This window comes from Adiantum capillus-veneris, chromosome 29 (genome assembly GCF_014529385.1).
Source record: "Adiantum capillus-veneris isolate H3 chromosome 29, ASM1452938v2, whole genome shotgun sequence".
NCBI classification, from domain to species: domain Eukaryota; kingdom Viridiplantae; phylum Streptophyta; class Polypodiopsida; order Polypodiales; family Pteridaceae; genus Adiantum; species Adiantum capillus-veneris.
The window spans coordinates 132,755,685-132,827,773 of record NC_140959.1 but is presented as its reverse complement, the minus strand read 5'-3'; the positions used below and the strand labels follow the sequence as shown (position 1 = coordinate 132,827,773).

General features: G+C 41.7%; 1 protein-coding gene and 1 pseudogene across 2 annotated transcripts; both read left to right on the top strand.

Annotated features, from left to right (window-relative positions):
• Window positions 1–51,091: 51,091 nt before the first annotated feature.
• LOC147419938 (uncharacterized) lies at window positions 51,092–51,510 on the top strand. The gene has a single exon (XM_086505862.1). The coding sequence runs from the start codon at window positions 51,109–51,111 to the stop codon at window positions 51,508–51,510; it is 402 nt and encodes a 133-aa protein (XP_086361988.1). The 5' UTR covers window positions 51,092–51,108.
• A 7,367-nt stretch (window positions 51,511–58,877) lies between these two features.
• On the top strand, window positions 58,878–61,167 carry LOC147419937 (11S globulin seed storage protein Ana o 2.0101-like; annotated as a pseudogene). The gene is made up of 5 exons (XR_015187201.1): window positions 58,878–59,271; window positions 59,362–59,557; window positions 59,703–60,094; window positions 60,233–60,451; window positions 60,588–61,167. The product of XR_015187201.1 is annotated as an 11S globulin seed storage protein Ana o 2.0101-like (transcript).
• The last annotated feature ends 10,922 nt before the right edge of the window (window positions 61,168–72,089 follow it).

Genomic DNA, 72,089 nt, shown 5'->3' with positions numbered 1-72,089 from the left:
ATAATAATCTCAAAATTCATGATTCTAATAGCCATACGTTTCCTCTGCTGGCTGGACAAGAAAGAAGGCATTTCGCCCCGTTGTCGAGAAAATGAAACATCTCCTCATACCATGTCCATGGGATGCTAGGAATGACCCTTGCCTGTTGCGGGACTATGATATCCTCTGTAGCTACTCCTGTTAGAAACAGAGACGCATCCGGAAATTCATCAGCTACACCCGTCGGCGGTTCTCCGGAATCTAACCTAGATAGGTAGTCAGCCACCGCATGCTGGGCCCCTGGCCGATGTATGACCTCAAAGTCAAATTCCTAAAGCAAAAGCATCCATCTGGCCAATCTTCCCGTCAAATTCTGTTGCCTTACCAGGTATAAAAGAGCCGAATGGTCCACATGGAAGAAAAAACGTCAGCCCAACAGATAGTGCCGGAATTTCTTTACTGAATAAATCATCCCTAAACATTCCCTTTTGGTTACGGAATAATTTATTTCTGTGGATGATAATCGTCTACTGGCATAATAGACAGGTCGGAACCATCCTTAACTTTGTTCCTGCATCAGCACACTGCCAATAGCACGATCCGAAGCATCCACAAACACATGAAAATCCTAACCCCAATTCGGTGCAAGCATAATCGGAGCTTTGGATAGCTGAAGTTTTAATCTCCAAAAAGCCAAGTCACATTCCTTTGTCCATTCAAAATCTATAGCATGAGCTGCCTGAGTGATCGGAATTGCTAAATGCGCGACAAACCGCAAATGCCTCCCATGCCAACGAGCTTGTCCCAGGAAAATCTGGCACTGTTTCTGGTTCCGCGGTACAGGTGCTTCCATAATTGCGGCAATTTTATCTGGATCCACAGAAATACCATCTTCAGAAATGATATGCCCCAGTAGCCTGCCACTGCGAACCGCAAATGCACACTTTAAAGGATTCAAACTGAATTTCACCTCTCTGCATTTCATAAAGCATAACTGTAATTGCTTCAAATGCTCCAATTTCGCTCCAAAAACACTGAGATCATCCAGAAAAAGTCTCATAAAATCCATCAAATAAGGACCAAAAATTTGAAACATATCCCTTTGAAAAGTGGAAGGTGCATTCCGCAATCTAAACCTCATCACTGTGCAGGCAAACACACCCCATGCGGTAATAAAAGCTGTTTTTGGCTGATCCCGCAATGCCATTCGGATTTGATTATATCCACTAAATCCATCCAAAAAAGTATACATCTCGTGTCCTGCTACATCATCCAAAATGGAATCCAAAAACGGAAGAGGAAAAGGATCTGGAATAGTAGCTGCATTCAATTTCCGGTAATCCACACAAATTCGGATTTGCTTATTTTCCTTTGGTACTACCACAATTGGAGAAATCCACTCCGGATTATCAATAGGGGTAATAAAACCCACTTCCAACAAGCGATCAATTTCCATCTTAACTTGCTTTGCCACATTCGGATTCATCCTGTATGAGTGCTGCTTCACTGGCACCGCATCCGGTTTCAGATTGATCGTATACTGATAAAACTTAGGATCCAATCCCTGCATATCCGCATATTCCCATGCGAAAACATCCTTAAACTCGGTCAGTAACTTGATCAAATCATCTCTAAAACTCGCCTCCAGTCGCTTATTAATGTATATAGGCTGCGACTCCGCTTGCTCCCCAAGAAAAAACTTCTCTAATTCATCTTCTCTAATTCATTTGCGCCTCAAACGCTCGTTCTTGTTGAATCACTTCCTCCAATGATTCAGGACTTGGAAGCACCTGTTGTTGCTCCCCTATTCCTGCTAGAGTACCTGAAACCCCCACTGAATTCCCTTTTGGAATCAGAGAAATATCCGCAAGATATAAAGAAACCAAATCCGGATTAGCTTTGAGAAATTGTTCCTCTTCATCCTCTTCTAATCCTTCCACCATATTGACTGTTTCGGCTATCACCGGCCATGCTGCCTGAACTGGGTGTTTGCATGCTTCCCAAATATGTTTTACCCTCGCTTGTCGTAACCACGGTCTCCCCTAGATAATGTGATAATCCTGATTATGATCTTCAATATTCAAGACTACTAAGGAAACAACAAAGGATAAGCCCGCCACATCCAAAACAATGTCCCGAAGTAAACCCACTGGCTGCACTCTTCTTTGATCTGCCATGCGGACTACAAAGAGTGTAGGCTCCCAATCACTGAGACCAAAACGCTCACAAGCTGCTTGGGTGATAATGTTTACTCCCGCTCCACCATCTAATAGTACCTTGTCAATGTATGTTCCATGGTATCGAACTGAAAGCTCCGGAATGCGGGTATCCGTGATCCTATTCGCTAGCAACGGGACTGAATCATCCTCCTCGCTTTCAACTTTCCCAATGGCGACTTCCCTCAGCTTAGTGGTCGTTTGTCGCAGCAATGCATTATGGAAATTTGAGACCAATTTCAGCAATGAACCCAGAGGTACTTGAATTGGTGACATGAGAACCTCTTGCCAAACTGAATTCCAATCCTCCTATTCTTTAATATCATTCTTATTTGCAGCTTTTCTTTCCTCTATTTCCAGGCCCACAATTGATGGTATAGTCGATGTCGATGGTCCTGCTGTCTTCACTGATGGTGCGGATTGTGGCAACCAGGACACAATTTTTTTCCGCACTTCTTCCTGAACCGTCCAATCCAGAATTTTCACATCGGGAGTTGAAACCACATTTTTACCCGAACGTGTGATTAATGAAACCACTGGATCAGACTCCTCCAGTCTTTCAATCTGAACCATATCCACACTAGGTTGTTTCCCTGCAGCGCGTTCTTGCTTTTTCCAATCGTCTTCCATAGCTTCAGTACACTCAGATCGCCAGTGTCCCTCCCCCAAACAGAAAAGGTATGTCTTGGGGCGATTAGGATCTCGGCCACCTCTTCCGCGACCTCGTCCTCCCCCTTGACCCCGTCCTCCTGCTGGACCTTGCACAGGCGTCTCGGATGTATGAGCATGAGCCATCACCACAGCAGGCTCATGTCCCTTCCCTATCTGTGGTTGTTGCCATGTAGAAGAGTCCCCTCGACTCCGATGACCCCGGCCATTGAAATAACATTCCATTGTATTATGAGTATTGGTCGTGCAAATTGCACACCACTTCTGATTCATTGCGCACTCCTGAGTAGCATGGCCCGGATTCCGACATTGGATACACCATAGTTCCTTCAAACTTTTAGTCACCGTAGCTGATTCCTACGATCCGGATGAAACACCTTTCCCGTGACGTTGGGATTTTTTCCGCAGTGTCTCTTCCGATTCTTTCCCCGAATCGCTGTTGCCTGAGTCCGAGGAATCTGATACTGCGGATTCCGACTCCGAACTATCACTGCCACTGTCTTGCGACTTGCGATGAGATTTCTTCCTGTCTTTTTTCTTTGACTTCTTTGGAGATTCCATATCCTCTAAAGCCTCTCCTGCTACTACTACCTCCCTAGCGATGACATTATCCAGTGGAGTAGTTACCTTATCCATTGTTGCCATAGCCGTTCTGAGATCCTTATTGAGCCCCCGCAAAAAATAATCATTCAGCACTTTGGCAGCCGGCCTTTGTGCCTGAGGTACCCTCTGCAAAAGCAGCCAAAATTTTGCAGTGTAATCCTCCACTGGCACTGACTTCTATCGGAGCGTTCGAAGCTTCTCCAAATATTGAGGGACTGTCTTTTCTGTTCGAAACCTTCGCAGAAACGCTATGGATCCGTCGGCATACGTCTGGAAATGATCATCAAGGTATTCGGACAACCATTTCGCAGCTTTCGCTGAGAGTGTATATTCAAACACTGATTGTTGATGGAGAAGAATCACCACCCCAGGATGATTCAAGCCATAAGATTTATTGAACTGGTGCAAATGTGCATCAGGGTCTTCACTCGAAAGACCTCGAAACTGACTATACTTAATCTGAGGATGAGCCATCACCCCTTGCCCAACTGTTCCTCCTCCTCCCGGGAAAAGCTGACGAGCACTAGGAGGTGGAGACAGTGGCAGAGATACTCCCGGACTGCTTACCGGAGACGGTGGTGGAGCAACCTGTGTGGGTGAGGGTGAACGTACGATAGAAGGACATGACTGACTGCGTGGAGTACGTCTCGCTCGCCACAACTGCCTACCATGCACCAGGCTTGGTGATGGAGATACAGATTCCTCAATATGCGGTGAAGAAAAAATAAATTCATCTGAACCGCCTCTCCTCCGTCATCTTCCTACAATTGGAACCACAGGGTCACGCGGACACTGCGACCTAGTGAGCATGCATATTCATCGCAGGCCATCCATCACGCATCGTGGTCGCCAGATGTAATGGCTATTGCCCATACAGGAGCAATAGGCATTACGGGAATGATTACCCGCAACTACATATATGCATCCACATATAAAATGACAAGAGAAGGAAGTACACAGTACACAGGCACACAACACCTCTTGCTTCATTCATGTATAGTCCACACTCAGAGTTATAATAGTAGATGCCATGAATATCATAGAGATTGGTTAAGTTACATCAAAAGACAGGTGTGCCCCTCCATATACAACCGCTCATGTCCCATGATATCCCGTGAAGAACTGCCACTACGGCCGCCGCATATCGCATGACTCCTGATCCGCAGTGTCTAGATCTCCGCAGGACCGCAGGACCGCATGTGCGGCTAATGCTGTAACAATGTCTCTTCGCAAGGCACTGCAAGCTGTTTGACAAAAGAACTTTTGCAAGGCTTTTGTGCACTGGAAGCAAGCCATACGAGCAACACACAGCAAACAGGAGGAGCCGTATTTTGCATGTACTGTCAGACACTTGCTATACACTTATTGAACTATACAATTTTATAAGGATACAATATTAAAATTGTGTGTTTTGAATGATGGAGTTATTCCTCTTGTTATTTGTAGATGGTGGTTGGACGCCCTTAAGATAGGTCTTCACTATCCATATCCCAAGCATCCTAGCGATGCGTGGATGGAGTTTGGGAGAGAGGAGAGCACTCTCTATCCCCACAATTGGAAAGATAAGCTCCATGGTAAGGAAACATGGAGAGAGTGTCCATAGTTTTTGGACTATGCGGATGGAGAATTTCTCGAAGATGAAGCTGAAGCATACAGTGGTAAGTAGTGTTTTCTTGTTCAATTAATGTGTCTGGTTTGATATAGTGTCCTCACTGTTTTTTGGACTTGCAGCATTGCATAATAAGGTTAAGGGTAAGGGAAAAATCAGAAGTGTCACCATCAATCACCCTCCCACCGATGCCATTTTCCCTAGCACGACCAAGGGACGTCGAAGCCCAAAAACTGTAGTGGACAGACTAAAAAAGGTAAGATGAGAGAACGACCAGCCATCAATGATTTTTCAAAGTTCTTGGAGGAGTTTTAGAGTGAAAGGAGTGAGCATGAAGGTGGCGTGTCAGATTATGAGCAGGGTGATTCCAAATGTCACTTGGAGTCGCAGAGATCTAGTCATACACAGTCTTCGAGATCCCGAGGTCCCGAGCGAAGCATATCCATTGCTACTGGACAAAGCAAGGCAGCCACCCAATTTTTGTTCAGCCACTTGAACCACTTGTCTCCTTTCCACTAGATAAGAAATACCACCACAAATAAATGCTTTTTTAATGAAAAATGGTACCTAATATTTGATTAAATTTTGAGTTTGACACAGTTTCGACTCACTCTTTGACACAAGAATGGCACAACTCATAAGTGTTGGGGAAGTCCCAATACATCTCATAGTACTTGCTGATGTATACCATCTACGAAAGGGTTTCATGGATCCAAAAAACTCTTGTGAGTGAGTTTATGACACTTTGGCATCCAATTTCAATTTCGAACTTGATAAGCACTCACTCAATCTTCTTTTGCATGATACTTTGTACTGCAGGAGCCTTTGAGCGATGTAACAATTGATTGGGTTTCTCCCACACTCCGGCAAAATGGAGCCTGATTAGCGGCTTGGAGGGTGAGACTTGTGTAGGCAAACCTTCTGACCCATTGCAAACTTGATGTTGCCATTGGTGACATACCCCGAGCTACCAAGCTAGAGACAAAAGAGGCTGACCGTAGGTTGGGGCTCAGGCATTTCTACGAACAAGAGCCTTGCGGAGTGGATTTTCAGAAGGCTTATGAGCTTCTATCCACCATTAAAGAAGACGAAACTGCACAGATATCCGACACCCAAGGGAACAAGGTCGACGTAGTGATCACTAAAGAGATAGTGGCAGAGGCACTCAGACTTCCTACAGAAGGAATGACCATGCGAGCAAGAGACACGAAAACCGCAGGCACATTTACCAAAGAGACAGCCGCGGCTACATTTGCCGATCTTATCCACAAATAGGTGGAATAGCCAGCCCATTTGTACCACCAGCACTTTCATTTTCTGGCAAAAAGCCCACCAAGGTACACTACACCTAATCACGTCATGGACACTTGATTCACTCAGGTTCTCAAGTCGACAACATGACAGCCCGTGGACCACATGCAGTATGTCTTGACAACCTTGAAGGGCACCAAGAAGGAAGGCAAAATCACGTACTTGGGTGCACCAGAGGTCTTTACTCAAATAGCATATCATGCCATAGGCATGGCCGACAACCTACCACCTGCCCCTGATTAGAATACATGGATATTGGAAGCACAACCCTCTCCAAGAGCTACAAGGTCAGGTAAAAGATCATATAAATCTGATGATGAGTCAGCTGATAGCTTGCCGGAATGGAACAGTAGCGAGAGCTCTGACAACGGAGAAAAGAGAGCTTGGAGAGAAGAGATGAAAAGGAAAGTTGTGGCCGCACACCAAGAAGAGCCAGCTCAAAAACAAGCGCGCTTTGAAAGAGAGAAACAGGCGTACCAGCGCAGTAGGCAAGCACAAGGGAAGGACCCAGAAAAATGGGTACATGCAAGACTGGAAGGCCCTCAAACAAAACACAAGAAAAGAGGCGGATGATCCAACAGAGCATTTAGAAAGAATGTACCAAGAGGCTGAAGCTCTAAAGCTGAAGGAGGCAGAAGAAGATGCAAAGAAAGCCAAGGAAGTGGAAGAACAAAGGCAAGCCAAGGAAACGGCTAGCCAAGAGAAAATTCATGGATCTCCCCGACCCACCTCACCGCCTATAGAACAACAAGACCATCCCATGCCTAGCCCATCACCATCACCTGCAAGCAAATACGCCAATGAAGCGGAGCCTGAGAAAGAGAAACATTCTGAGTCCACCCAACAAACAGAAGCTGCACAAGAGGCTGACCACCCCGGCGGGGACAAAAAGAAAAATAAGCCGAGCCGGAACCAGAGAAGGCAGCAGAAGATACTCAAAATCCAGAAGAGGAAAAGGTAAGTGGATCTGAACAAGAGAATGATAAAGAAGCAGATGTGGTAAAAGAGTCTACCACTGCACATGAGATAGAACCTAGGCCAGAAAAGAAACAAAGGCCGGCACATGAAGAGACAGCAAGGTCGGAGCCCACACCCTCTACTTCTACTCAGCCAGAAACTACCGAGGCATCAAAGCCTCAAGATACCGAAGAAGAAGACCGACCATATACCTCTACACAAGAACCACCAGCAGTTACGACGCAACAAGAATCCGCACACGAGGCTGCAGGCACATCCAACTGGCAAGATAGGAGGAGTGGCAGTCAAACAACGAGGTAATAGTATAGGTCAATAAATATGCACGGTAGATGCAGGAAATGACGGAGAGACTCTGCTCAGGAGCACTAAACCGTAGCACCGAGGCCAAAGAACTTGAGATGGTTATCGATGCTCTCCAAGGAGAGTTAGAAGACAGGATGACTGTCATCACTGATCTTCAAAGGCAGGTACAAGAGCTAAAGGCAGAATCGGAACAGCATTAGTTGGCAAGAGATAAACAACAAAAATAAATGAAGGAGTTAGGTGATCTACTCACTAAACTATCCGATGCTTGCAAAGCAAAAGATGAGCAGCTGACAGAAATTACAAATGAACTTCTTACGACATCTCTGTCAGCTCAAAAAATTCAAGTGTAATTAGATGTTGCCAATGATTCTCTGCAGTTTTCTTAAGGCCATTTTCTTAAGGCAAATCAGAGAACATCCAGTCATGGCCTCGATCAAAGGAACTGACAAAGTGTATAAGGCACATGAAAAGAAAAACAAAGACCTAGAATTTGAATTGAAGCTAGAACAATTTGTGGATGAGCAGAGGAAAGACGCTATGGATTGGGAGTTGAGAGTTTTACACTCTGACAATGTCACTCAACTCACTCCCAATCAGATCAACGCTCAATGGCACCAACAATCCCTGCCATACCCTCTCATCAAAGTAGAACTATTACATGTGAAAAAAAGGTTGTACAAGGATATGCAAGAAGATGGCACAGATAAAGACCATCCAAATTGGAGGTTAAGCTGGCTCAACAAGAATCCGAGATACCTTATTCTATTCACAAGAGAACCTGCATCCCTTCAAATTAGATCCAACCTTCTGTCCTGTACCCAGAGTAAGGACATGGCAAGCGCATGAAGCACTGCAAAAGAAGAGGCCAACTTGGCTCAACTTCCCTAGGCTACCAGCTCCAAAGAGAGGCCAAGTGATGGAGGAATACATGATCAAAACCCTAACGGGCGCCATGTCTTTCTTCAAGAGTCTGCCAGATATCTCCTGTGCTATGTTATGTAAGATCTGCAGAATGGTGCTCACATGTATACAAGTTTTTAATGATCTTGATCAAACAGGAACCCCATGGCCATCATTCTTGGAAGGAAACAAAGGCTTATGCTACGATCTGAGTGGGAAACCTTCAGAAGAGGTCCTTTACGGATTGTATGCCAGATGCATGTTCTTGCCATCGAATACTATGCTGGCCTTTGAAGAAGCTTTCTACACTCGATTCTTCACTTGCGAACGAAGATATTTGCACTAGTGATCAACAACCTAACATCCAGGTTTGTAGGCTACTCAATGGTGGAGCTAAAGAATCAAGTAACAATGCAGTTTCTGCAAGTGCCCGACAAAGAACGAAGAATCATACACCAGAAGGCACTGGACGTGTTGAAAGACTGCCTTGCCAGCTGTCAACTAGAAGACTATTTCAGCCCATAAAGCTGTGTCAAGGGACGACACAGGCGACAAGGGGGGAATGTTAGCAGCAAGCCAACACGGACACCGTTTTTTGGAGCTCTCTTTGTAAAACATTTATTATTTTGATGAATCGGGAATATTGTAATTCCTACTTTCTTTGATAAACTCTGTAATTAATGAGCCGGGGCTACAAGCTTCTAGATTGTATCAGTCAGTCTCACAGCTTTGGTAGAACTCCAGATTATTAGTTTTGACCACCCAAAAACCTTGGCTAAGGTATAAAAGCCAATTTTTGTAAGTTTTTTATAAGTTTTGGATAAGAAATACACAGCGTGAGCTAACGACGCTCACTTCTCTCCTTCTCGCGCTTCCTACTCCCTCTCCGGTTGTCACATTGCAATTGTGTTTGTTGCATTGTGACTACAAGTAAGAGCTCTACGCATTGACGTAAGCCATTCACAGTATTTCATAGCTTTTGGCGTCACCGACCCATGGCCTAATTTCATCATAACTAGGAATTTACACTTTTAAATAAAAAACTAAGTATAGGCAGGGTATTGGGGCATCATTGCTAAGCATTTAGATGCATTCTGGGTCGAAAACGACTACTAGGTCAAAAATCCACTACTGTTAATAATCGCGATTTTGGAACTTGACCTAAAGTGGGGTTTGAGACCATAGGCATGTGAGCTTAGGTCTTATAAACTTGTCCTATAAGTTTCGTTACGTTTGGATGTCATTTGATACTGTAACGGATGTGATTTTCTTGCCGATGAGCGATTGGCTTTTGGTGATTTCAGTCACTTGAGTGTAGCTTGAGTTAGATACAAGTTGTTAGTTGTTTTCTGAGAGATTGACAACCTCTTATAGCCTCTATGCACTACTCGAGTTTCCTTCGTCCCATGGTTTGAAAAATTAATCGTGGTTCTCGCTAATACTGCAATAAGATCGGATGGTGAGGTTAGACATACATCCCACACATTTCTCCACAAATTTCATCGTTGGTAGATATTGGTGTGTTTTTTGTTTAAAACAGTGCCCTTCTTGCAGGTCGAGACCTTACTGCTTGTCATGTTTACACGTAAAATTGAAGGCCTTCTAGTGATTCTACTATATGATCATCAAGCAAGAGATGTGACAGCTGACAACAATGGGTTCGATTTTGATAGTGACATGATTTGAGAGCCAGTGCGGGACTTCTAGTGATTCTACTATATGATCATCAAGCAAGAGATGTGACAACTGACAACAATGGGTTCGAGTTTGATAGTGACATGATTTGAGAGCCAGTGCGGGACTTTCCATGGACGCTAGATGCCTTTGGAGCACCATTTTGGCCTAGAGTGGAGAAGAGAAAGCTCTTTGCTCGGTAAGTCGAGGAGGACACTTTGATGCTCAATTTTGGCCATTGAACTAGTTTGCTAATGTGCCATCAAAATGTCCGCTAATGTTTGTGCTATTGTAAATAGATGGTTGTTGGGTAGGTTCACAAAGGTTGGGGATGCAGTTTTGGATTGTCTTGCAGGTTGTGGTGTCTTGGCAACAGAGTGCAAGCGTCTACAACAACATTGCATTAGCATTGACCGAGAGAAGAAATTGTTTTTGACACGTATTCAATCGCAGCACAACGGCTTACTAGTGGTCTAGGATCAACTCTTTATGTGGACAAGGTATCATATAGAGCACATTCATAGCCACCCCTGTCTCCTTTACGACGTCACCAAAGTCCTGGTTGTGCCAGCTCCTCCTCCTCCAAGTAGACCTCCAACTATAGTTCCAGGTTGGCCAAGCCATAGTCAACCGCACATTGTCCATGGGTTCCCCACCTGCACACGCCCACAAGATTTGCGTCCACTAGGAACCTAAATCCCACCTTGTATTGATTACTTCATGTGAACTTATTCTCTATGAAATGGCACACCAAAAGTTATTGGTTGGTCATACTATGTTTTAATTTTTGATGAGCACCATGTGCTATGTGTTTGCCACTATGTGTTTTTTTTGTAGCTATGTTTAATTTTTAAAGGCAAGTCAATCAATGGTGGTTAATCTTTTAGTGAGATTTTTTTTCTTTGTAATATTTTATGTGAAATTATTACGGAGAACATGGTGTGAATGACCTTTGAAGTAAAGATGCTTGGGATTTTTTATAAATATATAAAAGAACACTAGTTTCATTCATTCATTCACTCAAAAGTTTCTCTAATTAAGTATCTAGTTTCTAAAGTTATTCCTTTAGTTTTCTCTCATTCACATATTTACCATGCCTAGGCGGAATCACGGACAACACAATCAACGTGCTCAACCCCCCCCCCCAAGTGTTGAACCCATCAATAATGTGCATGCCAATTATTTATCAACAATGTATATGATATGAATGTTATATGGACATCACAGAGTGGACACAACTACCCGAACACTCTCCATGTAGTCAACAAGGTCACAAGCTCCATATTCAACACCATGAAAGACCTTGATTTCAATGCACATCCAATCGAAGGGGATATCGAGCAAGTTGTCGCACTAGCCAACAATGCATACATGATTTGGGGGGAACATGGTTTTTGCACCCCACAAGAGTGTGCATCCTTTAAATGACATGTGGAGGTTTGGATAGAAGTGTGGATGGCATTACTACGCAAGAATAAGCCAATGGAGTCAACAACAACAACTAGATCTCACATTTTCTTGCTAATGTTAGAGAAATAAGGCCTTGACACCGTATTAGCATATTGTACTATTTTGTTTTGGTCCATATTTGTCTTATTGTAGTTGTTGTTTTAAGTTGTATACTTTAAACCCTTTTAATATTAGTCTGTGGTTTTGTTACTGTAGTCTTTAAATGTTGTTAAAAATTGAACTTCATTATTATGGAGTGTTAACGTTTAGTACTAATTTGTTGTGAACGTTTTTTGTGCATGTTTCATTGTCGAGTTGATGGCTTATCATGTTGCACGGTGTATATCATGATGTTTGAAAAGAGTGTGTTGCTCTACTATGGGTATATTTTTCATGCTATATACAAATGTGCATGTGTATGAGTGCACACAAATGTAACAAAATAGGAGGACAAAGCTGGTGGTTAAGCTTGTTGCCCAACATATATCACAACATTCGAGAAGACTATGTGCTTGTATGAGTGCACATGAGAGGCTAGTGAGAGAGAGAGAGACAGAGAGATTTAAAAATTATAAATGTTTGATTGAGGAGTGTTTGCCAATGTGTGTGTGTGTGTGTGTGTGTGTGTGTGTGTGTGAGAGAGAGAGAGAGAGAGAGAGAGAGAGAGAGAGAAGCACATGATGATTGAGAAGAAGAAGTAGATTGATCAGACATTGTCGAAAACTATCCGAAGAGACCTTGGAAATCTATCCATCAAGGAGAGTTAAACTCAAGATAGGTTATTCAAGATGGAAATACCTTAAACCCATCTACCAATCTTGGGTGGTAAAATGGTTGAACCATTTACCTCTTTTTCTAACACACACACAACCATCGACAGAGCACACACACACATGAGAGAGAGAGAGAGATCGATGAAGGATCAAGAGAGAGAATAAAGTTGAGAAGATAGAAAAAGAATCTTTTTAAAATCTGCTCGCCAGATTCCAAAAAAGCGCTCATCAAAAAATACTCGCCAGAAATTATGTCCATTCAGACTGGTCTTTATGCAAGTTATAATGAGACTAAAATTGCATTGCTACGTTGTTGAGAAATTTGCAGTCTAGCCAGAAAATCATTGGGCTTTTGAATGTGAGAGTTTGTGAGAGAACTATAAAAAACTTTATGAAGGAGTTATACCATAGATGCTATGAAGTCTAGGGTTTAGAAGGAAGTGCAATCAAAGAAGCCCCACTCTTTCTCTCTTGCACTCACACATATAAGGAAATAACACAAGAAAGAATATCAAAACAACACAAAGATGAAAACATCAAGGCTATGATGGTATCGTATCATGGGTAATATTGAAGGGTTAATAGGTGAGTCAGTGGCAAGCAATCTTTGTCGACCAAACAGTCTACAAATTGTTCTTTGGAATTGTAATTTTGTGCGTACCATAATATATATGTTTTGTGTAGTGATTGGGATTAATTGTGTATACAAATCCTCTTGGTTCATAGCAAGACTACACTTATGTCAAAAGAAAAGTCATAGTCTATAAGGGGTAGTATGGTGGGATCCGGTGAAAGAAGTATTTCATTGAGCCTTTCTGGGCCAAAGAGAAACACTATACGTTGTTGAAAGTGTGCTTTATGGATAATCCATACGTTAATTGCAATAGAAAGTGGAAGCGATAGAAATTCATATCATGTGGATTACTCATCTAGAATATTCTAGTATGTGCAAAATGTAGATATGAGAGAAGTAAAGATAAGAGAAGTTTCCCTCCCAAGCTCTATTCTTACCCGTAGGCAATAAGGATACTTCGGAGAGAGATGTACCTGTAGCGGGAAAAGGTGTATCTTGTGCACTAGTATTTATTCACAAGAAGGCTATTGATAGAGCGTTGTTTCTTGAATGCCTTCAAGAGAAACAATTAGGACATAAGAGACCTGGAGATAGGAGTAGAGGTAGAAATAGTAGAGGACATGGAGGTATAGATTGGGCTTGGAGATGAAAAACAAAAACAAAATAACAAAGCAAGAAAAAACACCTTACTTATCAACCCCTTCAAGAAAGGTTTTCAATTTGATGAAGATGACAAGAGATAGAAGACTTCGGCCTTGATTGATTATAGTTGATATTTACAAGGATGCGTTTAAGTTAAGCTAGCCTTCTTCAAATACAAGTGTAGGGATAAAGGCTAATTTGACATGAAGCCTCACACTTTCTCTTGAATGGTTTTTAAGGAAGAAGAGGTCCCATTTTATAGGTGAATGGAACCCCCAAGGACTACACAAGAAAGAGAAGAGCCAATGTGAACAGGAACTAGCAAAGTTTGAAATGAGCTATCCTTGCATGATGTGGGCAGATTGGGGTCCGCCATTTTGATCATATCTCCTCCACCATGGCTCCAAATAAAAAAGTAAAAATAGGAGCAACAAATTTAGCTCATAAGCTATGACCCCCATCTTATATATTTTTTCCAATTTGGATTGGAACCTTGTGTTAAAAAATCATGAAAATAGGATACATTTTTGGCAGCAAAAGTCTTTTTGTGGTCCCCTTAGCCTAGACTTTCATTTGACTCCAATGGATGCCTCATACAATATGAAAGCATGACATTTCCTTGACATTTCTCGTTGACAAAGTGTTAGATATTTTTCTATGGCCGGCAGGCCATGGAGTAGACCAAGACCAAGAAAACCCTAGCAAACAAAAGAGCTCAAGCTATATGCTACGCTCACTCCCAAAACAAGGAGCCTAAAAGATTTAAGTGCGGCTAAATCATTTGCCAAAGGTTGTGTCAGATAAACTCTCTCAAACCCACACACTGCTTGGGCTAAATGTACTCATGAAGGCTTGAAAAATAATCATGAAGACACTTATGTGTTTATAATCAACATGTAGAGAGAGACACAATAAATGTGTGTATTTAAGTGTTTTTTTATCATCATGTCAAGTTTACAGCAAATAAGAGAAACTTATCCATCTCCGGAGCTTCGACTTTGTATCTCGTCGATGGCCACTTCTTCATATGCGTACTATACGGCCTCTTTTTATCCTTATGTCCCACTCACAATATCCACTCAATACTCTCTCTTCTGCTCTTAGGATATAGAGCATGACAACATAAAGAACCTCTCCATCTCTCTCTTTTCACATCACGCTATGAGCGCGATGAAAATACACACAGCGTCTCTATAACGACCCGACACACACTCTTGGGAAGATACACACACACGCACACACACACACACACACACACACACACACACACACACACACACACACACACACACACACACACACACACACACACACACACACACACACACACACACACTATGGGGCACCACTCGGCTTACACAACACACTTGGCCGAGATAGGGAACACACCTCTGGAGTGAGAGGAGAGGGACTATCCACTTGCCCACTCCACACAAACACACCCAAAAAAATAAGCTCAAAAGAGGATAATTTCTGATGTTTAGATACAAATGAGCTCGGGCCAACACCAATGGGGCAAACAGCTCACAAAATATGGGTAAAAGATACCAGATACAATCACAAACTGGAGAAGAAACTTCGCTCGTAGGAGAAACTTACACAGAAAAACAGTAGGAAAAGAGTGAGGAATTTGGCAAAATGGAAAGCGCCATCCCGTCCGGAACGGCCCAAAACCCCAATCTACAATGTCAAAGTGCTCAAATCCGACCTCGGATGAGTAGTTTACGGCCAAAACAGGCTCCAAAATGAGCAAAAACACACCTGCGGCTGTTCCTCCTCTCTTCTCCATGTTTTTTCTGGTCTTCTCTCTCTTTTTTCAGTTCCCACACTTAGATTTATTAGTTGGGCACCCTTGGCCTTTTAGATGACCTCAAACGGACCCCGAACATGCCAAAAACTGACCTCACAGTGCATAGTTGTCACCTTGTTGCATCCATGCGCACACCTGGCACTCATTTCTTTTCAATAATGCATCCCGCCACAACGTGAAGTGGACCCAAAAAGTGGTCCTAATGATGACCTTTCTGCATAACTCTCACAAGAAAACACCACGTTGTGTCTGTACTTATCCACGTGCAAGTACTGACCCCGTTCGGCCTCCTGACGCCACTCGATGCCATCTGACGCACCTGCTTACCTCATGTCGTCAGCCCGCGGATAGCTTCCTCGAGAAGTTTTACGCTCTACCAACTCCTCCTTATTGTAGAAAAAACACACTGGTACTGATAATAGTGAAAATCGCTGCACTATGTACACCCTATCCTACTTGTACACACGTGGGCCCCACATAACCACCTGGCTATGGAAATTGGGAAATCCTTTATTTGATGCACCATGCATGTGTATGTACATATGCACAATCCCTTGCTCCAAAAAACTCCTGACATAATTTGCCCACCCCCTAGCCTGCTAGAGCATTCATGCTCAGCAGCAGCACTAGTAGATGCTCATTCCACCTGGATCAAAAGGCCAAAGGCATATTGCCTGATTCACAAGAAGCATCATAACACCACACCTACATTTGTCAACAATCAACCAAAATGCACCATAGGAATATCCAACTAACACATCCGCCCTGTATGGAGTTCCAAAAGCATAAATATTGCATGCCACATTCAACCCAACCGATAGAGACAACTCAAGTGACTCATCACCTGGCATCTTGGCTTTACCAGCCATAGCAACAACCTGCAAATCATGCACTCAAGTAGCTAAAAGCATTGTGTGAAGGAAAAGTTGTTGATATCCAAAGCACAAAAGTATCCCCGCAGCACACATATCCCTGGCATAGGCATCCACATAGCTGAGATTGGACTCATATATGCCAAACCCCTTCTCATCATCATAAGCATACTCATCACCACACATCATTTTATCCACATCATAATCATGGCTAGCACCAGTATCCATAGTTTCTTGCATGGGTTCATAAGTCTCCAAGAATACAAATCCCTGCTCTAAACCACAATCATGCTCACAAATCGGTTCAATCACTGCACATACATCAAAATATGGCTTCAAAACAGGCTCCACATCCAACAAATCCACAAAATGGCTCTCAACCTTGCCCTCTTCCCTAATTTCCAAGGAACTAGTATCCAAAGATACGTGCTCATCATCAATAACCTCAACCTCACACTCACACCCAGAATCACAAGGTACACAAGTAGCCAATGCATCCTCTTCAAGACTTTTCAATCCTGTATCCAAAGCGTTACTCACCTCTTTAGGCTCTTCCATAAACACGTCAACCTGCAAGACCTCTTTACGCTTCACAATAGACCTTGGGAAGAAACGAGAAACATCATAGGATAGGCTACTTTTCACCTGCTTAGGCTTAACTTCATCTTCCATGCCAAATCCATCTTGCACATGCATACCTGTACTGATACCATGTTCCTCAAGACGCTTAAACTTCCATTCCTTGTGCTTTGCAATGCATACTGCATCTTCAAGTGACTCGGGCCTCTTCAACTCAACCTCGAACTGCAACCAAGGTGACAAACCATCAACAAAAAAACTTTTCTTCAATGAACAAGGGGGGGTCTCATCCTTAAGAGCAACACACCAACGAGTCCATAAATCTGTAAAACCTTGTACATAAGAATCAACACCTTGACAAGAACCTTGCTTAAGAGCATTGAGCTCATTCCATACTGCATTTGCATCTTCAAAAACCTGGAAACGCTCTAAAAAAGCTTCTATAAACTTGTCAAGACTCAAACCATAAGAAGAAGCCACTGCTTCTTTAGCTTCCAAATCCATGAACCAAACACGGGCCTCATCTTTCAAAAGAAATCCAAATAGCCTCAAAATCTTCTCCTCATCACACATATTGTTGCTTATGCATGCCACCTCGACTTGCTCCAGAAAGTCTTCTGCATCTTCACCAATTCTTCCATGAAATCCCGGATAAGAGAAAGCCATGGCTACCCAAGTTTAATGCTTTGAGAACCCCTTCGAACACACGTGCAAGAACCCAGAACTTTTCACTACCCAATCCCGAGAAACTTCAATGGAGCTCAGCTTTAGATAAGGACAAACACATGCACATCAAATGAGTTTTCATAGTTGATCATCGGAATTACAACAGGCAAAGGACATTCCAGTATCTCCCTTAATCTTCTTGGCCCGAACATAAAGACTATACGCTGCTGGAAAAAAATCTTCCTGTACACATGAACATTAATCTGGATTCTTTGAGTTAAATGAAAAGGAGTGAACTAAGGGGCATTTTGATCATCCATTAAAGTCAACCATGCAGCTCCCAAGAAAGCACACCTGTCTTATCCTCTGATTTTGCCAAAATTTCGGCAGCATAACAGCATAAATGGCTCAAAAGACCAAAAAACCAGCCATCACAACTCGGAAAAATTTTGGCAGAGTTTCCCCAGAAGTAGAGTAGTGAGAACCCAAAATATAGACCGTATATGTATGCATAAACTGCCAACAATAGAACCCGAGCATCAAGTAGGACTCACTAGTACATAGCCTATGGCGAGGTCACAAAAAGTGTGCTCCAGCTACCTGTATCACCGAAAGGATCTCCACATTTGCGAATCCCCCAGCTCAATAAAAACCTCACGCTATCGACCCTCACACGAAGGCTAATGCAAATCGCGTATAGTCAAGTCTCAGAAATGACTATCTTCCAGACCAAGTCTCAGAAATGGCTGGGACTGCCAAATACAACCAAGTATGGCTCCACAAATGCGTACAATGGCAGTTTCCACAAGTAACGTACAATCCAGCAGAGAATGCACTCAAACAGGCGCCAAGTGATGCATACCCACAACAACTGCAAGTGACACCAAAGCTAGTATATCATTGTACTCCAGCTACCTGTACCTGTGTGAATCACCTCTACCTGTACCTGTCCTTGTAACCTGTAACCTGTAACCTATAATTTGCAACCTGCAACCTGTAATCCCGAATCTCGAAGCTTGAAGCTCGAAGCAGAAGGTACTCGAAGAAGATCCTCCGTGGGGGCGCCAAAAGAATGTGAGCGGGATGAAAACACACACAGCGCCTCTATAACGACCCGACACACACTCTTGGAAAGATATATACACACACTATGGGGCACCACTCGGCTTACACAACACACCTGGCCGAGACAGAGAACACACCTCTGGAGTGAGAGGAGAGAGACTATCCACTTGCCCACTCCACACAAACACACACACACACACCCAAAAAAATCATCTCAAAAGAGGAGAATTTCTGATGTTTAGATACAAATGAGCTCGGGCCAACACCAATGGGGCAAACAGCTCACACAATATGGGTAAAAGATACCAGATACAATCACAAACTGGAGCAGAAACTTCGCTCATAGGAGAAACTTACACAGAAAAACAGTAGGAAAAGAGTGAGGAATTTGGCAAAATGGACAGCGCCATCACGTCCGGAATGGCCCAAAACCCCAGTCTACTATGTCAAAGTGCTCAAATCCGACCTCGGATGAGCAGTTTACGGCCAAAACAGGCTCCAAAATGAGCAAAAACACACCTGCGGCTGTTCCTCCTCTCTTCTCCACGTTTTTTCTGGTCTTCTCTCTCTTTTTTGAGTTCCCACACTTAGATTTATTAGTTGGGCACCCTTGGCCTTTTAGATGACCTCAAACGGACCCCGAACAGGCCAAAAACTGACCTCGCAGTGCATAGTTGTCACCTTGCTGCATCCATGCGCACACCTGGCACTTATTTCTTTTCAATAATGCGTCCCGCCACAACATGAAGTGGACCCAAAAAGTGGTCCTAATGATGACCTTTCTGCATAACTCTCACAAGAAAACACCACGTTGTGTCTGTACTTATCCACGTGCAAGTACTGACCCCGTTCGGCCTCCTGACGCCACTCTATGCCATCTGACGCACCTGCTTACCTCATGTCGTCAGCCTGCGGATAGCTTCCTCGAGAATTTTTACGTACTACCAACTCCTCCTTATTGTAGAAAAAACACACTGGTACTGATAATAGTGAAAATCGCTGCACACCCTGTCCTACTTGTACACACGTGGGCCCCACATAACCACCTGGCTATGGAAATTGGGCAATCCTTTATTTGATGCACCATGCATGTGTATGTACATATGCACAATCCCTTGCTCTAAAAAACTCCTGACAACGCTACAACCAGACTCTCTCTCTCTCTCTCTCTCTCTCTCTCTCTCTCTCTCTCGCTAGAAAAACGCAACCGTTTTTTGACCTTGTAGACAACAGTCCACACTTTTGATCATAACTTCTTCATCCGAACTCCGATTTGGGTGATCTATAGCCTCAATCGAAGAGCACAAAGTCCTCTACGCATTGATGTAAAGAAAGAAATTTTCAGAGTTGTGGAAGGCGTTTCTGTAGCAGCATTTCCGAAGTGAACAGGTTCAACAGAATTGATTGTCATCTCCTATTTTACATACAATGTCTTCCGGCACTCGCAAGGGTTCTTCTTCTTCAACAAGGTCCACAACCATTGTGGAAAATGATCCAAAATCTCCTAAGTGTGGAGATATCAACACAACCACCCAACCAACGACATCGGAAACCATGATCATGGCGTACTTGGTATCATTGCAAGAGACCGTAAACAAACAAGGCGAAGACTTACGAGCACTTGCAATGGAGAATGGCACACTAAGGGTACTTGTGGTTGAGAATGAGAATCTCAAGAGGACACTTGAGATGCAAACAACAGGTTTGATGCAACTTGAAGAGGAAGTCAAGGAATGTAAACGCTCTCTTGTGGACTTGAATGCTTTGAAGGAGCGGATGAGCAAAGTAGAGCATGACCATGTATTGAAAGAGGAGAAATTTGACACTATGATCCGGGATGTATGCGACATGAAAAATGTATGCACAAACAAGTCTTGGGCTGATGTATGTGGTAGCAATGTGGTTTCTAATTCCTCACTCATGCAAGCTATGGTTCAAACAAAGAATGTTGAGAATGTGGATGTGGAGGAGTTGAAGGAACGGGAGCGACGTTCCAAGAACATTGTTATTCGTGGAATTCCTGACGAGAAGTTAGAGACACCTCCTTCTCTTGCCATTGTTATTGAAGATTTCTTCAAAACCCACTTTGGCATGTCCGGAGTTATGGTCTATGGAGCACATAGAGTGGGGAAGCAAGGAGCTCCTCGCTCGGGAGAACGGCCAATTGTATGCACCATGCCGGATGAGACCAAGTGAAAGATTATCCTTGATAATAGTTGGATCTATTTGAGGGATACAAAATGTTTTGTATGTGAAGATCGCACTATTAAGCAACAAAATATGCGTCGCAAGGCATATGAGGAAAAGAATAATAAAAACAAGGAGATCTCTCATGAAGAAAATGTGCCCAAGGAGGAGGCAAGTCTCTCAAGCAAATAGGGATACGTGACCTATGAGACCGAGTTACAATTGAAAATATGCTTTTGGAATTGTAATGGATACCCATGGAATGCGGGGGTTGGCATTGATGAACTAACAAGCAAAGCCGATGTTGTACTTCTTGTTGAAACTTGGGAGCATGATACACAAAGGATTAACGGCTTGGAGGATTACAATGTACATTCATTGATGTGGTCAAAGAATCTCAAGCAACGAAGAGGACAAGGAGGGTTAGCATGTATGGTTAAGAAAGGATTGGAAGATTTTGTATCAATTGTGAAAGATGACAAGTACAAACATTATGTATGGCTGAAAATTATGACACCAAAAAGAGCACCCATTTTTGTAGCCGGTTGCTACATTCCTCATCATGATTCTCCCTTTTATGCTTGCATGGATAGAGATCAACCATTTTCTGATTTGGAAGAGGACATTGCTTATTTCAAAGGTGAAGGTGATGTTATTGTATTTGGGGATATGAATGCTCGCACAAAAACATTGCAACATGATACTCAACAATTTGATATGCCATACATTTCAAGGGAGTTGGAGGAAGTTCACTTGTATGATCGTACTTCAATGGATGAGAAAGAGCCGGATCACTATGGAAAGTTACTTTTACACATGTGTAATAGCACGGGTATGCTCATTGGCAATGGTGTATCTTTGTGGAGTGGAACCAATGGATTTACATGTAGGAGACATAATGGGGATAGTGTGATTGACTATATGCTACTCTCTGAAGCCATCATGCATCGCATAAAGAGTTTTATGTTTGGTCAATGGACCCCGGAATCCGACCATCGCACCTTATGTATTGACCTTTTATGTGGAGAAGCAACTAAGCATGATAATCTCAGGCAAAGGAAAGAGAAATTATCGCTATGTAAGACAAAGCTTCAATGTGATGCACCATTGGAAACTAAATGGGAAGCTTTCAAGAAAGCTATTTGTTCTTGTGCGGAAGAATTCTTTGCCATAAAGCATCTCCATGGTATCAACAAAGATAGATCACGCAAAAGGTGGTTTGATAAAGAATGTCAAGATGCTCGAAAGTCCTTGATAAAGCTTGATGCAACTATGGACAAAGACAACTATCAAAGTCATTTGCATACATACAAGGCATTGATTCAAAAGAAGAGAAGAAGATGGGAAGTAAAGCAACAAGAATTTCAAGTCCAAGAAAAGGAACATGCATGTGGAAGATTTTGGAGAAACTTGAGAGGCAAGCGGGTTGAGAATTTTGGTAACTTGAGTCTAGTGGATATGTACACACATTGTAGGCAATTATATGAGCAAGCAAATACTGAAAAAATGCCATTTTATGGTTCACTCCCATGTATGCCGTCTTTTTTTACTATTGAGGATGTATGCGGTGGGCTTGAAAAGTTGGCCACTCGCAAAGTGGGAGATCTTCAAGGTATCAAGCCGGAGATGATCAAATGGACGGGAGATTTTACCCATGAGTGGATGTGTGATATGTTCAACCTTGCACTTCAACATGGTATGCCTTATGATTGGAGTACTAATTGGGTTAAGCCTTTGCATAAAGGAGGGGATGTAAAGAATGTAAGCAACTACCGGACTATAATGATTGGGTCTCTTATGGAAAAGTTGTTTGGGTGCATAATGGAGATGAAATTGAGTGATTGGGCTGAAGAGAATGACAAGCGTTCAAAGGGACAAGCGGGTTTTCGTCGATGCCATAGCACCATTGATCATCTTGTCACTCTTCGTGTTCTCATGGAGGAAAGTCGGTTGAAAGGCAAGCGATTGTATTGTTGTTTTGTGGACTTTAAGAAACCCTTTGATATGATTCCACGTAACAATTTGTGGAGAAGGATGGAAGAACTCCAAGTGCCAAGTGAGTTTATGCTTGCGGTTTCTCGAATCTATGAGAAGGTGATTTGTCAATTGCGCATGGGAAGAGAAATTTCAGAAATTTTTGCAAGCACTATTGGGGTTAAACAAGGATGTCCATTGTCACCAACTCTCTTTGGTCTATGCATCGATCAATTGGAAGAATGGTACTTGACTTTATGCAAGAAGAAGGCATTGAAGAGGTCACTATTTGCAATGCGGTAATCATGCTTTTGTTGTATGCGGATGATGTAGTGCTTCTAGCACACACTTTAGAAGATGCACAAAAGCTTATGGTTGTCCTTGAGAACTTTTGCTTGCATAGTGGGCTGATTGTAAATTAATCCAAAACAAATGTTATGCTTGTGAAAACCAACCATAAGGAGAAGCCATGCATTGTGTACAACAACGAGACACTTGAAGTTGTTGAGAGCTTTAAGTACCTTGGACTTGAGGTTCCATCCAATCACAAGTGGCATGAATGTGCTATGCGTCGTTTGGAAGCGGGAAAGAGAGCATATTATGCATTTGAGAACATGTGTAATGCGGGAAAGAAACCACATGGTTCGCCAAAATAATTGATACAACACGTCAGGTTGTGAAATTTATCTTGAAACGACAAAGAGTGCTTGATTTGCATAGGATGCACATGTCAGTGATGTTAAAAACTTCCTGTTGAAAGTCAGTTCTCTTTTATACCTTGGAATCACTTCTCCGTAATAAATGCGTTGTGATTGACACATTCAATTGCACGGCCTTTGATGAATGGCAGCTTGAGTAGAAAGAAAAAGTGAAAGATAAAATTACATGTCTACGTGGCAATGTAAACAAGGTTGCTTGGTGGAGGAGTGTAATGGATGCATACATGTAATGATGCCCGTTATGTTCGCAATCCGTAATCTTGATCAAAGGGCGCCAAACTTGGGCAAAGTGTGGATGGCATGGTGGTCAGTCCAAGAGAGTCTTGAAAATCCTGAAGAGTTGAAAGAGTCTGTAGTAGAGAAGGAGTGGCGATTACCATTCTTTGGCAAACAGTGAAAAATTTTGGCTAAGTATTTTCATGCAAGGTGGAAGAGTGCTCATAGTCCACTCCATAGTGTTCCTTACATGCTCGATCCAGAGTATTGGAATTTAGATCTGATGTCCAATACAGAGGTGGTAAGCAATTTCTATCACAAGGTCAACATGTTCTACTCCAACCTAAATTGATTGCATCAAAGAAATGAGTGCATTTAGATTAAAAGAAGGTCCTTTTGTGAATGATTTTGTACAGGTAATGGCAAAAGAGCAACCTGCATGGAAGTGGTGGATGATGAATGGTGGAGAGAATTACTCTACCTTACGTCCCCTTGAAATGAAAGTACTCGCACAATGTGTAGAAAACTCAAGTTCAGAGAGAAACTGGAGTAGTCTGTAAATGATGTTCTAGCACTATTCACAACAGACTATTAGATGACAGAGCAGCAGAAACATTAGTGTATATGTTTTGCGATGAAAAAATATTGAATCACATCAAAAGTGTTGGCTATGAGGAGAAAATGCCAACCTGGTTGTATGATTGTCAAAACGAAGATGAAGAAGAGTTCAATGTTGGTGTATCTCAATGCACTGTAGACGAAATAGAAGAGAATTTGATAATAGATGTGGAGGTTGAATTACAAGGAGAACCACGACACTTAGACTTAGAACTAGATAACAACTCACCAGATTCAATATAGCTTGAGAGTAGAACAAGTAAATGTCAAAAACCATTGTAAAAGACCTTGTATTCAAATGTGTTTTGAGTAATTACAATGCTTTATATTCACGATAGTTTGTCAATCTCAATTGTGTTGCCCTGAAGCAGCATCTTGCTCATCAAACAGATTTCTAATTGTGCTAGGGGTATCTGGGCGTACTTGCTTGAATTTATATTCGTTTGCCATGCCAAACATAATATATATTCCTTGTGGAATATCTTGTGAACAAATTGCGCATCAACTACTATTTTGCATTAAACGAATAAGACAAACTAAATGATCATAATGACCACATGTCAATGTATAATATCCACTCCATCCATCAAAATGCTTGTAGCAAACTGGACATTGGGAAGATAAGGATGCATCTGAAGTAGACGAGGGAACCAACTCCGGATGCATGACAAGGTGGCTGATGTGTGTCCCTTGTACATGTGTTGGTGTACATGTGTTGGATTCACTCGCTGTGTCAGATTTTGAACGTCTTGACTTAAGCGGTGAATGCTTTTCTCCATCCGGACTTATGAGGGTTGGGGTGTCTGGGTGGCTATAGAAAGCCGTGTTATTTCTACATCTTTTTCTGCCAACTGTGTTGTGTAAATATCCTTCTCTCTTTTTAACTGTAGGTCGACGCCTTCCACTATCAATGCCAAATCATCTCGGGTGAAAGTGACACAACTCTCCCTTAAATTATGAGTGGCAACAGTTGTCCCCTTTGACGAGAAGTCTATTGGTCACTGTTGCACAAAGTGAACATATAACATTTTTGAAAATATAGTGCACAATCTGCATTGTGCAGGGGATGTCCATAAAGCACCAAATAAATCCTCTCAGTGTTTTCTTTGATCGCATCATGGTTGCACTTCGAAACCTTCCACCTTACTTTCTTGATCTCTATGTCCTCACATGGCCATATTGTCTTGATCATGTCCTTTGTCACTTCTTTATAGATCTCTTTCCATTGCATGTGGTTTGGATTTTCCCACTTTGAGAGTCGTCGAGCAGTATGTGTCGCTTGTTGTGCCGACATGCCGCGTGCCAGAGACTTCATGCGCTGAAATACATTAACAACGCTTGTTGTTGATCAACGGGTAGTGATTGGGTGCCAATATCTTGTTCTTCATCGGCCATTTTCTCTTAGAGCTGCAGCCATAGATAGAAAAATATTCAATATCATTGGCAAATATGTATTCTCACAATTCAACAGTCTCACAAATGTAGAATATAGCAACTTCTTGTTCAATCACAGGGAAAGTGCGCAGAATCCACTAGATCAAACCACAACAAATGTGACTAATTGAACCACAAGGCAAATTTGAAATAATGACAGTTAAATGATAAATTTAAAATGATTAAAGATAATTGACTCAATTAGGTGAACCAATTCAAACCAGATAATACACTTCAATAAAAATAGAATACCTGGATAAGACATATGTATATCATAGAAATGTTTAAATCGGATAAAATGATGGTGCAAGTTCAACAAGTGGACATTGGACAGGGTTAGGGTCTGTCTTTAAATATTCTTTGAAAAATTATAAAAACACGTCAAAAGCATTCCTTCTTTGTTCCCACTCTTTTAACTTCATCCAGCAATTTACTTTAATTCGAATAGCCCTCATAACATCTTCGTCCGGGTGGTGAAAAACTTCTTCTGGAAAATAAACTTTTATGGCTGCACTCTAAAAATCTGCCAGCATGCCGAATAGGTAGCCCAATGCATAAATGTCGCTCGTTTTTGTGTATGCATCTGTGCACCATGGATAGTATATCTCAGGAGCAATCCACGGTCGCTTAGCCATCTTGGCATTCCCTGCTCTCTGTGCATCCAAAACTGCTTCGTTCGACTGTGTGCTTGGATGCAGATAATTATTTACTGTGCGCTCAGCTGGTGTTCTCAGCATCATACCCTAATCAATGATGATGACGCGGAGTTTATTGGCGTGAGGAAAGTCCAACATTATGTTGAATGGGTGCAGGTCACTGTGCACTATGTCGACTGAGTGGGAAGCCGCAACGTCATCGATTAAGGCATGAAAAATGGCTGGCATCTTCTCGATCACTGCTTTGATCCGCACCGTGTCTATCTCGCTTACAGGAAGATTGCTACAGGCAATGACCTCCAGCCGTGTTGTAGCTTGTGCATGTGTCGTTTGAACAATCCGTGAGCGAACGGTAAGCAACATATCATGTCGCCCACGCTACACCCATTGTAGTATGGGAATATCGTGATCCAAGGAGCTTCGGTAGTAAACCCAAGGCACCTTACAATGTAGGGGTGAAACGTTTGCATTCCTTGCTCTGTCTGAAAACTGTCAAATTTCGCCTCACTCCCTCCCTTGTAACATTTTTCCACATATGTAATGTGGTCTAGAAAAAATGAGATGCCTTTGATGGTGTACAATGTGCACACACCGAAGGAGCCTGTTCCAATCCTCATACCTTCTACCAAGGCTTCATGATGGATGTCGAGAAGATGAGTGCACTTTGCATTCAAAGCAGTGTGCATGATTGTGTCGGTGAGGCTGGCATCGGATCAACCTCCCAAAGTTGCTTTCACATCTTGGGCCATCTTCAATATCTTGGGTAAGACTGCTTGGTCCTGCTCTTTCACACGCTTTATCTTTACCTTCTGTTTTTCACACAATTTATCCCAGAGCTCTAATTTTGACATGTCGCAAGCAGGTGGGATATCTTTCTTTAAGTCTCTGCAACATACTTTCATATTGCCCAACACTGTCCTAACCTTGTGGTGGGGGTCCAATTCTCGTATCCCTGCTGGAAGCAACAACTCCTATTGGCCTTCAAGTCGCAAGCTGCGCTGTGTGTTCTCCCATATAGTGCTACTGAGGTCTTTGATGTAGACATCGCTTTCACTAATCTGCTATATGCGACTCAGCTTCACATGATGAGATTGCCAAAATACATTCTTTACGAATGGCACGCATAATACATTTCTTTTGATCTGGTGCCATATTTGCACTGGACAATAAAAAACAACATATCAAATACAAATTAATGGTTGCGAATGACACTAACACTCTCACACTATCTCAGGTAAACTCTTAACCACTACTTGAAGACTTTAAGAAATTTGTAAGGAAATATTGATAAAAATTGAAAATAATATTCACTTAAAATTGCATTCTGTTACACGTATAAAATGCAGATCAAACAAGTGGTTTATAAGAACTTAATTCAGATCAGACAATACATGTTAACAGTCTGGCACATTTCAACATATATTGAATTTTTAACTTATATTTTTCTCTGTGCGCACATACTAATTCAAACAAACCACACACCGACTTAAAAACTTCAAAAACAATTAAAACATTGGAAGTATACAAATTGGACTAGCAAATTGTGTTCACACACTTTTTTACATAGAATTTATGTAAATGTAGCAATCAAAAAGCGATGATAATTGATGCTCTTTAAAAAGATACAAAAGAATATTTAACATACAAATTGTGTGCATTTAGATTTTTTACAGAGAATTTATGTAAATGAAGCATTAAAAATAGCGATAATGCTTGAGAGTCCTTTAAAAAGATTAAAAAAGAATATTTAATATGCAATTTGTGTGCAAATACGTTTTTACATATAATTTATATAAATGGAACATTTAAAATAGCCATGATTGATGAATAAAAGTATTCTTTTGAATATGATTAGCTAGTATATATTTTCAAATGGACAGTTAAAAACAACAAAATCAAACAATTCATACATTTTGTATATAAAATACTCTTCACAGTCGCGTTACCGACCAAGTATTTCGTATACTTAATACTTAAAAAATTAATTGGACATGCATATACAAATTATATGACATTCGTACGGCTGGGTTAACGACTTGAATGCCACATTTATGCAAAAACAAATGCTTCTAACAAAAGACACTCTATTAGGCGCGTTATCGACTGAGTGTCGCCTGAATCTAAGGAAAAACAATGGCTTGCATACGAACATCATATAGCCATGTTATCGACCGATGTCCATATGTTTTTTGGGAAAGGGGAAGGGAAGTTGACTTACCATAAGGATACTAGATTCGCCGCATTACCAACGTAGTACCCAAACAGTAAGCCAATACTTACCACAAGAATACCATCTTCTCCGCGTCACCGAGGTGATGCCCCCGTGATAAGCACTGTTCCGTAGGACAGCTTATACAGTAATGTACCTTATTACTGCCGTGCAATATGACAAAAGGCATGCTACCACACAACGCATACACACACACAAACACATACCGGATCGTGTGGTCAGGTACTCTGCTACTGTTGCGCACTACGGTGTAGAGCACGCTCCCACACGACCCTCTCTCTCTCTCCTTCTCTCCTCTCGATGTACTTGCAAAGGTGGTCGACGAGCTCTCTCTCTCTCTCTCTCTCTCTCTCTCTCTCTCTCTCTCTTCTCTCTCTCTCTCTCTCTCTCTCTCTCTCTCTCTCTCTCAAGATGAAAGCAAGAAGAAATAACCCAGTGGGCCCAATCGGATCCGCGTTTATATAATTCTGCGAGCCCGCTGGGCTTTTCAGTATTCCCGGTGGGCTTGCAGGGAAAATGAGAAATCCCGGTGGGCTCGTCGGGAATACTGAAAAGCCCGGCGGGAATTTAGTGGGTTTGCAGGTCGCCCTTAACCGGATTCTGTATGATTATGTTTAGTATAATCATGTAAATGTGTCAATAAGACCTTGTGATCACACAAAATTTGTTGTAATTACGTAAATATTAAATCCCTGTTTGTAAGGCTTTAGTAGTCTCACATGGAAGGCATTGTGTATTAGCCAATGATTGGGCAACTTGAGTTGATAGGCCATCTCATTGATTGGTCTAAGAATTTGGAAGGGACCATAGTACCTTTTTGCTAACTTAGCATAGTATTTTGGTGTCCCATAGGATTCTTGCCCGTTATGTGCCTTAATCGAGCCTTAGGAAATTTTAGCAAGACCCAATCATTTTCTTTAAAGGCGGGCTTTTTGTGCTTATCAACAACAACCTTTTGCCTTTGCTGTGAGATAGAGATAGCATCCTTAATCTTTTGGAAAGATTCTTGTAGGTCTCAGCTATACTCATATGCAGCGAAGATCTTCCCGTGTACTTTAAGTAGTAGGGGACTTTTGGATCTTCCCTCTATTACCTCAAAAGGTGCTTTTCCCGTGGAAGTATGTACAACGTTGTTGTAGGCATACTCCACTAAGGGTAAGTACTTCTCCCATTGTGACCTTTGTTCTACTTCCGTTACGTAGGCTTTTAGTAGATCAAGAATTGTTAGGTTAGCTATTTCACTTTGGCCATCCGTTTGTGGGTGATAGGCCAAAGAGAAGTTTAGCCTTGTCCCTAAATTTTCAAAGAGACCCTTCCAGAAATTACTAGTCATTCTAGGATCTCTATCTGACACTATGGACATCAAAAAGCCATGGTACTTGAAGATTTGTGAGATGAAGAGGGTTGCCAGTTGATGGGCTTTGATAGACTTTTTGACAGGTATAAAATGAGCTTGTTTGCTAAACCTGTCTACTATCATCCATATTCCCATATTCCCATGGATAGACTTGGGCAATCCAAAGATAAAATCCATGGATATGCTCTCCCGTGGTGAATTAGGGATTGGCAAAGTTTGAAGCAATCTAGGTTGCTTCCCTCTATCAAACTTTGTCTTTTGGCACACCACACATGTAGAAACATACTCTTGTATGTTTGCTTTCATGGCAGGCCACTAGAAATATGTTTCAATCCCTTTTAGGGTAGACTGAATCCCTCTATGCCCCGCATAAGGAGGAGCATGAGATTCATACATTACTTTCTCACGTAGTGAGTTAGTAATGCATAGTCTATTGCCATAGAGAAGATAACCATCTTGTAAAGTAAATGGTTCCTCTTTCTTCCCTAATGCCAAGGCTGAAATCATATCTCTAAAATCAGGATCAATAGTGTACTCATCTATCATGGAAGATAGATCATTGTGAGTTGCTATGGAAACCACATTCACTCTCGGATGTCTTGAGAGTGCATCGGTTCCTTGATTATGCTTGCAGCAACGTGAGCAATATGAAAATGAAATTGCAAAAGAAAATTTGCTCACCTCATTTGTTTGTCGGCGGAGAGCTTGGTCTGCGTCATGAAGTACTTAAGGCTTTGATGATCCGTCCCCGTAGAATGAAAGGAGTCCCCAATAAATAGTGCTTCCACGAGTCTAAGGCATGTAGAACTGCGAGGAGTTCCTTTTCATATATGCCTAGAGCTTGTTCAACAGGGTCGAGCCTTCGACTTTCATAGGCTATGGCATGCCCTTCTTGGAGCAAAAAAACTCCAAGGCAATCACCACAAGCGTGAGAGATCCGACAGTGTAAGCACAGGTTGAGAGATAAGATTTTCTTTAAGCTTTTTGAAAGTATTGTTCTCCTTGGCAGACCATGTATACCTAACGTTTTTCTTTGTTAGGTCATGTAAAGGTCTGGCTATTAGTGAGAACTTTTCTATGAAGCGTCTATAGTATGCACACATACCTATAAAGCTTCTTAGTTCATGAAGCCAGCCTTTTATTACCTCTAACTTTGATGGATCCATGTGGATGCCATCTTGAGAGATAATGCGACCTAATTACTGAATCTCTTGTAACAAAAACCCTTAGCTTTAGGACTTGCCCCCTCTTTTGTGGCGATTTTGTTTATTTTTTAAACACAAGCACCTTAGTCAGCAAAGCACCACAAATCACCTCAAGTGTTGGGAGAAGAGGGGGAGATCGACCGCTTAAAGTACTCAACATAAGCTTTCAAGCCATCACCATCAAAATGTCCACCTCTTCTTCCAATTTCCAAGCACACACACTCACCTAGACTATGACACACACACACAGTAAACAGAGAATTGATATAGACAAGCTTGTAAGGAGGTGTAAGAGATGTGTAAGAGATGGAGACTAGATTAGAGAGTACACAGCAAAATAACCATAGCTTAAGAGAGTAGAGAAGAGAATCTGCAAGAGAAAGGCCTAAATCTAGCCCCAAACTCCAAGGCACCTCTCTTGTGGAGTTGGTATTTAATATATTATTTTTGAGTTTGAGGTGCCAAAAATTGAGGCCCCTCTTTTACAACCACTTCACTTTTGTAAATGAGTGAAGCTCATTAGTTCTTGCATGACCCATAAGGGGAGTTCCCACTACAATTATTTACAGAGCCATAGTGGCTTATTGAAATGAGATTCTAAGATACTGTGCAACTATAAAATGGCCAAGAATAATTGTCGTCGCCTCTTCATTAACTCCCCGCATTCCACTCTACAAAATCATCATCAACTCAATTAGTAAAATAAATAGACAGCATAATTAACCATTACTCCCAGCTATCCCAATTGTAGTTAACCACTACAACAGGAGGGTGCCCAGTCTCGTAACATTCCTCCCACCAGGGATAGCAACTGTCCTCAGTTGCTCAATAGAGAAATCAACTGGACCGTGAGTGATGGAAAGTGTGGAGAAGGTTGGGAAAGTTGCGAAAAAACTTTTGAGGCATCCATTTGGCATCCTCTCTAGGGTGGCCCTTGAAAGTCAAAAGGTAACAGTTATAAACCATTCCAGTGCGTGTAGTGGTGGTCTCATGGTCAACTATTTTGTCAGGGATGAGTTGCTCTTCTTGGTCTACAAGTGAAGGTGGGTCTTCGTAATGTGTGGTGTGTAGGTAGGGGTCCTCTGAATGGTCGTAAAAGACTAATGTGAAATGCATTGTGAATGTGCCAATGTGCAGGTAATTCTAAACGAAAAGAAACATCATTAATGACAGCTGAAATTTTGAAAGGTCCATAAAAACGAGGAGCAAGCTTAACAAAGACATTAGTATCAACACTTTTGATCCTTCGTTTTTCGATGCGAAGTAAAACATGATCACCTTCTTTGAATTGGTGTACCTTGCGGTGCTTGTTAGCATGCTTGGTGTAAAGTTCTTGTGAGTGTTTAATGGTAGAATGCACACTTGCATAAATATCATGAAAATCAGTAGTGAAATCATCAGCGGCAGGCACAACATTAGAAAGACGTGAAGCAGAAGTAGGAAGTGAGTGACCGTATACAATTTCAAAGGGAGATTTACCCGTGGCAGTGTGAGTGGTGTTGTTTTATGCAAATTGCAAAATATGAAGGTAGTCATCCCATTTCTTAGGTTGAGAGGAAATATAAGCCTTTAGAAAATCAATGATTGTGCGATTTGTGACTTCAGTTTGACCATTGGATTCAGGATGAAATGCAGAAGTGAAGTCAAGTGTAGTGCCAAGATTTTCAAACACAGTAGTCCAAAAAGCACTACAAAATTTTGAATCTCGATCAGAAATAATCACTTTAGGCAAACCATGATGTGGGAAAACAGTCTTAAGAAACAAAAGTGCAGCTTGATGTGCTGTGAGTGTTTTCTTACATGGAACGAAGTACGCTTGTTTAGAGAAACGATCAATAATAGTCCATATCATGTCATGTTTGTGCGTTGTGAGTGGGAAACCGGTAACAAAATCCATTGAAATATGTTCCCAAGGTCTTTCAGGAATGGGGAGAGGGTGTAAAAGTCCCAATTTCTTACCTGTAGCTGCTTTGATTTTTTGACAAATCAAACAAGTTGACACATACTGTTTAACATCCATTCTCATAGTAGGCCAATAGAAATCACGACATAAATTTTGAAAAGTTGCAGCAAATCCTCTATGTCCAGCATAAGGGGTTTGTGCAATTCTTCAATAATTAATGTATGGAAAGGTTTAGTCACACACAATTTTTGTTTGAAATAAAGGAAGTTTTCTTGAATAGTGTATTCGAGAAATGTGTGTACAGAATTATCAAGCATGTGCAACCATGTTGTTTTGAAGTCATCATCATGTGCATAAGTGTCAGGCATAGTGTCAAATGAAGTTCCCGTAATGGTTGATAGATGATTAAGTGAGGGTCGTTTACTCAAAGCATCGGCTACAACGTTTTCTTTACCAGGTTGGTATTGAATGTTGGGCTGAAAACTTTGATAAAAGCGGCCCACTTAATATGTCTATCATCTATTAAAGGCTGAGAAAGTAAATATTTGATACTTTGTTGATCAGTTTTAATGATCAAGTCAGTACCCATTACATAGTGTTTCCAGATTTTCAATGCATGTACCACAACAGTCAATTCTTTATAATAAGTACTGAACTTTATTTCAGACGGTTTGAATTTACGACTTTCGAAAGCAATGGGATGGTTATCTTGCATAAGGACTGCACCGATACCTTTACCACTAGCATCAGTGACTACCACAAAGAATGGTCGTTCAAAATCAGGCAATTGCAATACAGGTGCATTAGTCAAAGCATGTTTAAGTGCATTAAATGAGCTTTCTTGCAAATCAGTCCATTCATAAGGCGTGTTTTTCTTCAACAAGAGAGTCAAATAATGTGCTTTGTAAGCAAAATTACGAACAAATTTCCTGTAATAGCTGGAAAGACCAAGAAAAGATCGTAGCTCATACAAGTTTTTGGGTCTAGGCCAGGATTGAAGGGCTTCAATTTTCTTTGGATCGACATGTGTTCCCTTACCCGATACAATATGTCCCAAATATTCAATTTCAGATTGGAAAAATGAACTCTTTTCAGGATTCAAATACAAGTGATTTTGTGCAAGCAGATCAAATACACGTGTTAAATGTTGCTTATGGTCTTCTTCAGATTTACTGAATACCAAAATGTCATCAAAAAATACAATCACAAAATCTTGATGGTCAATGAAAATTCGATTCATCATGCGTGTGAATGTAGCTGGTGCATTTTTCAAACCAAATGGCATGACAAGAAATTCATAGTGCCCAGTTTGTGTTCTGAAAGCAGTTTTGTAGACATCATGTTCAAACATTTTGACTTGGTGATATCCTGATTTATAGGTCAATTTTGCTAAAGATGTTAGCCCCTTTCAGTTTGTCTAGTAGATCATCCACTCTAGGAATAGGAAACCTATTCTTAATGGTAATCTTGTTTAAAGCCCTGTAATCGATACACATACGAAAGGTTCCATTTTTCTTCTTGACAAGAAGTACTGGAGCTCCGTATGGTGAACTACTAGGTCGGATTAGGCCTCGGTCAAGTAAATCAGTGATTTGAGTTTGTATTTCCCTGTGTGCGGTAGGATTTACACGATAAGGCGCTCTACAAGGAGGTTCACTACCCAGTATGATGTCAATTTGGTGGTCTTCTGGGCGTGATGGTGGAATTCCAGGTGGGAGATCATGCATGAAACAATCTTTAAATTGTGAGAGAAATTCATCGTGTGTGGAGTTATGTGAAGTTTCAGTTTCAACAGAAATTTGATTTACCAATACTAGATATGTTTTCCCCTGTTTTCGAATTGCTCGTTTGGCTTGAGTGTGAGAGAGGAGTGGAAATTTTTGATGTGCCAGTGTTGCTTGGATGGAGAATTTTTTATTATTATGAGTGAGAGACATTGTACGTATTTTATAATTAATCAACGGGTTAAATTCATGACGAAATGGCATTCCCAAAATCATATCGAGTCCATGCAATGGTGCTACCAAAAATGTACGTGCTTGTGTGAATTCACCAATGCAAACTTCAACAGTGACTCGAGTTTTACATTTAAAACGTTGATTATTAAAAATAGTTTTGACCTTGTGGGGTGATGAAATTTCAGAGAGTGATAGTTGTTGTGCCAATCGTGTGGAAATGAAATCATGGCTACTACCATCATCTAGCAGAATGGTGACATTTTCACCCTTAACAGTGCCTTGCACTTTAAACAAAGTGTGAGGAGATATAGGAGTACCTGAGGATGGATTGTCATCGTTATCATAATAAGATCAATCATATCCTCACCGTAGTTAACTTCCACTTCATTGTCGTCGGGTGTAGCATCTTCGATGAGGTTAAGAGTAGCTCCGTTGGGGCGGTTGTTGTTGAAGGGTTTTTGACTTGAATTCCTGTTGACTCCATTTGAATGGCCATTGGATTGACCATTGCCCTTAGCATGACCATTTGGGCACTTATCTGCATAGTGACCATACTGAAAGCATTTAAAACACTTCACCTTTTTGTTACCATTAGAATTTGGAGGAAAACGCTGGTTGAAAGGATGTTGGTCGCCTCGTTGCTGAGTGTTGTTGTGGTTGTTGCTCGTATGAGGTTGAGCAGTGGCAGGAGGATTGTCAAATCTTCGTCTTTTGAAAAAGGTACGGCTTTGGTGTTTGCTTCTGTCAGAGTTAGGAGAGAAAGGAGGTCTCTTGTTGCGGTTAGTGTTAGCAGGTTGATCAGTGTGAGAGGAATGTCCACCTTTCTTCTTTTCTGCGTTGAGAGCCAAGTTAATGGCCTTTGACAGAGAATCTGGTTCGAACATATCTACCTCAACACTAATTTGTAGTGCCAAGCTTGATATGTACTTTCGCTTCAATTTCCTGCGACTAACATGTTCAATAGCTTGCAATTGAATTAGACAATTCCAAAAACGGTCAGTGTAACCCTGTATATCTTCATTTCTACCCTGTCGAATTAAATCCCATTGACGTCGTGCTTTAGCTTTGTACTGTGTTGGCAAAAATTGGGGTAAAAACACTTTTTTGAATGCATTCCAGTGTGGTGGTTCTTCCATGTTGTTTGGTGGCGTTCCACCATAATGCAGCGCTGCTAGTGAGATGATTGGATGCACACTTTACCATTTCACGCTCGGTAAAGTCTTCATCATAAAAGTAGTCATCTAACTGACTAACCCATGCTAGAACCGTGCTAGCATCTTTAGTGCCATCAAAATCTTTGAAAGTGAAGGCTTTTCTGCTAATTTTGTTTTTCTTGGGTGCTGGTGCAGATTCGGTGCGTGTAGAATGTAATAATTTATCTTCAATTTCTTGCCTTCGCATGCGTTCATATGTGAGTGACTGCTGCAAATTTTGAAGTTGCTCTGCAATCGTGGGTGCATGAGGAAGATGTGCCATGATTGCGTGCTTTTCTTTTTCTTTTTTATTTTTTTATTTTTTTATTTTTTTTTTCTGTTTTTTTCTTTAAAAAAATAAATAATTAAATGGTAATGCTTAAAAAGGCTATTTGGCGATATTCACAGATGCAATATGCAGAATAAAATAAAATAAATAACAGAAATGTAATGTACTTAGCTGAAAAAGAGCGGTGGCGTCCAGTCCAGAATGGTGATGCGCTAGGAAATTGCCAGAGAATAGACAGTCCGACGGTGTGTCACCGAGCCAGTTGAATTTCGTGGCACCCGATCTCCCGTATCTCAAAAGCAATGGCAATCAGCAATCCCGAAAGACAGCCGAAGATTTTTTATTTTTTATTTTTGAAGGTTGGCGGCCCAAGAATTCTTAATGAAGGCGGAGTATGTGATTTTTACGGTTGTGTTTGTAGTGGTGCCGACCAAGGGGTGCAAGGCTTACTAATTGTGTCCAAAGCCAAAGTGTTGAGGATATTGAAAGGGTGTTTGTCTTCTTTAAAGGTTATTAAGCTTGAAGATGAAATGGACAGCTGACCAGGGAAATACCTCTTTGAGCTTAACTTTAAGTCTTTGAAGTTAACTTTAACTTTTAAGTTTGCATGGGATTCTGTGGAAGAACAACTCAAGCCAAAAAAAATTGAGATGGCGACCTCTAGAAGTTTTCCAGGCTACAAGACAAAAGCAAGAATTGATGCATAAACTAAGCCAATACTTTTGACAGTATTTTCTGCAGCTTTTGATGAGGTTGACATTTAGCTTTTCTTGTGTGCAGGAGGGTGTTCTCGCAGATTGTTCTCGTCCGTATCTTCATGTATACGCAAGCTTAGCGAGTGCTTAAATTTAACTGTTGAACATACCCGTTCTTGATCGTCTTGAAGCCGAAATTGAAAATTGATTGCCGATTAGCCACCAATTAACAATCGAGTTTTTCTTCTGTGAACTCGATCAATTATACTTCGAATTTCCACGAACCCTTGAATCCTTGAATTGCAAAGTCGATGAATTGCAATTGGGGTTTTGTCGATTAGAGAAAAATCCTTCTTAAAACTGAAATCTGGTGCCGATTAATCCTCGAACCTGAGGCTCTGATACCACTGTTGGGAGAAGAGGGGGAGATCGACCGCTTAAAGTACTCAACATAAGCTTTCAAGCCATCACCATCAAACTGTCAACCTCTTCTTCCAATTTGCAAGCACACACACTCACCTAAACTATGACACACACACACAGTAAACAGAGAATTGATATAGACAAGCTTGTAAGGAGGTGTAAGAGATGTGTAAGAGATGGAGACTAGATTAGAGAGTACACAACAAAATAACCATAGCTTAAGAGAGTAGAGAAGAGAATCTGCAAGAGAAAGGCCTAAATCTAGCCCCAAACTCCACGGCACCTCTCTTGTGGAGTTGGTATTTAATATATTATTTTTGAGTTTGAGGTGCCAAAAATTGAGGCCCCTCTTTTACAACCACTTCACTTTTGTAAATGAGTGAAGCTCATTAGTTCTTGCATGACCCATAAGGGGAGTTCCCACTACAATTATTTACAGAGCCATAGTGGCTTATTGAAATGAGATTCTAAGATACTGTGCAACTATAAAATGGCCAAGAATAATTGCCGTTGCCTCTTCATCAACTCCCCGCATTCCACTCTACAAAATCATCATCAACTCAATTAGTAAAATAAATAGACAGCACATAATTAACCATTACGCCCAGCTATCCCAATTGCAGTTAACCACTACAACAGGAGGGTACCCAGTCTCGTAACATCAAGCTTGGGTAGTGTTCCCACAAGCAGCTCAAGCTCCCTAGTTAGCAAGCACGACAAGCCCCTCAAGCATCTTAGTCGGCAAGCACGCCAAGCCCCTCAAGCATCTTAGTCATCAATCATGACAAGCACCTTAAGCATCTTAGTCAGCAAGCAGGACAAGCACCTCAAGCCTTGTAGTCATCAAGCACGACAAGCACCTGAAGCATCTTATTTAGCAAGCACGACAAGCACTTCAAGCTTGGGCAGGTGTCATGCCAAGGGTAGGACTATAGGAGGGCTCGGCCTTGGCCAAGGGCCAATGGATACACATGCAGTACAGGGGCTATATATAGCTAAGAGCCCGAGGGAGAAGGGCCTATAAATAGGTATGGTTGGGTGGTTATTGGCATGTCTATCTCCCTATGGCCTTTCACTGGTATCAGAGTCGTTTCTCTATGAGATTACTTTTTGGTCTACTAATCACCAATAGAGGTCATGGTTTGGTTTGGGTGCTTGTGGATCTTTCAAGTTAACCATGCTGGTTATTCAGGCAATTATTGATTCCTCAGCAATCTTGTGCGATATTGTGCTCCCGTTTACCAGCCATCTAGGAAGACTGTCTGTAAATCGTGGGGGAAACACACCTCAGTACTGTCAGTTATCCAAGGTGATAGGCAGATTACAAAGTGTAATTGGGCTAAAGGATATGAAAAGTGCATAAATTAGCACTAAGCAATCCATTTAATAAGCATTTATTGCTCTACTGGGAGTTTTCTTACCATCAGTTAAAGCATGTTTGTGACTAGGTTTAGTCTCTTCATGTATAAGTCAGGTTCTCAACCTTGAACACTAGTTATGGTGGGGTTGTTTACTGATGAAATTTGAGAACAAGTTAAGGACTTAAACTTGGCTGATGACACTACAAGAGGTTATTCATATTAGCGACGCTCACACAGCGACGCTCAAAAAAAATTTCCCGGCGTCGCTATGAGCGTCGCAAATTTACAAAGAAATTTGCGACGCTCATAGCGACGCCGGCTGGGCTAAAAAAATAACCGAGCGCGACCAAAAACTCAGATCTCAGATCTGAGTTTTTCGGCGCCCTCAAGCAAGGAGCAGGTAACGCTCTCTCTCACTCTCTCTCTCTCTCTCTCTCTCTCTCTCTCTCTTTTCTTCTCCACACACACACACACACACACAGGAGGAGAGGAAGGAGAGCCAGGTATGCTTCCTCTCCTCATTCTCATGTTCACTTCCCCTCTTTCTCTCTCTCTCTCTCTCTCTCACACACACACATACACACATAGTGTTTTTGAGAGAGAGAGAGAGAGAGAGAGAGAGAGAGAGAGAGAGAGAGAGAGAGAGTACAAACAAAAACAAAAACGCACACACACATACATAAACAAAGAATGCACACACACATTGAAAGAGAAAAAGAGAGAGAGAGAGCATGCATAAACAAAAAATGCACGCATTGAGAGAGGAAAAGAGAGAGAGAATATGCATAAACAAAAAAACGCACACATTGAGAGAGGAAAAGAGAGAGAGAAACATGCATACGATCCAAAAAAACGCACACACATTGAGAGAGAAGAGAGAGAAACTAATTTAACGTCGTAGGAAACTAATTAAAATTAAAAGACCTAAAGATCTAGCCGACGAGGAGTTGAACTCAAGACCTATTACTCAAGAGGGAAATGGCATAATCAATCTATCATACTTGGCATGGGTGATAGAAAGGTTATACCATTTATCTCTTTTTATTGGCACACACATCCACACACGCGCACACACACAAGAAGAAGAGAGTTATAACGTCGTAGGAAACTATCTTAAAAGACGTTAAAGATTAGGTTATATGTAGACTTACATTAAATTAGATTTAGGTTTATTTTTAACTAGATTTACGTTTATTTACGCTAGATTTAGATTTACGTTATATTAGATTAGATTTAGGTCTCCATAGACCGCGATGCCTGCATGAAGCGGGTGAAGAAAGCCCTCAATGGAATATAGGGTATTGCTGCCTTCACTCATGGTGGGCTCCGTCGATCCAAAAGTACTGGTGAAATTTCTTCAGAAGATAGGGAAGAAGGTGGATCTTCAGGGCGGCAAGAGTCACTACATCCCCGACACAATGACCATCTAGACAACCTCTAGTCATTCAACAGCAACTTCAAAGTTAGTAACAAGAGGAAGAACGGTCTAAAGGGCCAATTGCTGTCGTCAGATGTGGATGGAGATGAGGCAGCGTCACCGCCGGAAGTTAACTCTCACATCTTTAGTGATGAGAATGCCAACTCTTGCCGAGTTATGTGAAAAATTATGTGTTAAATTAGTTTTAAGGTTCTTATAATCCCTGTTAGTTTAGTTCTTTGTTTTTAATATAACATAATTTACGTTAGATTTAGATTTATGTTATATTATATTAGACTTAGGTTTATTTAGGTTTACACACACACACACACACACACAAGAAGAAGAGAGTTTTAACGTCGTAGGAAACTATCCCAAAAGACGTTAAAGATTAGGTTTAGATGTAGACTTACGTTAAATTAGATTTAGGTTTATTTTTAGTTAGATTTACGTTTATTTAGATTTACGCTTATTTACGTTAGATCGAGTCCACGCAAGAATTACTTACGGTTTAGGGTTTAGAGTTAGACGAGCAGTGAAAAGATCTACTGTGAAAAGATGTTAAGATGCTGTGAAGTGCTACAGCTAGAGAAGAGGCAAAGTGTTTTGTCCACTACATGCAGTATCATGTAGACGTGGGTGTGTAGATTTCTTGTACCCACAAATATAGGTATTGACCAATAAAGACGAGATTATAACCCGGTGGTTCTGATCTCCGTGCACCTCTAGACCGAGGTGTGCGGGGATTGGACATGACTAGAGAATGTGAGGTAAAGAGAGAGAGAGAGAGAGAGAGAGAGAGAGAGAGAGAGAGAGAGAGAGAGAAGAGAGAGAGAGAGAGAGAGAGAGATAAGACGAAGAATGCCAATAGAATATTAAATTTGTTGTCCAGGTTATAAGTTTTTTATCCTCATTATGAGTAGCGACGAGGATGTGGGACCGTCCAACCGAAACACCTATCTCTCAACGAGGGTCTTATGTCCTTGTAATCAATGCAAGCATGCTGTGCGACGGACAAGACGTGTTTCTTTGCAGCACGTTCGCGAATTTGGCGAGTTCGATCCATCTATTATAGATCGAGTTGTTGCCAATTATAACTCGTCGGACTCTGACGCTGGCCAACAAGCAGCAATCTTGCAACCCAATAGACGTGTTCGCAGGCGCTTTGGTCAAGCAGCATATGTGAGGCCACAAGATATAGCCTCTGACAGCTCGGGGGATGATCATGCAGAGCACATTCCCAACGAGGCAATGTTTGAGCCCGAGATTGATGAAATGATCGAGACGATCATGGATTCAGAAAGGCTTATCTATGATGATATGAAAAGTGAAGCCGATACGCCATTGTATAATGGAGCACGTATGTCTAGATTGAAAGCACTCCTGGTTCTTCTCAACATGCAGACAAAGTTTGGATAGAGTGACACTAGCGTCACAACGCTTTTTAGGTGATCTCTTTTCTACTCGCGCTCACATCTTTTGATTGAAAATTCCGGTGTTTCGACTTGCCTCTTCTATCACTCAATTCATTGCGTCATTGTATTTATATGCGTCATTACGTCATTGTATTTAATGGTCTTTGCGTCATTGTCTACTCTATTCATTCAATATTAAGTTTAAATATTCGTGTGTTTAATGCAGGTATGGATGATGAGGAGTTTCTTTCTTCTTTGTCACCACAGCAGAGACAGTGGTACGTGGAGCGTCATCGCTCTGGCGCATCATCGCGCGTTCCTACTCCATCCGCATCTCCCTCTCTTTCGGAGCATTCGGCGCGCTCCGAAGCTTCGGCGTCGACGAGAAGAGCTTCACACGCGTCTAGACCACGGCGCTCTAGTGGTGGCGGTGGCGGTTGTTGTGGGGATTCCGTCACCGATGCCTCCACACCGCCTCGTGTTCGACGAGGCTCTTTACCCTCCCCTTCTTTGCCCGCCCCCACACCAGCCACAGCATCGCCATCTACGCTAGGTTTTGCACAGCTGACTATTCCTAGAAGCTACACACCTCTACCTACTCCGCCAGGAGCCACCCCACTCGACACTCCTCGCTTCGGGGCCCAGACGCCGGTGGAGACACCTGACGTCCGTACCCCCATGACACGCCGCTAGAGACCCCTGCGGGAGACCCAGGTTCACGCGTCACGGCCAGAGGGCTTGCTTACTCGTCGACATCAGCGGCGGCATCATCATGGATGATGACGGCAAGAAGGTGATCTCGCGCATGCGTGGTCTTTGCTCTCAGCTGTTTAGACACTACATACTATACAAATGGAGTGAAGTACCAAGTGATTTAAAAAACAGAGTCATCAGCACACTTCATGATGAGTTTCCCGTTCCAACACGGGATCAGCGCTTCAATGAAGACCTGATGAAGATTCGAATGCGCGAATACTGCAAACACAAGCGTTCCGAAGTGCAAAAAGCAATCAAGAATGGGTGGAACAGGCCAGATTGGCTGGCCAAAGAAGATTGGAAGAATGCGAAGAAAGAAGCGCACGAGAATCCCGACAAGTGGAAGCAACAAAAGGATGCAGCCAGAGCGCGAGTAGAGGCAGGGAGCTCACACCACTTGGGGAGCGGTGGATGGGCATCATTTGAGGCCGATTTTGTAAGTGTTTTCACATTGCTCTTTATGTTCGATAGTTTAGGGTTTATGAGTTTTTTAATTCTAACATAATGAAATCTTTGTATGTTTTGACAGTGGTCGATGACAGGACGTGATCCCACACCGTACGAGCGCGAGTACGCAGGCAGGAAGGGCTTAAACGCCCTGATGGACATTCTCAGTTCTCGCGGCGGCATGGTTAGTATTAGGGTTTACTCTTTTTTATTTTTTGTATTGTTTTATAAATGTCGTTATATGTTTATACTTACTGAAAGCTGTCTTATTGTCTTTTTTTGCAGAATCCGACAGATACGCCACTTGGACGCGATGAGACGTCTGACTAGACGATGTCAGTTTAGCCGTAGCTAGATAGCATTAGTTTAGGGTTTCTCATAGCTTATGTATCATGAGACGGATTTTATACGTCTTTTTGAACCATGTATATTATTACATTTGTCACCGCAGTTCCTTTTGCCAATCAATTCTTTATGCCTATGATGTTGTACAATTGTCATTATTACATTTGCCAATCAATTCATTTTGCCTATGATGTGTACAATTGTCAATTTTGCAAACAATGCGTCTTGTGGGTGACTATTTTGGGTCTATTATCTACCCTTGCACTTTTTTTAAAAAGTGAATCAAGTACAATATGGTTGATGGGTGGCAGGGCATTCAATGCCCTCCCACCAAAAAAAAAATTCTCTCGGGCGTCGCTATAAGCGTCGCTATTTATGGCTCTGAAGCGTCGCAATGAGCGTCGCTATAGTCTTCTGTGTAAATGTCGCTATAACCGTCGCTATGTGCGTCGCTATATAGCGACGCATATAGCGACGCTCTCGTAGCGACGCTCGTAGCGACGGTTTTAGCGACGCCGGGGGTTATAAAAACCCAGTGTATTTCCGTCGCTAACAGCGTCACAAGAGCACACAACCTCTTGTAGTGTGAGTTAGGTCAGCCAATTACTTTCACGGAAAGTGAAAAGCGGTACTCTTTCACGTACATCTTTGTTGTGATAACTCGTTTAAGCATGCTCTTGTGCATTCTAAATGGAGTCTACCTATTGATGGTTCCAAAGGACAACAATGTGCAAAATCACGATGTTATTCTTGATTTCATTGAGCCTCCTACCGTACCGTGTTTTGGTCAAACAAACAGCTGGATCCATGAGGGATACCACTGTGGAAAATATTAGTGTTCTTATGAAGATCCTACCACTTTTGTTTTTGAGGACGAGAATGCTTTTCCAAGGGGGGAGTAATGTCATGCCAAGGGTAGGACTATAGGAGGGCACGACCCTGGCCAAGGACCGACGGATACACCTGCGGTATAGGGGCTATATATAGCTAAGAGCCAGAGGGCCAAGGGCCTATAAATAGGTATGGTTGGGTAATTATTGGCATGTCTATCTCCCTATGGCCTTTTAGTAGGGTTACCTCCTCAAGCTCAACCCTAGCTTACCTAGGTCAAAGGACTTTTAACACTAACCATTAGAGGTATTTAAGAAAGCTAACCCTAAGGTCTTTAATCTCCGTTAGCTAGCCTTGCTCTTTGACATGTCATCTCTCATTTGGACCCCTTTACCTTTGGCCCCTTGTTGAGATAGACCCGTAAGCACATGTCTATATTATAACCCGTGTCCCCATCTATTCTCCCACATTAAATGGTCAATTTAATATAAAAAAATCATTTGGGTCAGTTAGATATTAGATTTTATGACAGTTCTAGAGCAAAGAAGTAGGTGCTTCAGACCCGTTTAGTTGGAAATGTTGATCGTCCAAGATACCTTTTTAAAATCAACCATTTATAGGCTACTTAACAACCTCTCTTCTTAAGCAAGAAAAGACAAACCAAATGCTTTGATACCAATGTAATGGAAATGGCCTTTAAACTTCGAGAGTAGCGGAAATTAGAGATAGCAGTTTTGTGGAATTACTTTGTGAGCATAGATGGTGTACTTAATTGATGGTAGCAACATAAACATAACATTTAGTTAACTTGGCATAAACAATACTTTTACAAAAGAGAGAGAGTTTAGGGAACATGACAACAATAGAGGACTGGATTTATGTGGAGCCGGTGGTCCCCCCTCGATAGACTTTTATATTATAGTTTCTCCCATAAGAGAGACTTGGTACAATACCATCTTTGTCTTCCTTGTGACCTAGGTGATGCAATGAAGATGTAAAGCTTCATGCATCAGGAGCATAACATAAACTTTGTGGAAAGCATTAACTATCCTAAGCCTTAGTCCCAAGGCCTCAAACACCTTCGAAGGTGCAGAGAGCTAGCGGGGAATGAGGGTAGGGATCGAAGAGGAAGAAGAAACATTTCATAGGAGAAAGAATTAGTTCCTCACTTATCATCACTCTTCTTGCTAGAATACATAATATCATAGTAATGAGATGGAGAAGATGGCAAGCTTAAGCATTGAAGCATGGCTCTTGGTTGGATTTGCATTCCATAGCCAAAAGTGTTGGTGTAGCTCTCAACCTCTACTTGCTCGGAGAAGGAGATGGTGCTCTTGCACTTTGCACTTCACACAATGAGAGTGTGTGTGGGAGAGTATACCCTCCCAAGCATGCCCCTAGATTCCTTGGTCGACCCCCCCTTGTAGCTCATGCTTGAAGCTGATTTTACCCCTCCACGCCTAGCCAATCACAAGCAAGAGTCATACCAAGCAAGGATGCTAGTCTTGGGACAAGTGTCCTCCTTTCCCCTTTGAGAGAGAGGAGTTGATAAATGTAAAAAAATTTAATTAAATTAATTAATTTATCATTGGACCCCTTGAGAGGCCAACCAATAGGCTCTAGGCACACAATGGAGGCAACATGAGGAGGAGCTTGACAAGTGTTCTTTTTGCTTTCTTTGTACCAAGCTTGCCTTGTGTGAGGGAGCGTGTGTTCTCTCTCATCCCCCTAGCTTTAGAGCTCGCCCCCTCTCTTGTAGGGATGGGATTTGAATTTTTGGACACCTAACCTTCAAGCACCTTATTCAACAAGCATGACAAAGCACCTAAAGCTTGGGTAGTGTTCCCACAAGCACCTTAGGCTCCCTAGTCGGCAAGCACCTCAAGCATCTTAGTCATCAAGCACGACAGCACCTCAAGCTTGGGCCGGGCTCTCACCTCAAGCTCAGCCCTAGATTACCTAAGGTCAAAGGAATTTTAAGCACTAACTTGTAGAGGTCTTTAAGTGTGTGCAAGATTAGGTGTACCCAATTTTGGTAGTTAGGTGGAAAGTGTGACACTCAAGGTGTTCAACACATTTGTCTACACCTTGTATGCTAGCATGGCCAACTAGGACTAAAATGCTATAGTATACCCTTGGAGAATGAAAAATCGCAAATTTATTAATCTTTGATAAATTTTTGACCCTAAGATGTACACTAAGGATAATGCAAAGGTTGCACATAAGTAAAATGGATAAAAGATAAGCTTATGAAGCCAAACTACACACTATTTTTTCTATGGGTTCCTTGTACCATAAACTATAATATATATCAAATGCATGAGAAAACAATAACTAATTAATTTTTTATAATTTTTAGAAGAGTTGAATTTTATTTATTGATATTCTATGTAAATTTTCCAAGGAAGATCTGTCAATATTCAACCGTTAAAGTATGGTTTTTTTTGTCTCACCACATTCCGCATAATTATATCTATCAAATGACCGTAGGATCTTGAGAAATTAGCCTTGCATCTATATATATCTTGTGTAGAAATAGTGATGTAAGAATTGTTGAAATTCTTCACAAAGATAATTACTAATAGTTTAAAGAAATGAGTAAAAAAACTTTAATAATTCCAAATATTCTCTTTAAGCATATGCAAGATTCATGTGCAATTTTATTTCAGAATTAAGTAAGTGATAAGAGACTTATATAAGAATCTCTGTTAAGATCACAATGTTGTGACAGGACGTGACAGATCAAACCAAGACATTCCTTACACACAAAAACTACTATTTTCTTTAGTTTGTTTAGAAATCGGTCCTTTTTGGTATGTTAGTACCTAAGCATTTTATGTGGCCACCAATTCTTGGCTCTTAGAAATGAGTATAGTTAGGGTGTCATGCAATAACGTTTGCATAAAAAGCTTGATTTTTTGCAGTCTAAAGCTGCATAAACTACCAAAATTGGGTACACCTGATCTTGCATACAACCAATGAAGCTAACCCTAGGGTCTTTAAGCTCCATTAGCATTGCTCTTTGATAGACCATCTCCCATTTGAACCCAATACCTTTGGTCCCGTGTTGAGATGCATCTAAAGCACATACCTATATTCTAACCCTTGTTCCCGTTTATTCTCCCACATAAATGATCAATTTAAAATGATTGGTTAGATATTAGTTTTTATGACACTTTTTCTTAGTTGATTCAGTCTCAATCATCATCATCATCAACTGAAACTTTGTTAATCTTATTGTTAAATCATGGCGTCGTTAACGGCCCGCGTAATCTTTGTAAGTAGCTTAAACTCCTTAAATTTCAATCAATCCAAGTGACAGTGTCGTTAACGAGCTGCCTTGGCTATTGATAATTAAGTTGTACTCAAAGCTTTACTAAAGATTTATTGATGATTACAGTGATTGTTGAAGCTATCTGTGTCTGTTGATCTCTCTCACACACATCTCTTGAAGTATTGAATGATCTTGATGCTTCAGGAGAGCCTGTAGACTGGGAGGCCTTAGAGTCTTGCTGATCGATTGAGGTGAGACGTTAATATGTGTGAGTTGATTTAATTAAATAAGTACATGTGAAGTAATATCAATACTAATTTTGTGACTTGTCCTATGTGCAGGTTGTGACGCCTAGTCATCAGTGGATTTCATATATATATTTTTCATATATGGTTATGGTTTTGCACAAAGTTCGTTTCATTTCTTCCATCAAGTTGTGCCTTAAATCTCATGTCAGATCCTACATGGATAGCATGTAGGAGGCGTATACATATGGTTTTGTTTGAAAAATTTATGTTAAAAAGCGAAGGTAACTTTGCCGAAATTTTTGCGGGAGCACGGTTGATTTTGGTGCTGCTGTTAGTGCCTGATTTATCAAGGCTTTCAGGGCAGTCAGGCTATTACTTTTTGAGCTGTAACTAAAACCTTTATCTTTGAACCTTAGGGATAAGTGAACATGGGTATTTTATATTTTGGGGAAGTTAGTTGTGTGTCTCGTGAATTCTCAGGACGAGAAGCAGTTATGTCTATGCCTGTTGATGCAGTTGGGTCTCTACTACATTAGTTCTGTGCTTTCTGTTGTATTACTGAATGATGATGATGAATGGCACACTATCTTCTCCTTATCTCTGATGTTACATACCTGTTTTCTTTGCAATATGGTGTTTGAAATATGCAGTTTCCTGTTTCCTGTTTGATATGTACTGTATGTTAACTGTATTGGTTGTTTGTTATGGCAATGTGTACCTAACAGCTGATCGCTTTCTTGGGCAGAGGACAGTCAGTCTGGCTGTGGCTGTGTCCATCTTTTCACTGGGCACAGGCTAGGCTGCTTGTCCTCTGCCAAAGAAATATTTTTCCTGTTACGGTCGTCGCAATCTGCGATGCTAGGCACGTCGAAATATGCGTCGATAACAATACCTTTCGACGCGTATTGCGACGTTTTTGTAGGGATGCGTATTTCGACGATTTTTTCGACCGGGTGCGTCAAAACCTGTGTCGAAGGCCCCCTTTTTGTTGGAGTGACGATTTTCGAAAAAGAAAAGAAGAGGAGAATCAAGGCAGATTCTCCTCATGCAATCGTGTGGAGAGAGAGAGAGAGAGAGAGAGAGGAGAGAGAGAAGAGAGAGAGAGAGGAGAGAGAGAGAGAGAGAGAGAGAGAGAGAGAGAGAGAGAACACAGAAAGTGCTTGAACAGCTTCTTGTCAAGGGCGTTATCGCTTGAAGTCAACGGCAAGGCGGCAGGCAAAGTAGAAAGGTGGGCAATCTTTTTTATTAATGCAATGGGCTGCGTTGAAGCAATTGACGATTGGCGCTGTGCAACTGGTTAGATGATGGGGCGTAAGGTCCTTGATACCCTCACGCGCAGGTTCGAGTGTTCGCTCTTCTGCCTTTTTATGAGGTGAAGGTAATATGGTGACCTTTCAGATGGAAGGAAGGAAGGAAATCATAAATAAAGAATCTAGTCAACGAGAGCTAGCTTAGTTGGTAGAGCAAGAGCCCCTTGTGTCAAAGGTCTTGGGTTCAAACCCCCTTGACAACTCGCATGACATGTAGCCCTTAGGGGCTGTTCCCCTAGTCGAAATGATGGATTGGCCACCCTAACCCGGCTGGGATGACTCACCTTAAGAGTCGGATTGCCTCCACCTACCGGGGTTGGGTGTGTGTGTTGTAATTTCAAAGTTCTACTCTCTCAAAAAAAAATAAAAAATCATCATCATCATCAGCTTAAACTTTGTTAATCTTATTGTTAAATCATGGCGTCGTTAACGGCCCGCGTAATCTTTGTAAGTAGCTTAAACTCCTTAAATTTCAATCAATCCAAGTGACAGCGTCGTTAACGAGCCGCCTTGGCTATTGATAATTAAGTTGTACTCAAAGCTTTACTAAAGATTTATTGATGATTACAGTGATTGTTGAAGCTATCTGTGTCTGTTGATCTCTCTCACACACATGTCTTGAAGTATTGAATGATCTTGATGCTTCAGGAGAGCCTGTAGACTGGGAGGCCTTAGAGTCTTGCTGATCGATTGAGGTGAGACGTTAATATGTGTGAGTTGATTTAATTAAATAAGTATATGTGAAGTAATATCAATACTAATTTTGTGACTTATCCTATGTGCAGGTTGTGACGTCTAGTCATCAGTGGATTTCATATATGGTTATGGTTTTGCACAAAGTTCGTTTCATTTCTTCCATCAAGTTGTGCCTTAAATCTCATGTGAGATCCTACATGGATAGCATGTAGGAGGCGTATACATATGGTTTTGTTTGAAAAATTTATGTTAAAAAACGAAAGGAACTCTGCCGAAATTTCTGCGGGAGCACGGTTGATTTTGGTGTTGCTCGCTTTCTTGGGCAGAGGACAGCCAGTCTGGCTGTGGCTGTGTCCATCTTTTCACTGGGCACAGGATAGGCTGCTTGTCCTCTGCCAAAGAAATTTTTTTCCTGTTACGATCGTCGCAATGTGCGATGCTAGGCACATCGAAATATGCATCGATAACAATACCTTTCGACGCATATATCGACGCATATTGTGACGTTTTTGTAGGGACGCATATTTCGACGATTTTTTCGACGGGGTGCGTCGAAACCTGCGTCGAAGACCCCTTTTTTGTTGGAGTGACGATTTTCGAAAAAGAAAAGAAGAGGAGAATCAAGGCAGATTCTCCTCATCCAATCGTGTGGAGAGAGAGAGAGAGAGAGAGAGAGAGAGGAGAGAGAGAGAGAGAGAGAGAGAGAGAGAGAGAGAGAGAGAGAGAGAGAGCACAGAAAGTGCTTGAACAGCTTCTTGTCAAGGGCGTTATCGCTTGAAGTCAACGGCAAGGCGGCAGGCAAAGTGGAAAGCTGGGCAATCTTTTTTATTAATGCAATGGGCTGCGCTAAAGCAGTTGATGACTAGCGCTGTGCAACTGGTTAGATGATGGGGCGTAAGGTCCTTGCTACCCTCACGCGCAGGTTCGAGTGTTCTCTTCTGCTTTTTATGAGGTGAAGGTAATATGGTGACCTTTCAGATGGAAGGAAGGAAATCATAAATAAAGAATCTATGAAATAAATGAATAAAATAAAGGGAGAGCGAGTAGGTAGTACGTATGAAATTATATCAAAAGGCAATTTTGAGTTTTAAGAAAGAGAGTTGCATGTCATGAAGATTTTTCCAAATTGAGAGGGGCTTCGCAGAGGCCGCGAATCGACACTGCCGGGGCATGCTCTTTCCAAACTCATCTTCCAGCTGCGCGCTACTATAAAAGGCGACCACTGCACTCCTGCTTCTTTATGCGTAGCAGGGTGCCCACTAGATCAGTTGTAGCTATGGCGAGCGCAGGGAAGCTAGTGCTTAGTCTTCTTCTGCTCCTTGGTCTCTTGACCACCTCCTTTGCCTCTTGCGAGGCTAGTCGTGGTGGCGGGGAGAGGGAGCCCCGTGAGCGTGAGGAAGAGGAAAGGGGAAGACGCCCTCATCGTGGCCGCGAGGAGGAAGAGCGTGGCTATCCTCAAATCGAGCTCGGCCGGCCTCGGGAACAGCTTCAGTCAGAGGGGGGACGACTTCGTGTTTGGAGTGAAGAGATCGATGCCATCCGCAATGCGCATGTGGGCATAGCGGAGCTCGAGCTGGAAGAGAATGGGTTGCTGGTGCCACAGTATTCGGATGCGGACAAGATTGCCTATGTTTTGCAAGATACCAAGCCTAGAGAGTACCATCACTGGGAGACTTGATTACTATGTTGTGAGCATAGCAAATAGAGGGAGATAACAGTGGGCCTTCTCAGATCCAAGTGCTATACTACAAGGACTCTTCACTCCTTACCTGGATGAAGCTCGTTGTATTTTGCATTTCATTGTTGTCATTAGAGTTAGAGCTCCATCCCTCCCATCCCTCATACACATGTATACATGCCCTCAAACTACCCATTTTCTTTTGTGGCATGTTTATTTTCAACACTTTTGGCCCTTTTTGGAATACCTAGAGGATACTTCCATGTGCATTGTTATGTCTCATAGGTCCACTTCAGCATGTAGATGTTGATGAAGCTTTCTTGTTTTTCTCTTCTCTCTCTTTTTTTGTCGCACAAATGTTCACATACACTTGCACACACTCAGAGGAGAAGTATAATGTTTTTTGCTTTCATAAATTATGCTATTTGATTTTAATAAAGCTAGTGGGAACGTGAAATGCTTAGTACGTCTTGTTCGATGCTTCTTCATTCTGTCTCTCTTCCCACTAGCATCAAACATGTGATCACTTTTTAAAATGAACTTGCAATTTATGTGATCTTTTCCTTGTGCTCTCATGCATTAGTTTCTTGTTCTATTCTTAGTCAAGAATGTCTTAGTCTATTAGATACATGAACACAATAATATTGCATCTTTCACTGTTGTATGTAATTGCAAAGCTAGGTTCTTGTTGACAAAAACTTTAATATTTTGGGGGACTTCCAATGTGTGGGTCTTGTTGTATGCTAACAATGAGGATCTTGCTGGCTTCACTACTATTGAAGCACTTGTTTCTCAACTATGGATGCTTGGTTAGCCTTGCCATCGTACTTTGTCTTTTTCAGTCACAGATGTCCGATGTCTAAGGATCCTATTTCTTTGTAAAGTACTAGAATATAGAATTCATTTTGTTAGCTCGATAAACTTAATCGGTTGAAAGATGTTAGCTGCTATGCACTGAACTTGATTATTTTTATTTTTAGTTATGTCTGTTTTGCCTTGAGCTTTAAGACAAGCTTATTTCACATGGAGCACAATTCTTGAGTAGTAAAATAAAATCTGTTTTGTAGAATGCTAAGGAAATGTACATGCAAGAGAGAACACTTATCAGATATGCAAGGTTCGCTGTAAATTTAGAAAAAAAGTCACCTTTGGGAGCTCCAAGCAAAAACAAAGCCATGGCAAATTTTTTATTAGAGAATATTACAAAAGTAGCACAAATCTCAAAATTGCATGAATCTATAGTGGGTTGGTACAAGGTTTACATTGAAGGGAAGATGTACCATGCTTTGGAGTTGAGTGGGTAGTTCATTTCAACACACATGCATGGAAACCAAGAAAAATAATGTAACAAACCTAAAATTTAGTTTGGTTCAATGATGTGCAACTTGCCTAATTCATATTGTTGTTGCAAGGCCTTGTTGCATTCCAATATGGTGTGACACGCGTGGAACCTTCATCTATAGCCTTCAAGCATGACAAGCATCTTAGTCATCAAGCACGGCAAGCACCTTAAGCATCTTAGTCAGCAAGCAAGACAAGCACCTCAAGCCTTGTAGTCATCAAGCACGACAAGCACCTTAAGCATCTTAGTCATCAATAGCCTTCAAGCCCCTCAAGCATCTTAGTCATCAAGCACGACAAGCACCTTAAGCATCTTAGTCAGCAAGCAAGACAAGCATCTCAAGCCTTGTAGTCATCAAGCACGACAAGCACCTGAAGCATCTTATTTAGCAAGCATGACAAGCACTTCAAGCTTGGGCAGGCGTCATGCCAAGGGTAGGACTATAGGAGGGCTCGGCCCTGGCCAAGGGCCAATGGATACACATGCGGTACAGGCTATATATAGCTAGCTAGAGCCAGAGGGAGAAGGGCCTATAAATAGGTATGGTTGGGTGGTTATTGGCATGTCTATCTCCCTATGGCCTTTCACTGGTATCAGAGTCGTTTCTCTATGAGATTACTTTTTGGTCTACTAATCACCAATAGAGGTCATGGTTTGGTTTGGGTGCTTGTGGATCTTTCAAGTTAACCATGCTGGTTATTCAGGCAATTGTTGATTCCTCAGCAATCTTGTGCGATATTGTGCTCCCGTTTACCATCCATCTAGGAAGACTATCTGTAAATCGTGGGGAAAACACACCTCAGTACTGTCAGTTATCCAAGGTGATAGGCAGATTACAAAGTGTAATCTTGGGCTAAAAGATATGAAAAGTGCGTAAATTAGCACTAAGCAATACATTTAATAAGCATTTATTGCTCTACTGGGAGTTTGCTTACCATCAGTTAAAGCATGTTTGCGACTAGGTTTAGTCTCTTCATGTATAAGTCAGGTTCTCAACCTTGAACACTAGTTATGGTGGGGTTGTTTACTGATGAAATTTGAGAACAAGTTAAGGACTTAAACTTGGCTGATGAGTTAGGTCATCCAGTTACTTTCACGGAAAGTGAAAAAGCGGTACTCTTTCACGTACATCTTTGTTGTGATAACTCGTTTAAGCATGCTCTTGTGCATTCTAAATGGAGTCTACCTATTGATGGTTCCAAAGGACAACAATGTGCAAAATCACGATGTTATTCTTGATTTCATTGAACCTCCTACTGTATTGTGTTTTGGTCAAACAAACAGCTAGATCCATGAGGGATACCACTGTGGAAAACATTAGTGTTCTTATGAAGATCCTACCACTTTTGTTTTTGCGGACGAGAATGCTTCTCCAAGGGGGGAGTAATGTCATGCCAAGGGTAGGACTATAGGAGGGCACGACCCTGGCCAAGGACCGACGGATACACCTGCGGTATAGGGGCTATATATATCTAAGAGCCAGAGGGCCAAGGGCCTATAAATAGGTATGGTTGGGTAATTATTGGCATGTCTATCCCTATGGCCTTTCAGTAGGGTTACCTCCTCAAGCTCAACCCTAGCTTACCTAGGTCAAAGGACTTTTAACACTAACCATTAGAGGTATTTAACAAAGCTAACCCTAAGGTCTTTAATCTCGTTAGCTAGCCTTGCTCTTTGACATGTCATCTCTCATTTGGACCCCTTTACCTTTGGCCCCGTATTGAGATAGACCCGTAAGCACATGTCTATATTATAACCCTTGTCCCCGTCTATTCTCCCACATTAAATGGTCAATTTAATATGAAAAAATCATTTGGGTCAGTTAGATATTAGATTTTATGACAGTTCTAGAGCAAAGAAGTAGGTGCTTCAGACCCGTTTAGTTGGAAATGTTGATCGGCCAAGATGCCTTTTTAAAATCAACCATTTATAGGCTACTTAACAACCTCTCTTCTTAAGCAAGAAAAGACAAACGAAATGCTCTGATACCAATGTAATGGAAATGGCCTTTAAACTTTGAGAGTAGCGGAAATTAGAGATAGCAGTTTGTGGAATTACTTTGTGAGCATAGAGGGTGTACTTAATTGATGGTAGCAACATAAACATAACATTTAGTTAACTTGGCATAAACAATACTTTTACAAAAGAGAGAGAGTTTAGGGAACATGACAACAATAGAGGACCGGATTTATGTGGAGCCGGCGGTCCCCCCTCGATAGACTTTTATATTATAGTTTCTCCCATAAGAGAGACTTGGTACAATACCATCTTTGTCTTCCTTGTGACCTAGGTGATGCAATGAAGATGTAAAGCTTCATGCATCAGAGCATAACATAAACTTTGTGGAAAGCATTAACTATCCCAAGCCTCAGTCCCAAGGCCTCAAACACCTTCGAAGGTGCAGAGAGCTAGTGGGGAATGAGGGTAGGGAAGAGGAAGAAGAAACATTTCATAGGAGAAAGAATTAGTTCCTCACTTATCATCACTCTTCTTGCTAGAATACATAATATCATAGTAATGAAGATGGAGAAGATGGAAATCTTAAGCATTGAAGCATGGCTCTTGGTTGGATTTGCATTCCATAGCCAAAAGTGTGGGTGTAGCTCTCAACTTCTCTACTTGCTCGGAGAAGGAGATGGAGCTCTTGCACTTTGCACTTCACACAATGAGAGTGTGTGTGGGAGAGTATACCCTCCCAAGCATGCCCCTAGCTTCCTTGGTCGACCCCCCCTTGTAGCTCATGCTTGAAGCTCATTTTACCCCTCCACGCCTAGCCAATCACAAGCAAGAGTCATATCAAGCAAGGATGCTAGTCTTGGGACAAGTGTCCTCCTTTCCCCTTTGAGAGAGAGGAGTTGATAAATGTAAAAAATTTAATTAAATTAATTAATTTATCATTGGACCCCTTGAGAGGCCAACCAATAGGCTCTAGGCACACAATGGGGGCAACATGAGGAGGAGCTTGACAAGTGTTCTTTTTGCTTTCTTTGTACCAAGCTTGCCTTGTGTGAGGGAGCGTGTATTCTCTCTCATCCCCCTAGCTTTAGAGCTCGCCCCCTCTCTTGTAGGGATGGGATTTGAATTTTTGGACACCTTACCTTCAAGCACCTTATTCAACAAGCATGACAAAGCACCTAAAGCCTGGGTAGTGTTCCCACAAGCACCTTAGGCTCCCTAGTCGGCAAGCACCTCAAGCATCTTAGTCATCAAGCACGACAGCACCTCAAGCTTGGGCCGGGCTCTCACCTCAAGCTCATTACCTAAGGTCAAAGGACTTTTAAGCACTAACTTGTAGAGTTCTTTAAGTGTGTGCAAGATTAGGTGTACCCAATTTTGGTAGTTAGGTGGAAAGTGTGACACTCAAGGTGTTCAACACATTTGTCTACACCTTGTATGCTAGCATGGCCAACTAGGACTAAAATGCTATAGTATACCCTTGAAGAATGAAAAATCGCAAATTTTTTTAATCTTTGATAAATTTTTGACCCTAAGATGTACACTAAGGATAATCCAAAGGTTGCACATAAGTAAAATGGATAAAAGATAAGCTTATGAAGCCAAACTACACACACTATTTTTTCTATGGGTTCCTTGTGCCATAAACTATAATATATATCAAATGCATGAGAAAACAATAACTAATTAATTTTTTATAATTTTTAGAAGAGTTGAATTTTATTTATTGATATTCTATGTAAATTTTCCAAGGAAGATCTGTCAATATTCAACTGTTAAAGTATGGTTTTTTTTTGTCTCACCACATTCCGCATAATTATATCTATCAAATGACCGTAGGATCTTGAGAAATTAGCCTTGCATCTATATATATCTTGTGTAGAAATAGTGATGTAAGAATTGTTGAAATTCTTCACAAAGATAATTACTAATATTTTAAAGAAATGAGTAAAAAACTTTAATAATTCCAAATATTCTCTTTAAGCATATGCAAGATTCATGTGCAATTTTATTTCAAAATTAAGTAAGTGATAAGAGACTTATATAAGAATCTCTGTTAAGATCACAATGTTGTGACAGGACGTGACAGATCAAACCAAGACATTCCTTACACACAAAAACTACTATTTTCTTTAGTTTGTTTAGAAATCGGTCCTTTTTGGTATGTTAGTACCTAAGCCTTTTATGTGGCCACCAATTCTTGGCTCTTAGAAATGAGTATAGTTAGGGTGTCATGCAATAACGTTTACATAAAAAGCTTGAATTTTTGCAGTCTAAAGCTGCATAAACTACCAAAAGTGGGTACACCTGATCTTGCATACAACCAATGAAGCTAACCCTAGGGTCTTTCCATTAGCATTGCTCTTTGATAGACCATCTCCCATTTGGACCAATACCTTTGGTCCCGTGTTGAGATGCATCTAAAGCACATACCTATATTCTAACCCTTGTTCCCGTTTATTCTCCCACATAAATGATCATTTAAAATGATTGGTTAGATATTAGTTTTTATGACACTTTTTCTCAGTTGATTCAGTCTCAATCATCATCATCATCAGCTTAAACTTTGTTAATCTTATGTTAAATCATGGCGTCGTTAACGGCCCGCGTAATCTTTGTAAGTAGCTTAAACTCCTTAAATTTCAATCAATCTAAGTGACAGCGTCGTTACAAGCCGCCTTGGCTATTGATAATTAAGTTGTACTCAAAGCTTTACTAAAGATTTCTTGATGATTACAGTGATTGTGAAGCTATCTGTGTCTGTTGATCTCTCTCACACACATCTCTTGAAGTATTGAATGATCTTGATGCTTAGGAGAGCTGTAGACTAGGAGGCCTTAGAGTCTTGCTGATCGATTGAGGTGAGACGTTAATATGTGTGAGTTGATTTATTAAATAAGTGTTTGTGAAGTAATTTCAATACTAATTTTGTGCTTTGTTCTATGTGCAGGTTGTGACGCCTAGTCATTAGTGGATTTCATATATGGTTATGGTTTTGCACAAAGTTCGTTTCATTTCTTCCATCAAGTTGTGCCTTAAATCTCATGTCAGATCCTACATGGATAGCATGTAGGAGGCGTATACATATGGTTTTGTTTGAAAAATTTATGTTAAAAAACGAAGGGAACTTTGCCAAAATTTCTGCGGGAGCACGGTTGATTTTGGTGCTGCTCGCTTTCTTGGGCAGAGGACAGTCAGTCTGGTTGTGGCTGTGTCCATCTTTTCACTGGGCACAGGATAGGCTGCTTGTCCTCTGTCAAAGAAATTTTTTTCCTGTTACGATCGTCGCAATCTGCGATGCTAGACACGTGGAATTATGCGTCGATAACAGTACCTTTCGACGCGTATATCGACGCATATTGCGACGTTTTTGTAGGGACGCGTATTTCGACGATTTTTTCGACGGGTGCGTCGAAACCTGCGTCGAAGACCCCCTTTTTTGTTGGAGTGACGATTTTCGAAAAAGAAAAGAAGAGGAGAATCAAGGCAGATTCTCCTCATCCAATCGTGTGGAGAGAGAGAGAGAGAGAGAGAGAGAGAGAGAGAGAGAGCACAGAAAGTGCTTGAACAGCTTCTTGTCAAGGGCGTTATCGCTTGAAGTCAACGGCAAGGCGGCAGGCAAAGTGGAAAGCTGGGCAATCTTTTTTATTAATGCAATGGGCTGCGCTAAAGCAGTTGATGACTAGCGCTGTGCAACTGGTTAGATGATGGGCGTAAGGTCCTTGCTACCCTCACGCGCAGGTTCGAGTGTTCGCTCTTCTGCCTTTTTATGAGGTGAAGGTAATATGGTGACCTTTCAGATGGAAGGAAGGAAATCATAAATAAAGAATCTATGAAATAAATGAATAAAATAAAGGGAGAGCGAGTAGGTAGTACGTATGAAATTATATCAAAAGGCAATTTTGAGTTTTAAGAAAGAGAGTTGCATGTCATGAAGATTTTTCCAAATTGAGAGGGGCTTCGCCGAGGCCGCGTATCGACACTGCGCCGGGCATGCTCTTTCCAAACTCATCTTCCAGCTGCGCGCTACTATAAAAGGCGACCACTGCACTCCTGCTTCTTTATGCGTAGCAGGGTGCCCACTAGATCAGTTGTAGCTATGGCGAGCGTAGGGAAGCTAGTGCTTAGTCTTCTTCTGCTCCTTGGTCTCTTGACCACCTCCTTTGCCTCTTGCGAGGCTAGTCGTGGTGGCAGGGAGAGGGAGCCCCGTGAGCGTGAGGGAGAGGAAAGGGGAAGACGCCCTCATCGTGGCCGCGAGGAGGAAGAGCGTGGCTATCCTCAAATCGAGCTCGGCCGGCCTCGGGAACAGCTTCAGTCAGAGGGGGGACAACTTCGTGTTTGGAGTGAAGAGATCGATGCCATCCGCAATGCGCATGTGGGCATAGCGGAGCTCGAGCTGGAAGAGAATGGGTTGCTGGTGCCACAGTATTCGGATGCGGACAAGATTGCCTATGTTTTGCAAGGTCCATTTTGACATTACCTTTGTAGTTTGTGATTAATGGTCTTTCTCTTGCTTAGCTCTCGCTGAATGGTAATTGTAATCTGCGGTGCAGGGTCCGGTAAAATGGGTGCTGTCATCCCGGTGCTGAGAGCGAGTATCAGCGAACTTATATTCGGAAAGTGCAGCGGGGGGATGTTGTTGCCCTGCCCAAGGGAACTGTTTACTGGTGGTATAATGACGGCAATGAGCGTCACCGTGTTCTATGCGCAGGCGATACCAGCTACGGAGCCAATCCCGGGCGCTTTCATGTAATCAGCAAACCCCTTGCTAGTGCTATATGAGATCTGGAAAATTGTGAATGAATTATAACATGATTAGTTATTCACTGCTGGTAAAAGTGGAATCAATGTTACTTATAGTAAAAACTGCTGGTAAATGGACTTTTGTATGCAGCAATTTGGACTTGCTGGTAGCAAGCAGGCCAGGTTTGGATCTGTGCTTCATGGATTCAGCAAAGACACTCTCGCCACCGCATGGGGCGTCGACGAACAAACGATCCAGTCTCTCCTTGAGCGCCCAAAACGAAGCGGGCATTGTGAAAGCGAAGCAAAAGATCCACTTCCCACAGATACCCGAGCGGGCAGCAGGAGAGAGGAAGAGGAAGAGAGCAACACCTTCATGGAAACTTCAGGCCTTCCCACTTTGAGGAGCTCAAGTACAGCATAAGGGATGAGTTTCCGGACCTCTATGTAAAGAATGGTGGTGCTCTCAATAGAGTCAATTGCTATAAACTGCCCGCTTTGCATCAGATTGGATTTAGTGCAGTGAAGGTGTCCTTGGAGAAGGTAATTAACAGCTTTTAAAAAAATTATGCTTGTTCAATTAATACAAAGTAGGACAGCGATAAATTAGTTAAGGATTGAAGACTGTAATTAATAAAGGATAAGACAGTCTGCTGAATGTTGAATTCTCGCTTCCATCAGGAATGCATGATGGCGCCTTCGTTCGTGCACAATGGGCACGAACTTTTCTACTTCACTCGAGGGAACTGGCCGAGTTCAAGTGGCGAGCGGAGACGGGGAGAATGTGTTCGATCAAGAAGTGCGTGAGGGCACTATGCTAGTTATTCCTCAGTTCTTCCCTTCAGTGAAAATTGCAGGAGACCAAGGACTTGAATGGATCAAGCTAGTTACATCATCAAGGTTTCTTTTGAACATAATTGCTCAGCATCATGTCGTCGCACAGTATTGAATGATAATGCAGCGCATTTTAAGTGCATGTAATGCATTTTTGATCTCCTCAATGGTTTTCCTTGGATCTCCTGAATGCTTTTTGCAGCCCTCGCACCACCTTCCTGGCAGGCAAGAACTCGGTCTACCGTGGTATCCCTAAGCAAGTTGCCGCCGCCGCCTTCAATGTCGATGAACAGCAGCTCAGAGAACTTGGCAGGGATGAGGAGGTCTTCTTCCCCCCCTCCAAAAGAGGGCGACGAGGTGACCGGGGCAATGAGAGTGTAGGCAGAAAGGAGAGCGAACAGCAGCAGAAACAACGTGAAGAGGAAGAGCAGAGGAGACTGCGGGAGGAGGAAGAGGAGAGGCGCAGGCGTGAAGAAGAGCGCAGGCATGAAGAGGAACGCAGGAGGGAGGAGGAGCAGAGGCGGAGGCGGAGGCGCGAGGAGGAAGAGAGAAGGAAGCATCGACGTGAGCTGCCAGCTTGGGCTCTGGCTTCTCTTGAGGTGCTATGAAGACTGTAGACAGCAGAAGTAGTGGGGTGTCATGTGTCTAGATAAATAAGAGCTGCAACTGGAGCTTTTATATTACCTTCCGGCCTACTTTTTGCTCGTATGTCATGCTCACGCGCAGCAAAGCCTGAGTTTTGGAATTATATATAATAACAGAATCTATCGACAGTTTTGCAAGCCTGCGTCTCAATTTTCTTTTTTTACCATAAATTTTTGATGCACAGGGCCGCTTTGAGAGAGTTTCTAGCAACACAGGGCCGCTTTGAGCCTCAAGAGCGTACCTAAATAATGCTTTTTCAAGTTTAGTAGAACTTTCTTGTAGAAAATCCATATTTGGCTCCTCGAGTCGGGTTTTCACTCTGTTTCTAGGATGGAAGTTTGTCATGCTCGATATACTATTGGTACCTTCGTCCGCACACTTTATTATAGAACTTGAGAGCTCGAGTATTGTGCCAAATATCGACGGGGCTCTAGTGACTATTGTAGCATCATGATATATAGCCCCACACATTAGCCAAGCTTTATATTGCTTCTTTTATTTATAAAACCTTTTGCTCCTTCAAGATAAGTTGGTCCATAAGGAGACTGAGTCTTCTAGCTAAGGATACAGAAAGATTTTTGTAGACAGTAGCTAGACAAGTTATAGGTCTAGGTCTCCTTAATCCCCTTTCTTGTGTATCAACTTAGTAACATAAGGTGTTGATATTTGTAGACAAAGCTCCTAGACCCACAGCTTCTTGCTAGACTAGAAGAATATAAGGGCTAAGAAATCTTGAAACTGGATATATAATGCATTAGAAGGCCCTAAATTCTTGGTGTTTTGCCAAGCTCCAATTTAATAATAGTTTCTTATTATCTCATAACAAGATGGGCATGTCCAAGGTTTCAACAGTTTTTTGTGGGAAACTCTTTTTTCCTCTTGATGGGAAACCTTTTTTTCCTCTTGATAGCAATTTTAACGCTTGCTCCTAAAAGATAAGTTGGTCCTTTAAAAGATTCAGTCTTCTAGCTAAGGATGGAACAAAGATTTTCTAGATAGAAGTTAGACAAGTTATAGGTCTCCCAATTTTCTAGGTCCCCTTTATCCCTTTCTTGTGTATCAACTTGATGACACAAGTGTTGATATTTGAAAGCTCCTAGATCAACAACTTCTTGCAAGACTAGAAGAATATAAGGGGCTAAGTTTTAAGAACTGATATAAAACTCATTATGCAGGCGCTGAAGTCTTGGTGTTTTTTCCAAGCTCCAATTTGATAATAGTTTCTTTAATCTCTCCTAACAAGACAGGCATGTTCAAGATTTTAACAATTTGCGGGGGAAACTCTTGTTTTCCTCTTGAGAGCATTTTTAGCGTTTTCTCCTGAGATAGTGTCATCCCCTTTAGGAGGATTAGAGAAGCTATTAGTAAAAACAAAGTCCCTAGACCTTTTTTTAAATCTTGAACATCTCTTTAGAGTGCCTGTCTATTTTAATAACCCAGAATTCCCTAGTCCAAGCAAGGGCATTGTGGGCTTCTAGGAGCTCTTTCCTTAGAGTTTCTTTGAACATAACCAATTCAGTGGGCTTTCCTTAGAGTTTCTTTGAACATAACCAATTCAGTGGGGGGGGGGGGGGGGGGGCTAGCATTGGATTGAGGTCTTCTAATTGAAGAATCCTTCCTTTTATCATCATCTTTCTTTTGGCTCTAATTTCCCTAGCTCTTTTTCTAACATCCACAAGATAGGATTGTGTTCCTTCATAGAAATATCCCAAGCTTGGAAAGGAGAATGACCAGTCATAAAATTCATGATAAAAAATGATTCTAACTTTCTCTTTGACAGGTATTATGGAACCCATTATGACTGCCTATTCATGCTTATGACAGGAATTGATGAGCAATTATGATGCCCCCCCCTCCCCCTATCTCTATGCTTCAATGTATTGAAGCTTGAATTTGTGTTATGCAATGTATGATGCCCCCCTGCCCCCCCCCCCCTCTCTCTCTCTACATCGTGTGTGAGTGTAGGAAAGAGAGAGAGAGAGAGAGAGAGAGAGAGAGAGAGATAGAGAGAGAGAGAGAAATTGTGTGTGTAGGTAATCAAAGAGAGAATAGAGAATTAATGTATCTTAGGAAATTAAAATTAAAGAAAAATAATTAAAGAGAGAAATGAAATGAATGTTATATTAACGTCTGCGAAAGGCCAAAGTGACCTATGAGACATGAGACAAGAAAGTTACAATGTGATGGATCTGATACAAATCAGAGTAAGAAGATGACAAAATAAAATATTATGGAATCCTAAACTCTTGGGTATGGACTAAAAACGTTAAAAACCAGCTAGCTGGGATAGGTAGATCATAGGAGAATCCAGCAGCTGTCGCTGGCGGGTCTCATCAATCTCCTCCATGGTCAGTAGTCTGACCGGGCGTTATGCATGTCGAGCCAAAGTGACCTAGCTAGATCCTCTTGATGCAGCCTCTGTCGATGTTGTGTAGTCCTCCGCAGTCGTGGACATCTAGATCTCCCTAGCTCAGTCGCTTGTTCGATCAGTAGAGAGAGAGAGGAGAGAGAGAGAGAAGGAGAGAGAGAGAAGAGAGAGAGAGAGAGGAGAGAGAGAGAGAGAGACAGAGAGAGAGAGAGAGAGAGAGGGGGGTAAGAAAGTGAAGAGCGAGACAGAGAGAGAGATAGGAAAATAAGAAAATAGAGAGAGAAAGAGAGATAGCAAGAGCGAGATCGAGAGAGAGAGAGAAAGAGAGATAGCGAGAGTGAGATCGAGAGAGAAAGAGAGATTGAGATCGCTTTCTTGAGCAAGAACCATGCAAGGCTTCTGAATCTTCTCTCAGTTGCTCATCCATCTCCTCACATTATCTTCTGGCTTGGACATGGAGGCCCCGTCCGGTTTACAATCAGGCAAAAACTTTCATTGGGCTGAGAACTTCCATGGCTTGTGCTTTCATCAAGTGCGGCATTGGAAAGCTTTCTCTGACAGGCTACCTCGGAATGGAGGCAGGTGAGTTCGTAGATAGAGAAGAAACTATGGAACTAAAAGAGGGAAAGGGTTTTGTCTGCTACATGCATTGCCATGTACACCTGGAGTGAGTGCACGTATGTGTCTACCCATATAGGATTTGACCAATAAAGACGAGATTTTGACCCGGTGGTCCTGATCTCCGTACACCTCTGGACCGAGGTGTACGGAGATTGGGCAAGACTAGAGATTGCGAGGTAGTTTACATTGTGAGGAGTATATATATATATATATATATATATATATATATATATATATATATATATAAAAAAAAACAACATTCATAATCATTGTAGATGGCAACGTCATCAACTAACATGGAGGAAAAGATTGCATGCTCGTGCACGCTCTGCAAGTATCAAATCCTGCACAAGCATAGGATATGTAATGAGCATGTGCACAAGTACGGAGAGTTTGCTAGAGAAATCGTACAGAATCTGCGATACGACTCCTACGGAACGGGCATTGATTTCCGCGACATAGCACCTACATCTGGGAGAGAGAGAAAAAAGATTATGCGTGAAGGTCTGACCAATATAGACCAATATAGAGCCACGGATGGAAGCAGAAAAGGGCTTACAGACAGAAGATGACGGCATGGAGGAGATGCTGGATGCCTTCTTCAAGACAAGCGAGGAGAACGCGAACGAAACAGCACCAGAAGCCGTGCGCCTATCTCCTGAAGACATGTTGAGGAAGTTGGCACGTCAACCAATCTATGAAGGCGCCAAAATATCTGTGCTTCGTACTTGTCTTGCATTTTTGAATCTTCAGTCAGTGTATGGGTGGTCAGATGCAAGCGTTACTACTTTGTTTAGGTACGTAATTTACAAAAGAGATTTTCCGATTGCAACGGTGATGTGCTCGGAGAGCTCTTTAATTTAATGTGGCTTAAACAGGTTATTGCGGGAGCAACTTCTCCCAGTTGGCAATGAAACCCCTCTAGGCCAGACGCAAAGCAACTTCTGACCTCAGTTGGCTGCACTACAACAAGATTCATGCATGTCCAAATGATTGCATTCTTTTTCGCAATGAATTCGCAGATCGACAGTTTTGCAAGCCTGCGTCTGAATTTTCTTTTTTTACCATAAATTTTTGATGCACAGGGCCGCTTTGAGAGAGTTTCTAGCAACACAGGGCCGCTTTGAGCCTCAAGAGGGTACCTAAATAATGCTTTTTCAAGTTTAGAACTTTCTTGTAGAAAATCCATATTTGGCTCCTCGAGTCGGGTTTTCAGACTATTTCTAGGAGCATATTAAGAGCACCTGCATCGAGTAGTTGTGGCAATAGAGAAATAGTAGCTTGCTAGCCATGGTGCCGCCAACTAATGCCCTCCCTTGCATTCATATTGCGACCAAAGTAGCAACCTTAAAAGACTCTGGAATGATAGGATGGAAGTTTGTCATGCTCGATATACTATTGGTACCTTCGTCGCACATCACTTAATTATAGAACTTTGAGAGCTCGAGTATTGTGCCAAATATCGACGGGGCTCTAGTGACTATTGTTGCATTGATATAGTAGCATCATGATATATAGCCCACACATTAGCCAAGCTTTATATTGCTTCTGTGCGTGTGTGCTTGAGCATGTGTGTGTTGCATTTTGTGTGGGGCAAGTAAACCCTAACCTAAAAATATGGAGGCAGTCACACACATCCATAAAGGAGAACATTCATCATGGGTTATCTTTTTACCAATTTAGACAGGATGGACTCCAAGCATAAACTTAGTCACACACATCCATAAAGGAGAACATTCATCATGGGTTATCTTTTTACCAAATTAGACAGGATGGACTCCAAGCATAATTTTTTGGAGGGAGTCAACACACATCCATAAAGGGTACGATGGACTCCAAGCATATAAACTTTTGGAGTTTACATAACATCTGGCCATTAGATGGTACCATTGAATGTCAATTCATACTCCAATATGGAACTTCTTTAATGAGCAGTTGAAGTCTTTTAGTAGCCTTGATGAGATCATACCCCCTCGCGATGTTTATTATTGTAGATCATCACATTTTAGCGCACACCCACAAATGCCATGCCATAGCCTTGATGAGATCATACCCCCTCGCGATGTTTATTATTGTAGATCATCACGTTTTAGCGCAGACCCACAAATGCCATGCCATAAGAAAATAAATCTTGACATCGTTCCAAGTAAGAATATCCACGTTTCTGCATTTCCCCAGTAAGAGCTCTTTCCATGTAAAGGGAATTGGATTCTCCCCCAAAGATCTAGTGGAGCGAGGCTAGAGAGCTCTCATTTTTTCGACAGTCAAAAAACAGGTGGATTGATTCATTCAACCATGAAGATGCCTGATTTAATACCAGACCTAAGTACGTTACTACCTATCCAGAGGCCTTGGTGAAAGATGAGCTACAGGAGAGTGTTGTGTTTGATAGCAAATAGGAAAGGGCTACACACACTGAAATTTGCATTGCCTTTAGTCCCCCACCTTCAGTTGAGCTTTACTTTTAGAGACTAGTTGACGGTTGGATTAGCTTGAGAATTGAGAGTAGATTTGCTCACAAGTTTTTGTGAAAGTAAAGGAGCATCGTATGAGGTGATATTTATACGTTTGAATCTTGCAGGCTAGAATATTAGCAATCAAGTTGAAAATGGTTATCAAGACAATTCTTTGAAAAGTGGAGAGTTGTCCCTTATCACATGCTTCCAACATCTAATACCCTTTTTGAAGCAGATATGAGCTCTTCTAGAGATATCAGTCCCATCTGAGCCGAAGTGATGTCCATACCATGAGTAGTCTTCTAAAAGGAATTCTCTAAAACACATAAGGTCCATAGATGGTTTCCATTTGTGTTTCAGAGAAAAACATGCATTCCATTAGCTGCAAATGAGGGTAGATCCTACAAGTTTGATTGGAGTAGGTGCAGTAATGAGATCCATCAGGTGTAGCTCTTTCCAAGCTTTATACTCCAGGAGGGAGAACTTACTCATATTATTTTTAATCAACAGTGCCCAATAATCAGTAAAGGGTGCAGTTCTTAGAATCCACTGAGCTGCCAATTTGGTTGCTTGAGCCTCCAAGTTGAGTATACCAAGTCCTCCATTACTTTTGGGTGAGGAAGAGATGTTATAGGCAATTGGACTCTATTGACAAAGTTGCTGCCTCCCCACAAAAATATTATAGCAAGGCCTATTGCCTTGTTCAAAGGGCTCTTTGCAAGTTTCCAACAGGATATAAAAGAAATCAATAGAGTATAATGAACGTTGCATAGATTGCCAACAAAAAAATTTCCTCCTGGATTTCTCAAGAACCCAGTTCCATCTTTGTGGGATCCCCACAAGTCTGAAAATTTTTCCTTCATCTTTTGGCAGCCAACTATTAGTAGAATTTCAGGACTATCCTACAGAAACTCTAAAGGCAAGTTTAGTATGGTTGATGAAAGATCCACTGCCTAGAAAAAGTGTTTGCAGACAATCCCAAAGAAGCTGCATTGGATGCTCCTCTCCTTTTTGCAATTGCTTCAAATGCATTGAGTGCAAGCAATTGCAAAAACGAGAGGAGCAAGGGGGCAACCCTATCTGATACTTCTCTTTAAACAAATAGAATCTGAGAGCATTCCATTGATAGAAACCTTGGAAAAATCATTACCAAATAATATATGTACAAATTTAATAAATTTTTTACCAAATCCCATGCAAAAAGAGATTGTAAAATAAGTTTTTGAATCTATCATGTCATAGGCCTTATCAAAATCTGAAAAATTACATAATTATGCATGTTGCATTCCTTCCCAAATGCTAATAATGGAATCAAGAATGAATCTTTTATTTATAAAACCTTTTTGCTCCTTCAAGATAAGTTGGTCCATAAAGAGACTGAGTCTTCTAGCTAAGGATACAGAAAAGATTTTGTAGATAGTAGCTAGACAAGTTATAGGTCTAGGTCTCCTTTATCCCCTTTCTTGTGTATCAACTTAGTAACATAAGGTGTTGATATTTGTAGACAAAGCTCCTAGACCCACAGCTTCTTGCTAGAATAGAAGAATATAAGGGGCTAAGAAATCTTGAAACTGGATATATAACGCATTAGGAAGGCCCTAAATTCTTGGTGTTTTGCCAAGCTCCAATTTAATAATAGTTTCTTTATTATCTCATAACAAGATGGGCATGTCCAAGGTTTCAACAGTTTTTGTGGGGAAACTCTTTTTTCCTCTTGATAGCAATTTTAATGCTTGCTCCTAAAAGATAAGTTGGTCCTTTAAAAGACTCAGTCTTCTAGCTAAGGATAGAGCAAAGATTTTGTAGATAGAAGTTAGACAAGTTATAGGTCTCCAATTTTCTAGGTCCCTTTTATCCCTTTTCTTGTGTATCAACTTGATGACACAAGTGTTGATATTTGAGACAAAGCTCCTAGATCAACAACTTCTTGCCAGACTAGAAGAATATAAGGGGCTAAGTTTCAAGAACTGGATATAAAACTCATTACGCAGGCGCTGAAGTCTTGGTGTTTTTCCAAGCTCCAATTTGATAATAGTTTCTTTAATCTCTCCTAACAAGACGGGCATGTTCAAGATTTTAACAATTTGCGGGAAACTCTTGTTTCCTCTTGAGAGCATTTTTAGCGTTTTTCTCCTGAGATAGTGTCATCCCCTTTAGGGGGATTAGAGAAGCTATTAGTAAAAACAAAGTCCCTAGATTCCTTTTTTTAAATCTTGAACATCTCTTTAGAGTGCTTGTCTATTTTAATAACCCAGAATTCCCTAGTCCAAGCAAGGGCATTGCGGGCTTCTAGGAGCTCTTTCCTTAGAGTTTCTTTGAACATAACCAATTCAGTGTGGGGGGGGGGTGGGGGGGGGGGGGGGGGGGTTGGATTGAGGTCTTCTAATTGAAGAATCCTTCCTTTTATCATCATCTTTGTTTTGGCTCTAATTTCCCTAGCTCTTTTTCTAATATCAACAAGATAGGCTTGTGTTTCCTTCATAGAAATATCCCAAGCTTGGAAAGGAGAATGACCAGTCATAAATGCATGATAAAAAATGATTCTAACTTTCTCTTGACATGTATTATGCGCCCCCCCCCCCCCCCCCCCCCCCAAACCCCCCCCCCCTCTCTCTCTCTCTCTCTACATCGTGTGTGTGTGTGTAGGAAAGAGAGAGAGAGAGAGTGCGCGCGGTGTGTGTGTGTCTAGGAGAGAGAGAGAGAGAGAGAAGAGAGAGAGAGTGTGTGTGTGTAGGAAAGAGAGAGAGAGAGAGAGAAATGTGCATGTGTAGGTAACACAAAGAGAGAAGATAGAGAATTAATGTATGCTTAGGAAATTAAAATTAAAGAAAAATAATTAAAGAGAGAAATGAAATGGAGAGAAATGAAATGAAATGTTATATTAACGTCTGCGAAAGGCCAAAGTGACCTATGAGATATGAGACAAGAAAGTTACAATGTGATGGATCTGATACAAAGTCAAAGTAAGAAGATGACAAAATAAAATATTATGGAATCCTAAACTGTTGGGTATGGACTAAACGGTTAAACCAGCTAGCTGTGATAGGTAGATCATAGGAGATCCAGCAGCTGTCGCTGGCGGGTCTCATAAATCTCCTCCATGGTCAATAGTCTGACCGGGCGTTATGCATGTCGAGCCAAAGTGACCTATCTAGATCCTCTGATGCAGCCTCTGTCGATGTTGTGTAGTCCTCCGCACTCGTGGACGTCTAGATCTCCCTAGCTTAGTCGCTCGTTCGATCAGTAGAGAGAGAGAGAGAAGAGAGAGAGAGAGAGGAGAGAGAGGAGAGAGAGAGAGGTAAGTAGAGAGAGAGAGAGATAGGAAATAGAGAGATAGAGAAAGAGAGTTATATATATATATATATAGAGAGAGAGAGAGAGAGAGAGAGAGAGAAGAGAGGAGAGAGAGAGAGAGAGAGAGAGAGAGAGAGAGAGAGAGAGAGGTAGGGAAGTGAAGAGCGAGACAGAGAGAGAGATAGGAAAATAAGAAAATAGAGAGAGAAAGAGAGATAGCGAGAGTGAGATCGAGAGAGAGAGAGAGAGAGAAAGAGAGATAGCGAGAGTGATATCGAGAGAGAAAGAGAGATCGAGATCGCTTTTTTGAGCAAGAACCATGCAAGGCTTCTGAATCTTTCTCAAGTTGCTCATCCATCTCCACATTATCTTCTGGCTTGGACATGGAGACCCCGTCCGGTTTACAATCAGGTAGAAAACTTTCATTGGGCTGAGAACTTCCATGGCTTGTGCTTTCATCAAGTGTGGCATTGGAAAGCTTTCTCTGACAGGCTACCTCAGAATGGAGGCAGGTGAGTTCATAGATAGAGAAGAAACTATGGAACTAAAAGAGGGAAAGGGGTTTTGTCTACTACATGCATTGCCATGTACACCTGGGAGTGCACGTATGTGTCTACCCATATAGGATTTGACCAATAAAGACGAGATTTTGACCCGGTGGTCCTGATCTCCGTACACCTCTGGACCGAGGTGTACGAAGATTGGGCAAGACTAGAGATTGCGAGGTAGTTTACATTGTGAGGAGTATATATATATATATATATTAAAACAACATTCATAATCATTGTAGATGGCAACGTCATCAACTAACATGGAGAAAAATATTGCATGCTCGTGCACGCTCTGCAAGTATCAAATCCTGCGCAAGCGTAGGATATGTAATGAGCATGTGCACAAGTACGGAGAGTTTGGTAGAGAAACCGTATAGAATCTGCGATACGACTCCTACGGAACGGGCATTGATTTCCGCGACATAGCACCTACATCTGGGAGAGAGAGAAAAAAGATTATGCATGAAGTTCCAACCAATATAGACCAATATAGAGCCACGGATGGACGCAGAAAAGGGCTTACAGACAGAAGACGACGGCATGGAGGAGATGCTGGATGCCTTCTTCCACACAAGCGAGGAGAACGCGAACGAAACAGCACCAGAAGCCGTGCGCCTATCTCCTGAAGACATGTTGAGAAAGTTGGCACGTCAACCAATCTATGAAGGCGCCAAAATATCTGTGCTTCGTACTTGTCTGGCATTTTTGAATCTTCAGTCAATGTACGGGTGGTCAGATGCAAGCGTCACTGCTTTGTTTAGGTACGTAATTTACAAAAGAGATTTTCCGATTGCAACGGTGATGTGATCGGAGAGCTTTTTAATTTAATGTGGCTTAAACAGGTTATTGCGGGAGCAACTTCTCCCGGATGGCAATGAAATGCCCCCCTCTAGGCCAGACGCAAAGCAACTTCTGACCTCAGTTGGTTGCACTACAACAAGATTCATGCATGTCCAAATGATTGCATTCTTTTTCGCAATGAATTCGCATATTTTCTATTGTGTCCTAAGTGCGGAGCAATGCGCTACAAACAAGATGCAGTTGGCGAGACAGTGACAGCTAAAGTGCTGCGGCATTTCCCTATTATTCCTAGGATAAAAAGCATGTTTCGTTGTGGTTCCATTGCAAAGTTGATGCGGTGGCATTCTATGAATAGATCCACTGACGCAACATTTAGGGTGCCCGCTGATTCGAAGGCTTGGAGGCACATTGAAGATACCTGGCCACATTTTAAGAGTGAACCACGCAATTTGCGTTTGGGCATGGCAATGGATGGAGTCAATCCATTTGGCTTGAGAAGCTTGTCATGGAGCACTTGGCCTGTGTGCCTTATCAATTACAACCTCCCGCCGTGGCTTGCTATCAAGAAGGGTCATTTGATTTTAAGCTTGATTGTACCTGGTAAGTTCAAGGCAAAAAACATGGATGTTTATCTAGCTCCACTAGTTGACGAGCTCCAGGAGTTATGGCATGGGATCGACATAGCAGATGCGGTTGAACCAGTAGGACAACAGCATGCAAGGATCCACGGACTTCTTATGTGGACTATGCATGATTGGCCAGGATACGGAGAAGCTTCTGGTAATGGTTATTGATTTACAAAATTCTCGCTATTCGCAAGCCCTTTGCCTTGGCCTGATTCATGCTTTGATATATGCAGGACTAACAACTTCGGGATACAATGCATGTCCAATTTGCGGGCAGTCTTGGGATGGGAGCAACATGAGGGGCATCCTATTCCAGGAATGAAACGTTTGTCCATTCTCCAT

Bases quoted from the DNA above. Each gene is read 5' to 3' on its own strand.
- LOC147419938 (XM_086505862.1), top strand. From the start codon at position 51,109: ATGGCGAGCGCAGGGAAGCTAGTGCTTAGTCTTCTTCTGCTCCTTGGT.